Below are 71,615 nucleotides of genomic sequence, written 5' to 3'. Positions count from 1 at the left end.
TAAATAAATATCCAACCTCACTCTGCATGAGTGCCTATCCATTTCCATCTCTCACCCGCCACTTGGCTCCCTGCCTGAGACTTGCTGCTCCTGGTGGCCCGCTGCCTACTACCCACTGCTGCTACTCAGGGACCTGCGGCATTTTATTTTTACCATAACACCGAGAAGTGCCTAACTCAGAAAATATTCAACCAACTTTGTAAAATAAATGAGTGAGTGAGTCGTTGTCTTAAGGTTTCTATTGCTGTGATGAACACTGTGACTGAAAGGAACTTGGAGGGGATAAAGGTTTGTTTTGTTTACACTTCCCTATCACTGAAGGAAGCCAGGGCAGGAACACACACAGGGTAGGAACCTGGAGGCAGGAACTAAATGGTGCTGCTTATAGTCCTGCTTTCCATGGCTTGCTATGTCTGCTATTTTATAGAAGCCAGGACCACCAGCCCAGGGGTAGCATCACCCAAAGGAGGTTAGGACCTCTCATGTCTTTTAGAGGAATGCTCCATGGGCTTGCCTGCAGGCTGATCTGAGGAAGGCGTGTTCTCGGTGTGCCTCCCTCTTCTCAGATAACAACACAACACAGTCTTTGGATCCTGTATTTAAGGCTCAATTCGGTATCTAGTCCATACACACCTAAGGGGAACCATTCTAGAAGAAGGAGTTAAGGGGCTGGAGAGATGGCTCAGTGGGTAAGAGCATTGCCTACTCTTCCAAAGGTCCTGAGTTCAATTCCCAGCAACCACATGGTGGCTCACAACCATCTGTAATGGGGTCTGGTACCCTCTTCTGGCCTGCAGGTATGCACACAGACAGAATATTGTATACCTAATGAATAAATAAATATCACAAAAAGACGTAACAGCTTTTAAAAAAAGAAAAAGGAGTTAATGGTGTCTACTTTTCCATTTTGTCATTAGAGTAAAGCTGGAGGAACTCAAGAATGTTCTCCTTTCAGAGTACTTGAATGTGGACATCACCTCCAAGCCTAGCTCCTCCCTGCCCAAGCCTAGAAGTGTATATGTTGATGGTTGACCCCCACGTTTACAGGAGTGACATTTATAAAGGCCACGAGAATGCTTGCCACTTTACAAACAAGCCAGTTACTTATCTTGACATCTTGTGTATGCAGCCTTAGCTATGCAGGAAAGCTGATCAAGGGAAGAGTGAATTCAGATGTAGTTAAATCCGCCAACACACCTCTAGCTAAATGCAGAGAAAAGACGTGGCCCTTTATTAAGGATAGATTTTTTTATTATTATTTAAAAAGCCTCACATTTATTTCGCTTACTGACTCTGTGCTTGTGCCTTCAACACTTTCACAACAATTTTCTGCTCAATAAGGAAAGCCCGCTTGATCCTGTCACGGACACTCTGGCACACATGGAGCCACCATAGGCTCGGCTGACATGCTTCTTTGTCTTTGACGATCTCATGAGGACTTTCGGTCTCACAGCACGAAACCCTCGGAGTCGGCCTGGGCACACACCGCATGCTGATTTAGATGCTTTTCCAAACTTCTTGGTGTAAAGGTAAACAATCCTGTTGCCAGGGGTTCGAGACAGCCTAGTTTTGTTGGAGGCCGTGTTGTAGGAGAGCCTACGACGGTATGTCAAACGCTGGACCATTCTGAGGGCCCGAGGGCTCTGCTGCCGCAGAGAGCTTTACTACCACGACCCGAGCCGAGGCATGCCCGCCACATGCCTCTCCTCGCCCCTCGCCCTCATGCCAGCTACGGCCCTGTTCCCCAGGACGTCCCGCCCACCCAACTCTTCCGAAGGCTGCGGATTGTCTAATGATAGATTTGTAAGAAGAAAATGTCCCAATGAAGAACACAGGGAGTTGAGATATCATTTTTTTTTCATAAGCTAAAACAAGAGGGCTGTGGTTGTCACTCCGTGGTAGATGTTAGCGTTTAAGAGGCCTTGGGTTTGATTCCCAGCAACCGACAGGTGTAGACTGTGTTTTATTTTCTTATCGTAGTACTGCATGATGCCTGGTATATCTACCACATTCTGCATGGCTGTGTCTTCCCACTGACGTGCTGACCCAGCCCTAGCAGGAAGAACTATCAACTGTGAGGCCTGCAGAGGACACTCGGTGGTTAAGGGCTTGCACTACTCTTTCAGACTGTCAGGCCCCAAGAAATTGCTTTCCCCAAAGTCTGGCATTTAGACAAAGACCAGCACTCCTTCGGGGACTTAAGAAGATAATTCCTATTTGCGAACAGGAGTCACTCCCCTTCTTTCTGGCGAAAGGGACGTGTGCACAGGTGACTCTTCCTGTTAGCACGCCTGTTAGCTTGTCAAGGTCTGTGCTAGCCTCTAGCTTCCCTCAGTCTTTCCTCATGAGTACCTGTTACAGAGCCATCCCGGCTGGCATACTCTGCCCCCTACACTGAGTCCATCCCCTTCTCATCCTCTCTTCATCTCCCATCCTCCCCCCTCTTCTCTTCTTCTCTTGTGTGGTTTGAAAGAAAATGGCCCCCAAAGGGAGTGGCACTATTAGGAGGTGTGGCCTTGTTGGAGGAAGTGTGTCACTGCTGGGGCGGGCTTTGAGGTCTCTTTTGCTCAAGTTGCCCTCAGTGTGACTGTCAGTCAGCTTCCTGTTGCATTCAGGATGTAGCCCTCTCAGCTCCAGGACCACATGTGCGGGCATGCCACCATGTTCCCCAATAAGCTCCCTGGCCCAGATGCCTCTGACTGTTCTCTACCTCACATCAACAATAACACCCTCCTTCTCAGACACTCCTAGGAACAGTCATGTCTTCGTTTCACTTCACAAATGACTTGAGTCCAGTCCCAGCACCACGTTGGGTGGCTCAGGTTGCCTGTAATTCTATCTCCAGGGGATTTGATGCCCTCCTCTGGCCTCTGCTTGTGCCTTCAGTTCTCTCTGTCTCTGTCTGTCTGCCTGTCTTTCTATTCATCTCTCTCTCTCTCTCTCTCTCTCTCTCTCTCTCTCTCTCACACACACACACACACACACACACACACACACACACACACACACTAAGTAATTAGAGCTTGATAGTTCAGCTTTTCTCTCTCCTTCCCTGGTCTCTTCCTTCTGACAGATAGAAGAAGCCACAGAGGTCTTCTAGCACATGCCTTTCTCTCAAAGCTCTTCGGTAACAAGGACCCGCAGGCTGCAGTCTCTGCCTGCACTTGTGAACAAGGACCCGCAGGCTGCAGTCTCTGCCTGCACTTGTGAACAAGGACCCGCAGGCTGCAGTCTCTGCCTGCACTTGTGAACAAGGACCCGCAGGCTGCAGTCTCTGCCTGCATTTGTGAACAAGGACCCGCAGGCTGCAGTCTCTGCCTGCACTTGTGAACAAGGACCCGCAGGCTGCAGTCTCTGCCTGCACTTGTGAACAAGGACCCGCAGGCTGCAGTCTCTGCCTGCACTTGTGAACAAGGACCCGCAGGCTGCAGTCTCTGTTGCACTTGTGAACAAGGACCCGCAGGCTGCAGTCTCTGTCTGCACTTGTGAACAAGGACCCGCAGGCTGCAGTCTCTGTTGCACTTGTGAACAAGGACCCGCAGGCTGCAGTCTCTGCCTGCACTTGTGAACAAGGACCTGCAGGCTGCAGTCTCTGCCTGCACTTGTGAACAAGGACCCGCAGGCTGCAGCCTCTGTTGCACTTGTGAACAAGGACCCGCAGGCTGCAGTCTCTGCCTGCACTTGTGAACAAGGACTCGCAGGCTGCAGTCTCTGAACAAGGACTCGCAGGCTGCAGTCTCTGCCTGCACTTGTGAACAAGGACTCGCAGGCTGCAGTCTCTGCCTGCACTTGTGAACAAGGACCCGCAGGCTGCAGTCTCTGCCTGCACTTGTGAACAAGGACCTGCAGGCTGCAGTCTCTGTTGCACTTGTGAACAAGGACCCGCAGGCTGCAGCCTCTGTTGCACTTGTGAAGAAGGACCTGCAGGCTGCAGTCTCTGTCTGCACTTGTGAACAAGGACCCGCAGGCTGCAGCCTCTACGCCTACATTGGCTTTTCTTTCGAAGACTAGAATTGACCTTTACTTCAGACTCAGTTTCAGCAGCAATAAAAATAATATCTTTTCTCTTTGGTTAATTTCTCTTCCTCACAGGATCCCAACATCCAACATCAGTGGATTATTTTAGCTTCTTTGACTGTGAGACGGGTCTCCCCTCGCTGCTCCCACCTTCCCAGGGGACACGCTGAGAATAAATGTGGTAACTGCTTCTGTTGTGACCTTCCCACTGGCAGGGAAAGAGAGTGCCTTCCCACTAGGAAGTCCAGCCTGGAAGCCCGGCTTCCTGGGGTGTGTCTGTAAGCTGGCTGAAGACCTTGTTCACTCTTGTTGACATTATTGTCTGTTTGCAGGTCCTAGCAGTTAAAAATAGGGAGGTAAGAATCAGAACTTCTTCCAGCCTGAATAGCTGCTGGGCTACAAAGAATATGAGCTGGCCCAGAGATTAAACTCTGAACCACAACCCACGACTAGCACGAGTTTACTTACCACTAAGCATCAAGGTTTTGTTTTGGTTTTTGTTTATTTGTTTGTTTGTAACCAGAGCTGTATTAGTGATTTAAAAGAAAAGCATTAGTTGAGGAGAAGCGCCCTGGCATTCCTGATTGAGAAGGAGAAGAAAATTGGAATGAGGGCATCTTGAGTTTGGATCCTATTTTTGTCACTTTTGAGATGAACCGAGTCTGTTTCTGCATCTATAGGACTGAGTTTGCTATGCTGGACACATACATACATAAGAACATACTGTGGAACCATAATGGACCCCAAAGGCTGGGGCGAGAGCTTAGTTGTTAAGGTCTTACTGCACACACCTGAAGTTCTGGGTTTGATCCAAGATGTCACGTGGAAAAGCTGGGTATTGAGGTGTGTTTGTAGTCTCAAAGCTGAGGAATCAGAAAGAGACAGATCTTTGGGGCTTACTGGTAATGCAGCCTAGCCTGTTTGGAAAGTTCCAGACAATAAGAAACCTGTCTTAAAAACAAGATGGATGACTCCTAAGGAACAACTCCCAGGGTCAGCTTTTGGCCTTCACACACATGTACACCCACAGAAACACACGAGGGTGTTTACACACCTCCACACACACATACATACACATGCAAACAGACACACATACACTCAAGAAAACATACAGACATGTGTACACTCATGGAAACATACAGACATGTACACACACTCACATAAACATACAGACATGCACACACACATGCATGCATGCACATAAACATGCAAACATACACACACGAATAGATACCCATGCAAATATGCACACATACATACATACATACACATATATACATACACATGCAGACACACACACACTCCTGCAAATATACAGACATACACACACACTGTAGTGCCTTTGGGTTCACCCAGTAAAAGCATTCCAAAAGGAAAAGTGGGGGTTGTATAAGGCTGCCCATCCTTACTTCTTGCCTACTTCTTGCACAGTTGTCGCCTGTGCCAGGGTACTGACTGCATCAAGTCTAGTTGCCCCTTGCCCGGGTCTGTGTCCTCTGTGTACTGCTAAATACAGAGCAGCAGCTGATTGGTTGCACTGCCAAGAGGTTGGAGTCATCTTTGACTTGGGATTTGGCCTGGCAGGGAGGCTGTGGGGGCTGGTGAGCAGAGCCCAAAGCCAGGGAAGTGTGTGAGGGAAGCCAAGCAAACACAAGCTTCCGTTCAGTTACCCTCAGGGTCAAGGCTGCACTCTTTACCGTCGGTTAATGCTGAAATCACTGATTCTTACAAATCAGCAACTTTGACAGGTGCTTGAATTTTTTTAAATTTTGTTTTACTTTGTAGCTCTGATTACCTTTGAACTCACAGAAATCCAACTGCCTCTGATTCCCCATTGTTAGGATTAAAGGCATGTTGTATCATGACTGGCCCAGGGGTGTGAATATATATGTGTGTGTGTGTGTGTGAATGTGTGTGTGTGTGTGTTGCCAGTAGGGTTTTATTTATTTTACAAAGATTTTATTTTTATTCCCTTGCGTGTGGGAGGGTTGTGTTCGTGTAAGTATGCACAAGAATGTATATACAGATGCTCATGAAGACCAAAAGTGGGTGTCAAATTCTATGGAGCTGAATTATGGGCAGTTATGAGCTGCCAGACATGCGTGCTGGGACCTCGGGTCCTGTGCAAGAGTCATCTCTCAGCACAGTCTTGAAAAAGCTGATCTGAACTTTCAAGGTTGTGTCTTGGCAGGATGAATAGGACGGGGAGCCTAGGAAGGGGAGTCTAACAGGAAAAGGAAATTTTGCCATCTTCTATGCAGTTTTACACTAATAATTAAACCGATGCTAATAGCTAACCGAGCACTGACTGTGTTTCAGGGATTCTGCTAAATGCACTATTGATTGAATTCTCACAGCAACCCTTACGCAGGCCCTGGGATCTTCTTATGTCACAGCCGAGGACCTGAAGCTGTGGAGAGAGTAATTACCAGAGGACGTATGGCTAAGTGTAGAAGGTGCGGTAACCATCTGTGCTCTGGAGACGTCCTGAACTTCCTCAGACGAACAAATAAACAAAAGCAAAATTCCTTTGGGAAGAAAGAGTCTATCCCCCTGCCTCATAGTCACACCTCCTGTGCGTCCTCTGATTATACTCCGGATGGAAGCTATGTTTCACTCCGGCACTCGAGCAGACGTGTATTACCGCTCTGCATGGGCACTCCCTGCACCTGCAAGGCCAGGATAAGAGAAATACATTCCCATATGGTCTGGAGGAGGGGGAGGCTGGTAAAGGGCTCATGCTGATGTCTGGGCCTCCTTGGAGCACAAAAGAAAGGCAGGGAGAGAGCTGGATTAGGAAGAAACTCCAATAGAAACCTGAGAGCCCAGCACACGCTTGAAGAGGTCCCAAACCAGTGGTTCTCGACCTGTGGTTGCGACCCCTTTGAGGGACTACCTAAGACCATCAGAAAACACATATATTTACATTATAATTCATAAAAAACAAAATTACAGTTATGAAATTGCAACAAAATAATTTTATGGTTGGGGTCAGCACAACATGAGGGACTGTATGTATTAAAGAGTCACAACATTAGGAGGGTTGAGAAACACTATCTTAAATCAAAGTCTTCCTCCTTCCTTCCCTCCCTCCCCCCTCCCTCCCTCCCTCCCTCTCTCCCTCCCTCCTTCTTTTCTTTCTTTCTTTCTTTCTTTCTTTCTTTCTTTCTTTCTTTCTTTCTTTCTCTCTCTCTCTCCCTCTTTCTTCCTTCCTTCCTTCCTTTCTTATTTATTTATCTGTGTATTTATTTTGAGTGTATGGTTACGTGTGAACAGAGTGTGTGTCCATGCATGCATGCCACAGGTCCATCTGGAGGTCAGAGGACAACTTCAGGAGCTGGTCTCTCCTTCCACCGTGTGGGTCCTGGGGAATAAACTCACTCTTCGTGCTTGACAGTGGTCACTTTACCTTCCAAGCCACCTCATCAGCCCTAAAAAGTCTGTCTTGTGTTAACAAGGGGGGAAAAAAACTAGAAAAATTCTCTTGGTTTGCAGTTTTTCAGTTTTATTTCTTTTGGCAGACTTCTTTTGCTACTTTTATTTTTACCTGATGAGGGGCCATCAATGTTTTCTTTAGGATAACAAACAAGGAATGGTAATATATTTCTTATTCTCGGCCTTTCCCACAGACCTCCCTTCTAGCTTTTAAAATCAGGACTGATTTTGTTATTTTATGTGTATTTGTACCACGTGTGTGCAGAAGTCCATGGAGGCCAGAAGATGTCAGATCCCTGTAACTGAAATTGCCCCTGTGAGCCTCAACATGGGTGTAGGGAACTGAACCTAGGTACTTGATAGAGCCCTGAACTAACTCCCCTAGCTTTAGGCACGCATTTTCCATTCCACATGATAGAATGCCCCAATGTGTGTGTGTGTGTGTGTGTGTGTGTGTGTGTGTGTGTGTGTGTAGCAATTTATTTGGTGTGACCACCTTGGAAAAAAAAATAGTTAACAGGGCCCAGTGTGCCAGAGACCCCAAATCTATCTTTAGGGTACTGACAGGAGCTTCAGGAAGGCTAGGAGAAAGGGAGAAGGGATGCATAATTCTGAAGTCCTGACCCTGGCGTAGTCTAGGATGTTTAATAGACAGTACACTGTTCTTGCGTGCTTGAATACCTGAGTCTCCCCTCACGGAAGGAGACGGTAAAAAGCTAAGGTGCTGTTTAGTAATCCTCTGTGCTTCAAGCACCAAACAAGAGCTCTGTCTACTTCTCCCCTAAGCCTCCCAAGAACCCAGCAAGGTCATTGTTGTCTTTCCCATTTTACAGCTAGCGGTACAACAGTCTGCCCAAGGACGTCAGTGACAGAAATGAGGCTTGAGTGTGCATTGTCCTCTCAATGATGCCTTTCCTTTAGCCACGCCGAGTTACGCTAACAACAGAGCTGTGTAGCGTTCTTCCCTTGCTGCTCCTGTTAGCGACATTAATAAGAGCTGCCCCTTGTCAGGAGCTCAGCAAGTAACAGGAAGTCTATGAAGAATGCTAAGCATGTAGGCTTGCTCTGCGGAATGCAGGCCTGTAGTAGCTCTCCTGCTCTCACAGATACTGACAGGGCCCACACTGAAGCATCTCCTGAGAATATCCACCCAGCAGGTTGCTAGGTACTAGGGTTTACATGCACGCAAGGGTTGATAGTCACGCTGTGAAAACCCCAGTTCTCAGAAATGTCTAACAAAAGACTCTGCTTCTGCCCTGTGAGCCCCATTTCCTACTCTTCAGAGTCCCAGCTGTGCTGTATGTGTGGAGCTTGAACTTGCCTCAAAGGCCCTGTCATCGGGCTGTCCGTCTGTCTGTCTGCCCATGGCACTGATAACTCCTCTCAGAAATGTCCTAACTTCAACAATCCACCCTCGTGTCCCTCTTGAGCCCTCGCCATGGACCTGTTAAAGAAGTTCAGACTTCCCTCCCGTACTCCCACCCAGAAGCTTCCTTAGGATAATGTGCCCAAGGCTCGGCAAGGTAACCGAGTTAGTTCAGGTTAGTAAGGGAGCCAGGCCTCCCATCTGTTTTGTCCTTAACACTCATGTTACATTGCCTGGAAAACCTCCATGCAGTATCTTGACTCAGATCGTTCCCAACATTCTCTTGACTGTTGGAGCTCAGAGAAATGTCAGCAATGGTAGAAAATCAATCAGAAAGAATGGCTCATACGACTCTCCCCCCCCCCCCCCCACATACACAGAGGCTTCAGATCCTCCCTAGGGGCCTAATCATGTCTCAGTCTCTAACAGCCTCCTCTAGAGTTTTCAGATTAGTGTCTCCGACCCTGAGGAAGCAGCAATTACTTGGACAGAGTGTGGAAAGGCAGGTCCCTGGTGTCTACATTTCATTTTATTTTGCATGTGTATGTCGGTGCTAGTGTGTATACAGGCGCATATGCCTCTTGTGTGCAGATGCCAGAGGTTAGTATCTAGTCTTTCTCGGTTGTTTTCTTGTTTTTGTTTGTTTGAGACAAGGTCTCACTAAGGAGACGAGGCTGCCCTTAAAGTCACAGAGATCCCCCTGCTTCTGCCTCCTGAATGCTGAGATTAAACTTGTGTGCCACCATGGCCTGCTCCACCTTATTTTCTGAGGCCAGATCTCTCACTGAAACCGGAACTCACTGAATAGGCCACACTGGCTGGATCGCCTTGTCTCTGCCTGCCCAGCACAGGAATTCCCAGTATGCACTACTGTGCCAGAAGTTTTTACATGGATTCAGGGAAATCCAGTTTGGGTCCTTACATATTCACGACAAGCAATTTACCCACGGAGCAGTCTCCCCAGCCTTCACATGGCATTTATAACAAGTGCTTGATGGTATGGGTATTGCTGGTTGGACTGAGACCTGGAGAATCGTCTTCTAGTCTAAGAGAAATCAGGTCATGAACAAGTCATAGATATTATTTTTTTTGCAGACTTTACTATATAAACAATAGTCAAAACAAATTTCAACTGTGCCTCTGAGGATGTAATTTCTTATTTTTCCTTTCAACATCGGTGGCAAGAGTGGATGCTTCATGGCATTCCCTCCCTCTGGTAAAACAGACGGTAGATGGGCTCCTTCTCTGGCCCAGCCGACTCCGGGAACAGTCGCATTATTGCCAGTACCGGGTGAAGCTCTCAGCCAGCACAGTTATCCTTGGCAGAGCCTGGTACTGTGCTGTTATAGAACTCACAAGCTGCCTTCCCCAGGTCCTGGTGAAAGATGGGGCTGAGATCTGAGAACCAGGAAGCCTTATCCACAAAACCAATGTGTCCCTTGGCAGCACATCATAGCAAGGAGCTTCTCTGCTGCGGATCAGAGCGTCAAGTCAGAATTCCAGTCGGGTGTCACGTCCCATGCAGTTGGCATATAACGTAGCGGTTGGCAGTGTTTGTATCGATGGTCCCTACCCAGCAAGATAAGGCCTCGGCAAACCCACTTGGGCTGGCAGTCTGTGGCGATAAATTTCTCTTCTCCCAGGGTGTTAACTGTGAAGGGACAACAGGACCATACAAAGGCGGGAATCCAAGGGACCTTTGAGGTTATCTATTGAATGCACGTTTGCAGTTTCACAGACAAGAAACTGAACTGGGAAAACAATAGAGAAAGCTGGGTGTGGGTCTCCCAGGGTTTCCCTGACCCGGAGAAAAATCCTCCACCTCACCTCACTGGAGTCCTGGCTCATTAAGCGAGGTTCAGACCAGGGGAAGTATGGACCTCCTGCCAAGTGAGCAGTAGTGACTGAGGTGGGAGACTCTTCCTATATTTTTCTCCTGATCCAGCTCTCTTTCCACCTCGCCCCAGGTCTCAGGAGAATCTGAACGGGAGGCAGCTCTGTGGTAGAGGGCTTGCCTAGCAAACACGAGGACCCGCGTTCATTTCTTAGCACAGGAGAGACCAGCAGGCTGTGGTCCCAGAAACCCAAGCATTTAGGACGTAGAACGATCTTCAGTTACATGGAGATGCTATGGCCAGCCTGAGATAAATGAGATTCTCTCTAAAAAGTGTGTGGGGAGAGGAGGATATATACTTTGATGGTAACATGCTTCTCTGGCATGGGGGGGGACCACTGGCTCAATTGAAAGCACACATATGCATGCGGGCTCATACACACAGAATCTGGGAAGGGCAGGGTTACCCCATGGTTTGGTGTTAGAAATGATATACTTTTGCTGTTTGAGCTAGGGTCTTCCTGTGTAGCTTAGATTTGCCTCAAATTCATGAGCCTCCTGCTCCAGTCTCAAGAGAGCTAGCTGAGTGATGGCAGGCACTTGTCACCACACCCACAGCAGGAAAGAAGTCTTTTCAAAGAGAACCTCAGTGTTCAGTTTTAGCCCAAAAGGACTAAGCTGCACGGTCTTTGCTGCTTCTCTGAGGCAAAGCCGAGCAGGAAGAAGAGAGAGAGAGAGAGATCCTGCTAGGGCGTAAATTGAGTACAGCCATAGCTGTAGGGTGGTGGGTGGGAAAGACTGAGGTGGGATTCAGGCGACATCGTCTTTACTCACCAGAGTACTTACACACAAGAGTGTGCGCAATGAAATCTCCCCAGGAACACAGTTAAGGACCTAATACCATTTCCATGGGCATGTGTATGTGTGCTCTACACAGTAGGCAGTCTAGCTGTGGGGTACAGTGCCGGAAGGCATTGGGAGATTGATTGTGACTCAGCAATTGCAGAGATGGGGGAGGGATCTGTTGACCATCTCCTGCCACTGGGGTGAGCATGAGCCCCAGGACAGAGGCCTGAAGAGCTGGCCTAAAGCAGTTTAGTTTTTTTTCAACTTGACACAAACTAAGGTCATCTGGGAAGAGGGGCCTCAATTGAGACAATGTCACCATCAGGTTGGTAAGCTTCTGGTGCATTTTCTTGATGAACGATTGATACAGGAGGGCACACCCTCAGTGGCTAGTGCTATCCCCGGTGCAGGTATTCCTGGATTGTATGAAAAAGCAAGTTAGCAAGCCGTGACAGCAAGCCAGTAAATTTACTCCCTACAGGTTCCTGCCACACTTGAATTCAGGCCTTGACTTCCCTTAGTGTTGGGGACTGGGGTAGAGGTGGGTAAACCAAATAAACCCTCTTTCCCTCACATCACTTTTGGTCAAGGTCTTTACCATAGCAATAGAAAGCAAAGTCGGACAGGCATTAATGGTCAGCAGCTCTGCCTCTCTCTCGGGCAGTGCTTGAATTAGAAATCTCTGTTTATACTGCAAATCCCCTGTTTGTACTTGTTTGGCCTTAGGAACTGTTAAGTTGGGAGCATAGCCCCAGCCCCTGGCCTGGGAGTTGCTTTGCTCTGGACTCCAAATCCCAGCATGCCAGGTCCTGACCCCTCCTAGAGGAGGAACACGTGGTTTTCGGGTCGGCCTACGCATCTTGTTGTCCCATCTCCCCGCCACGCGCTCCACCACCCGAAAGCGTCATCCTTAATAAAACGATGGGCATTTTGATTTGGTTTGATTTGACCTTATTGGATTTCTTGCGCCGGCGAAGCTGCTCTTATTCTTAACAGGAACAAAAGCGAACCTACAAAAAGAGCAAGACAGCCACTCCAGGGGTAGGGGAAGCTCAAACCTTACAAAAATTTCAAATTACTTCTTTTCAAGCAGTCAGATCTGAAAAGTACAAGACAGTCTCCAACCGTGTGGCCTAAGGGCTTTGACTTAACTCTGATCCACACAAGATGTCCAGGGCGTGTCCCACTTGCACAGGCTGCTGGCAGACTGTGGCTGATTCCTCCTTTGCTAAGAAGGGGTCCGTACTGTTTCCCAGCACCCTGGGGCACAAACGGGGTGGGGGAAGACATTGTTTGGCACTCAGCTGAGCTATTGTGCTCTGAGCTTCCTAAGCTCTCCTAGTAAACCCAGCAAAGGTGCTGCTCCATTCCTAACCAGAATAGCAGCACTAACCCCACCCCACCCTACACTCCTGTGAGCCAGAGAGGTAGTCAGAGCCAGTGAGGCTGTCAAGGTGGCTGAGTTTCTTGGTCGGAGCCTTCCCCCTGTAGGTTAATGTGGGTAACTGCAGTTTAACTGTGCAGCCTTCTTGCAAAAGTCCCCTTGTCTTCCCCAAGAACCAAAGGAAGTGGATCTGGGAGTTTCTGCTGAAGCCTGCTTTGGACTGAGTCACTTTCTAGCGGCCACCTTTCTAGAGTGGCCATCTTTCAGCCTCTTCGTTTGCTCTGGAAATAGCAGAGAAATAAACTGACTCTTCCTCATGAAAAAAAAAATCCAGAGTTTTCATAGAGACTATGCCGAGTCCAAACAACCTCTGGTTTTTTAAAATTACATTTTCTTTAATTAAGAATAATTAATGCCTTACAAGGGATGGAGAAATGGCTCAGGGTTAAAAGCACTTGCTGTTTTTGCAGAGGACACAAGTTCAATTCCCAGCACCCACATCTGTAACTCCAGTGTCAGGGGCTTTGACACCCTCTTCTGACAGGCACACATGTGGTATGCGGACAAAACCCATAAATAAATAAACAAAAGTTAAAATAAACATTTAAAAATAATAATTAAAGTTTTACTTAGCATACAAAAAATGGGTTCCCTCTACACTATGCTTTCCACTCTCCCAAACAGCCCCTCTTCTGCTTTTACATCACAGTTGTGTGAGGGTATATTATGAGATTTTAGGGAGGGAAAGAGGAGAACACATTCATGTAAGTAGGCGTGTGTGTGCGTGCGTACACACACACACACACACACACACACACACTTGCATGCTGTCTGTTTGGGGCTTGAACTTGCTGCATGAGGTGGGAGTGCCCCTCATTTCAGGCAACAGGCCACAGCAGGAGTCCAAAGGCAAAGTTTTGGGCCCACAAGACAAAGGGCAGCTCAATTCTTAAAGGCTTCTAAGGCAGAGTGTGGGCTGGAGGGAGCTGCAGGGTGAGGAAGCAAGTTCAGTTGACATGTGACCCATGCAGCGTACATGAGTGATGAGTACAAAGGCCCTTGCGGGAGAGTGGGAGCACAGTCAAGCTGCTGTGGATCCCAGAGGCCACTGGAGGTCTGGGCCTTACCTTCTCTGTTTGGTCTGAAGGACCCGGATACTCACTCTGTTCTGCGCATGTGTAGTGGAGTTGAAGGAATTCATGTCTGGCTTTTACGTTAAAAAACAAGACAAAACAACAACAACAACAACAAAAGCCATAGTATTTGCCTTAACTCTTTGAGAGTTTCATGCAATATCTGTTGATCGTAGTTCCTCTCCCCTCCTCCACATAACTCCTCCCAGATTCCTCCTCCCTACCACCCCCACATTGCAGAAGAGGAGAAGAGGGGTGGAAAGACAGAGGTCCTCAGGCTCCCGTGCTCTTCCCGCCCCTCTTCTGCAGTGTTCCCTGGGCCTTGGGTGTGGCACTGTTGTGGATTGGTTGGTGATGGGCACCGACGAGTCTGTGTTGACCAGATGCGGGTTTCTATGACGGTCTCTGTCTGCTGCAGAAAGAAGGCTCTAGGATGAGGGGAGAGCTCCACTTGAATGTCCACGAAAGGATGAACTAGGAAGTTAGAAATGACTCTGGAAAGTGGCTCGTCTGAAACTCCTGGTGGTCTTTGTTTACACCCAGAGCAGAATGCAGAAAGCTGACTGGGCATCCTGGGGAGGAGTTTGATAACTCGGGCTTCCCCTTGGGATGATCTGGATAGACGATCGATCGTCAGCACCTGGCCGAAGCCAGTGTCTTTGGTCTTCTCTTCTCTCCTGATAGAATTAGATATTTCGAGATGCTTGTTCGGATTCTTGCCTGGAAAACACGAGACTTGCTTGTCTGTAAGTGTCACTCGGTCCCTTCTTTTCAGGATGGTAGCAATACTTCCCTTAGTTACTTCTTCTAACTTTTGGTCCCAGGGACCCAACTTTTCTAACCTATTCATGTAATCTGCTTCCAAGATTTGGGGGGCAGGGACAATTGTCTGGACACTTGGCCTAGGGAGGGGTCAGGGACTCTCATTGTTCTTTCTTCTTCTTAGAAAAAGTCATTAATTATGCATTAATTTGTTGTGTGTGCATGTGTGTGTGCAGGTGTGATATTTGTGCACACACACATATGCCATGGTCATTGTGTGCTCAGAAAACAACCTGTGAGAATCAGCTTTCTTTCTCCATCATGTGAGTCCTCTCTCTCTCTCTCTCTCTCTCTCTCTCTCTCTCTCTCCCCCTTCCTTCCTTCCTTTCCTTCCTTCCTCCCTCCTTCCATCCCTCCTCCCTCCCTCCATCTCTCTCTTTCTTGTTTTTGTTGTTGTTGTTGTTTGGTTTGGTTTGGATTTTCAAGGCAGGGCATCTCTCTGTGTGTATATCTATGTAGCCCTGGCTGTCCTGGAACTTGTTCTGTAGACCAGTCTGGCCTGAAACTTAGGGATTTTCCTGCCTCTGCCTCCTGATCCTTTGATTAAAGGTGTGTGCCGCCACCACCTAGCTCATGATCTTTTCTTAAACTGAGTTTGAACCAACTACACTGCTCTGTCCCGTACCTATCCTATCTTTTTGCCTTTAAAAGCCTTCTTGACAATGAACTCCATGTGGTGCGCAGCATGTTTTGATGGGTGGCTGCAAGGACAAGTCATTATTACAATTAAGACATGCATAAGCTCCTTACCTAGTCTGTGTCATTCACCGCCTGACCCCTAAGCCAACAGATCTTCTCTCCTTCTACAAACCATCTTGCTTGCCTAGGGTTCGGGATGAATCGAATTATGCGCTCCACCTGGGGGGGAGGGTTGGCTTGTTTGCTCAGGTAGTCTAGTAAATGTATGGTGTTATATTACTGGTGTTTTTACTTTCCCTCACAGCTGGAGAAAATGGCCAGAGGCGTTTTCAGTCACTGTCCTGTCTTCTGGATAAACAATGTGAGATACTTCTTAGCCCACTTTGTAATTAATCTCATTTCTATTTAATTAAGGATAAAGGAGGCAGGGTTGAACCACTGAAGTCACTTATTTTTTTTTGCTGTTGTTTTTTTTTTTTAAAAAAAAGGTTTATTTATTTCATGTATGAATATTTTGCTTGCATGGATGTCTATGCACCACATGTATGCAGTGCTCACAGAAGTCAGAAGAGGGCAGCAGATCCTCTGGAAGAGATGGTTGAGGGCCACCAGGTGGGTGGGGGAACTGAGTCCAGGTCCTCTGCAAGAACAAGTACTCTTAACCACTGGCCCATCTCTCCAGCCCCAGCATGACCATTTTTATCCTCAGGCTCCTAAGCCACAAAATCTCATCTGATTCCCTGCGTGTCTCTCTGCCAGGTGGCTCTGAAGAAGATCTTGTCCTTGATTATGACTCCTATCTTTATTCCGTTGATAAAAACTGGGTTAATGTGATCTCATTGGATGAATCTCCAGTGTGAGAAAGGGCATACGTGCCTGAGGGGGGAAAAGAAGACAAGGGAAATTATTGCTGCTATTTTGATTCTACTATAAAAGTGACAATAAGCTTACAGACTGTACTGGTACTGATTCTGGGAATGCGCTTAGGAAAACTGCAGCCGATGCCTGCTTGGTTAAGAAGGACAGCCCTCCACCGCCACCACAGGAGCCTACATTTGGCCGCTATCTAGCCCAACAGATGAAAATACCACGGTTTTCAGTTACTGCTGGAAAATGAGATAGCATAGACTTCAACACAGTGTGTCGTCTGCAGGAAAGAGCCCTGGAAGTTGTCTGTCTTTCTCGGCCCCTGCCCACCCCGCTCCCACTGATGAGAAACAAATGTCTGGAGAGGTCTGTCCAGTTGGACGCAGTGAAAACAGGAAGCAAGGCACTGGGGTAGGCACTTTTTCCAACACTTGAACTGTGTCTGGAATTTAAGTACTCCCCCCCCCCCCCCGTTTCGTTAAACCATTTTATTGTTTTGAAAAATTCATTCCTGCAAATAATGAATGTTGAACAAATCCTCCCCATTCTCACCCCCTTCTCCAATTTTCCCTGCCAGTGTTATGTGCTGTTTGAAAATCCACTGAGCTCATTATGCAGTCTCTGCATGTGCAGAGATGTAGCGCCATCTACTGGACATGTGCAGTGTGGACATTTGAGTGAGACCGTACCCCATAGGCCCTGGCATGCCAACACTGGTTCCCGGTCAGTGGTGCTGTTTGGGAAGGATGAAGAGGTGTGGCCTTATAGGAGGAAGTGTGTCCCTGGGTGGGATGAACTTTGAGACTTTAAGGATTCATGTCATTTCTAATTCACGCTCTTTCTCTCTGCTTCCCAGTTGTGGTTCAAGATGTGAGCATCCAGTTCCTGCCACCTGCTGTCTCCTCTCTACCATCATGGACTCTAACCCTCTGGACCCACAAACCCAAATAAACTCTTCTGTACTTTTCTTTGGTCATGATATTTTGTCACAGAAATAGAAAAGTAACAAATAGAGACAGCCTTTCAATGACCACAACTTTAAGAAAAACTGGCTCTTCAGCTGGGGATTCCCATCAACCCTTTCTCCGTGGATGGTGAAAGTTGGCTGCACTGATTCTGTGCAGCTCTTGTGCATGCAGCCACAGCCACTGTGATTTTATGCATGCAATGACCCTGCCTGTCCAGCAAATACTGTTTTGGAACAGATACCCACTATATCAATTCTCACAATCCTTCTGCCTCCTCTCCCACGATGACCCCTGAGCTTTTAGAGGAGAAGATATAATACAGATGTCCCACTTAGAACTAAGCCTTCCACAGCTAGAATTTAAATATTTTTGATGAGACTCTAAATGTATTTAATAATGATGTCATAATTCAATGTAAAATGGGATTGAAGCTTTTAAGTATGACTACAAATTAGCTTGAAACACAATATATCTCTTCTACTTCTTCCTCCAAGAGTAGAGTAACCCCGTAATGTTTGCATTTCCAGTAGACATCAGTGTATGAATTCAGTACTTTCTCAACCTCATGAGGTGTCACGACTCCCTTTCCCAGGTCAGTTTAGAAAATAATAGGTGTCCATCATTAAACATAAGCCCATCATCCCATGCCGTCTGCTCAGCAGCTGGCATAAGAGGCAAGGGGTTAGCTGGGGCTGGTCTAAGCATACTCCTCAACCCTAGGATCTTGATAATCAATGTTGCAGGGATGTGGGGGTGGGGGGGTTGTGTGTGTGGGGCATGTGTTGTGTGTGTGTTGTATGTTGCGTGTGTGGTATGTTTTGTGTATGTTTGTGTGTGTGTGTGTGGTGTGTGTGTATGGTATGTTTGTGGTGTGTGTGTGTGGTGTGTGTGTATGTATGTGTGTGTACATGCCTATGAATATAAATTCCCAGAATTGCTTTATCAGCCCTGAGCACAACCCAGATGTATGGCCCTGTGGTACTGCCATCTTTTAAGAGTTACTATCAGATTCTCTTCCTACTGAAAATCGCTCTTCTTACCTTTTACAGTCTTTGGCTGTATTTTAACTCACCTTTGTGTTGCAATATGCTGAATGGCTTTAAGCATTTGGACTTGGTAACTATATCCGAGGAGTTTTGCTGCACAAGAAAAAAGGAGTTTATGTTGGGTAACTAGTCAGAAATCAGAAGACTTGAAGGTCATTCAGGTTTGGTTCCTCTTTTATGAACCTTTATAATATAGTTTGGGAACCCACGCCCTATATTCCTGCTGACACAGTAATTTGAGGAAACACTTAGAAGGAAAAAAAGCATTGCAGTTACTAGTCTTTAACATTTTCAATATAACTGAGGGTGATGGCGTATGTCTTTAATCCCAGCACTCAGGGAGGCAGAGGCAGAGGCAGGTGGATCTCTTTGAGTTCAAGTCCATCCTGGTCTACAGAGTGAGTTCCAGGACAGCCAGAGCTGCTACACAGAGAAACCTTGACTCAAAAAACAAACAAAAACAGTTTTAAAGATAGCTATAGACTAAACTAAGGATAAGGTGGAGGTATCTTTATTTTGGCTCATCAAGGGAAGATACTTCCCCTTGGGAAAACACGGGCATTTTTATAGACTTATTTCAATTTTCTTTAACTCCTTTTGTTTTGGTTTTTTTTTTGTTTGTTTGGTTGGTTGGTTTTGTTTTTTGGGACAGGGTTTCCTCTGTGTAACAGCCCTGGCTGTCCTGGAACTCACTCTGTAGACCAGGCTGGCCTTGGACTCACAGAGATCTTCACGCCTCTGCCTCTGAGTGCTGAGATTAAAGGTGTGTGCTACCACACCCGGATTCTTTAACATCTTTTAATCTGCTCTATTGCAAGATGTTGGTGTTTGGTGGTGTTATTTTGGTTTGGTTTGGTTCTTGAGGCAGGGTCTCACTGTAGCTCTGGCTAGCCTGGAACTCATAAAGAGCATACTGCCCCTCCCTCTTGAGTGGTGGGATGAGCTTAAAGACATGCACTGCCACACAGTCAAAGAGTGGGCTCTTAATTCTGTCTTGACTATGGGTGACAGCATGGCCTCATGCAAAACCAGAATATCTTAAAGTTACCACCAAACAAGGAGCCTGGTTATAAATCTTATTTATTTATTTATTTCAAAACAGGGTTTCTCTGTGTAGCTTTGGAGCCTGTTCTGGAACTCGCTTTGTAGACCAGGCCGGCCTCGAACTCACAGAGATCCACCTACCTCTGCCTCCCTATTACTGGGATTAAAGGCATGCACCGCCACCCGCATGACTGCCTCATTCTTCTTACCTTTTGCAATCCTTGGATAGGAAAATGCCAAGCCAGGAAGCTATCAGTCCCAGCGACTTTATGGAAGGGTACAAAGGCTGCCTAAGCATACAGGCTGGCACAGTGGTCCTGTTGGCTGTTGTACACAGCTCAGCCCTCAAACTGTTAAGCCCGATTGATGAGGGTGTCTTCTTCAACAATGGTCTCTCTGTCTCTTGCCTAATCTCACCCCTTAAGAGCGTGGTCTTCCACAGTGATCTCTCTTGCCCTTCTCCGTGATCATGCCTGAGAGTGCCTTGTATTATTCCTTAATGAACTCTGTCTGTCTTCAATGTTTCATCTCCTGACTCTTGGTGTCACTAACAACCTCTAATTCCATGTGCATAGGCTATGATTCTATTTTAAAGGAGATAGGATAGTCACTCATTCATTCCTTCATCTGCCTTTTAAAGTATTGTGAATGCCTGAGTTCATTTCCAAATGAACCGTGTTTCTGTACCTTTACAATTCCAGGAACCAACTAGGAAGTGGCTTTGAAGGAAACGATATCCCTTTTCATACCCATGCTTATACTTCATTGATTTCTACCTTTGCTACCAGAAATGAAAGAGCTACTGTTTGTTGTAAACAAAGCACCTAGTACAGCTTTGCCTTACTCTTGTACAACTCAGCATTTAGCTCTGTGAGTAATCCATTGCATATAGGTAGACAGACACTGGAGGCTGTGATAATTTAGAAACCGAATCACAGGCCTGGAAAGAGGGTGCAGCAGTTGGCAACACTTATTGCTTCCTCTCCAAAAACCGGGGTTCAGTTTCCAGCACCCACATGGTGGCTTACAAGGATTTGTATCTCCAGCACCAGGGGACCACAGCCTTGGTGAACATCAAACATGAACATAGTGAACATACTTACATACATGTAGTCAAAACAGTCATATGCATAGAATAAAAATAAATATGTTTTTAAAATTAAAACTGAGCCACTAAGCTGAAATAAAATGATTCAAGCAAAGACAAGCACTTCTTAGGAAGTAGAATAGTGTTTAGATTTTCCATTTGTTAATATTTATTCATCATTCTCTCACACTGAGAGCTTTGGCTTGCTGCACACTGTTCCAAGCATCAGGAATACAGGAAGGAATCCTTTCCATTCCTGCTTTCGTTCCATAGGACATGGCTGCTAAACTAAGAAGGGAGACACAGGTTCACCAACACCTGTCTGCCAAGCAACCTCTGTAGAACACAGAGTAGATGGTCCTTGCCGAGAACATTGTTGGCTTCCTATTCCATCCTTTCTGCCATGTCTTTCTTATATCTTCAGTGTCCTTTCCCCTCCATCACCTTTTCGCCCTCTCTCGGTGACCTCTCAGCATCCTACCCCCACCTGAACCTGCTGCTCAGGTCCCTCATTCAGACAGGCCTCCGAGCCAACAAGAGGACACTCTTGCTGTCTTCATTTTGCTTATGAGTCTCCCTGGGACTCCTCTTCCTCCCATTATCTTCACTCAGTTGCTGTCCAAATCCCACGAGTTTAATGAGCCCACTGCTTTTGGTCCTGTGTTTATACTTTGCCCCCTTCCTTTCTCGTGATCCTGTCTCTCACCAGGCTCCCGATCTTCAATGCTATTGCTTCCGATGCTGCCTACATGCATATGGCTGTGTGTAGGGGAACAAGAGTGCAGTGCCCACAGAGGCCGACAGGTGTCACCGAACTCCCTGGAGCTGGTTTGTGAAACACCTGTGCGGGAGGCTGGGAACTGAACCTGCGTTCTCTGCAAGACCTTAATGAGATCTTAACCACTGAGCCATTTTTTTCCCTAGCCCTACATTCTAATAATCCATAATCTGAGTACTTGGGGTTTTTATTTTTTATTCAAATTCCCTTAGACAGATCAAGAGACAACCACTGTGTGGGTTAGTTTTGATTATTGACGTGACATAGCCAGGGCCACCTGGAAAGGGAATCTCAATACTTATCTACCTTAGACTGACACAGAGGTGTGCCTGTGAGGGAAAATATTAATGACGCACCCTGAGCTGTGTAAAAGTGACAAGGTGAGTTGAGCACACGCTCCTGTTCTCTCCTCCTCCTCCTCCTCCTCCTCCTCCTCCTCCTCCTCCTCCTCCTCTTCCTCCTCGTCCTCCTCCTCCTCCTCCTCCTCGTCCTCCTCCTCCTCCTCTTCCTCCTCGTCCTCCTCCTCCTCCTCCTCCTCGTCCTCCTCCTCCTCTTCCTCCTCCTCGTCCTCGTCCTCCTCCTCCTCCTCGTCCTCCTCCTCCTCTTCCTCCTCCTCCTCCTCCTCCTCCTCTTCCTCTTCCTCCTCGTCCTCCTCCTCCTCATCCTCCTCCTCCTCGTCCTCCTCCTCCTCCTCTTCCTCCTCCTCGTCCTCCTCCTCCCCTCCCCTGCTCCTGACCGTAGGCTGGCTGCTTTGGGCTCCTGCCACCTTGACTGCACTCTAACAAATGAGCTAGGAGTGTGAGCCAAACAAACCCTTCCCTGTTTTTTTCTGATAGTCTATCACAGAAACAGGAAGTGAAGGAAGAACACTCATTTAACCAGACAACCAAAAATATCTAATTAGCCTGAATCAAAATGGGGAGGGGCCGTGGACGCAGAAGAAACAGGCCCTCGCTCAGTGACCACCATTGTCTAGTGAGCACCTGACGTGGCAGGGAGAAACTGCCAGGCATTGGAGCCTTTGCCTCTATTTTTTTTTTCATTTCACTTGAGGATGTTTTTCTGTCTTAGGTTTTCAATGAGGAAAACACCAACTTCCTTCTCTGAAGGGTAGGGAGTGCCCTGCCCCAATTTATTCACTGATAAGTATTCTTTCCTGTAACTTCTTCCTTTTCCTGAGACTACCTAACAACGTTAGTTCACACCTTCTGGCCCCCGTGATTTGAGTTCAAGACATACTATTGAAATCACAGACTGGATGAACCTCTTTGAGTCACTACGAAACTTTCCTCGCACCTATAGCCCGTGGGGTCCAAGTCAAAGCACAGTGACCAGGATGGGCTGTGCTCCTTACATCCAGAGCAGCGGTTTCTCCCAATGAAGATCGAGGACATCCTAGGATGACGTCCTCACTGAACTAAGCTTTATTCTACTGTTTTTGTTTTGCGTGTGTGAGTACACCACGTGTGCGTGGGTGTGCACAAAGGCCAGAAGAATGTGTCAGATCTCTCGGAGCTGGAGTGTCAGATGGTTATGAGGCGCCTCCTGTGGGTGCTAGGGACCAAACTCAGAGAGAATAGCAAGTGCTCCTAACCACTGAGCTGCCTCCCCAGCCCATAATCTTGCTTTTGTTTTCATTTCATATTGCCAAGGTGATTTTTATCAAGGAAAACATTGAATTGGTGCTTGCTCACAGTTTCAGAGGGCGAGTCCATTATCGTCATATCAGGTCGGGGGTGTGGCAGCAGGAGGCAAAGATGCTAAGATGCCACATGTGGCCTTCTCGAGGCCCTGCTCCACTGTGTGCCACTCTCCTAGCCCTCCCTCCCCTTCCTTCATGCCCAGGCTTAAATCTGCCTTAGCAGGTTTTCTTAACAAATTCCAACCCTGCTTCGTACTGGCCTGCCTTGTGAGTCTTTTCTGCATTCTGTGTTAAGAATGCCACCTTAAAACAGAGCTGACGGCGTCTCTGAACTCTCTGGCCACACCAGTGGCTGGCGGCAGCACAGAGCCACATCTCCACAGCCCTGACACAGCACCAGAAGTCTCACAGGTTTCAAGCCTTCCTATGCAGTTACCCAGGCCCTCCTGACTTTTGTAGCTCTCTATCTATCCGTCAGCCTTGGCCGGGCATCATACCAAGTAAAGATGCCAGAAAAATAAGGGCCTGGCACAGAAGTGAGTTAACCACAGACAACAGAGGGAAAAACACAAAGCTGGGACTTCATGCCTCCGAGTTGAAGGTCATTCATTACCTTTGATGTTTGCCTCCAGGAACTTAATGGAGTCAACTTGTCCGACAGAAGTTGCCGCAGCTGTCAGGGCATAAAGCAGGAAAAATGACGAAAAGAGACAGATGATCCGGCATCAGCGTGCTAGGAAAACAGCTCCCTTTGAAGCTGTTAATTATCAACACTGCTTCTAAGAAACACTTCTAGACCATTAGCACAAGCACACAGTAGACGGCTCTCACAACCTTGCTCCCGAGATGCAAGACAGGAATGGAACGTGAAGCAACAGGGTCTAACATAGGAACACGTGAACATCTGGCCATCGTTGCTGGGGGGAAGTTTATCCACAGAGAGAAGGGTTTCCTAACTTGCATGTGGTAGGAATGTGACAACCTTTATAATCTTTAGGAAACTGCCTGTCTGTAAACAGGTGGTAATATATGACAAATGGGTTTACAAGAAAATCTTTTCTATTTTTTAGTGTTATTTATTGATTTATGTGTAGTGGGGCATTTCATTTGTATTTTAATAAACAAAACTTGACTGAAGCTCAGAGAGTAAAACAGCCCCACTGGTCAGCCTTATAGACCAGGCAGTGGTAACACACCTTTAATCCCAGTAGCCACACTAGTTACCATAGAAACTGGGCAGTGTGCAAGTTTTTAATCCCAGTGGTGCACGCCTTTAATCCCAGACCTAGAGAGGATTGTAAAATGGGATGAGACAGCTCTCAGCCTCAGTCTCATTCTGAGATTCCTGGAGGAAGGGTGGCCATTTTCGGGCTGAGGTCGAGGTAAGCAGTGACTGTTTGCTTTGCTTTTCGGATCTTCAGGTTGAACCCCAATTTCTCCCACTGAGTTTTTATTAATCATGCTTCTTTTGTGTGTATGAGTGTTTTAGGCATGCATGTCTGTACACCATGTGTATGCCCAGGGCCTATGGAGGCCAGAAGAAGCATCTGGTCCCCTGGAATGGGAGGTATAGGTGGCTGTTAAGTCATCATGTGAGTGTTGGGAGTCACACCTGGGTCCTCTGAAAGAGCAACTCCAGACCCAATAATAAAATCTTTTTGTGTTCTGACTAAAACATCAATTACTGCCTTTACTTCTTAATATAACTGCTTGCTGCTTGGGAGGAAAAATGGAGAGATGTGGTTCTTTATAATTTTTTTCTATTTATCTTTCACTAAGACTAATAGTCCTTTGTTGGGAATTTTGTTTAATGTGAGAAACCACTGAGAATTCAACAGCGTGGAAATGTGGATGTTATATCCTTTCCACATATTTTAAATGAATGGGCAAGGGCAAAGGAAGTCAAGGCACAAAAGAGAATTAATTCCCTCAGAAAGCACTTTGACCCTTGATCCATTGCCAGAGCATAATTTAAATTAGAAAGAGATTTTCCTGCCTGCTTTTGAGGCATAATCTCACTGTTCTAGCTGGTCTGTAACTCTCTGTGTACCACAAACTGGCTTGAAACTTGCAATCCTCCTGCCTCAGTCTTCTGAGTTACTAGGATTATAGATATGTACTCACAATACCAGGCTTAGAAAGAACAACTGTAAAAAGCCTCTCTCTCTCTCTCTCTCTCTCTCTCTCTCTCTCTCTCTCTCTCTCTCTCCTCTCTCCCTGTCTTTCCCCTCTCTGTCTCTTCTCTCTCCTCCCCCTCCCTCTCTCCCCTCCCCTTTCTCCTTTCTCTCTCATCCCCTTCCCCCTCTCTTCCCTCCTTATCTCTCTCCCCTCCTATCTCTCTCTGCCCTTCCCCTCTTTTTCTCTCTCCCCTCCTCCTCTCTCTCCCCTCCCCCTCCCCCTCTCCTCTCTCTCTCTCTCTCTCTCTCTCTCTCTCTCTCTCTCTCTCTCTCTGCTGTGATGTTCACTTTACTTGTGAACGAATCTATATACTTCATCAGCAAGGATGGCTTATTCCTTTGTCTCCTGGATGATTCTGCCTTTTGTGTAATTATAGAATTTATTACCTAAGTACCCATCATGTATATGACAAAGGCCTTGGAACTGGAGGGGGAGTTTTTAAATATGCCTGCAATACTGAATGAAGGGAGAAATGAATATACACATACCTTATTATCCAACAGAATTCCAAAACAGAAGATGAAAAATCCCTTTAACAACCAAAGCAAAGAGTAAGTCATATGTATTATATTGTGCTTGCTTTTCCAGACAAGAAGTAATCTATATATTTTTATCACCTTGTTTGACACCTTATATTCTAATGTTGAATTTTTTTCTCTTTTTGAAGGTAAGGCCAAATTCTATAACCCAGGCTAGACTGGTACTTACAATGTAGCCCAGGCTGGCCGCTAAGTTGTGATTCTTCTGCCTCTACCCCTGAGTTGCAGGCATGTAAGCCCTAGGATTATAGGCATGCACTATATGCTCAGCGTGAGCTTGCTTTCATCTCTGCCCTCCTGCTGGACTATAGGCTTCTGGAAGGCAAGAATAGCGTGAGCTCTACGGTGCCTGGCACATCCCAGAGTGCTCACAGATGCTTTGTCATGAGTATGTTAATGTGCAAAGGATTGAATGAATGAAGGTGTAAACTCCGGTGGAACTTTATCCTCCGCTATGGTGTCATTCAACGGCCCAATGATTGCCGTTATCTTAGTCTTTCTTTAGACCAAGCATTTAGTAAGCATTTATCACATACATGTGATGGCACCAGGCACTGCACTTCAGAATCCCTATGCCCAGGAGGAGGAACAAGGTCTCTATGAGTAATCTGCTCTTCAAGTATGTCTCATATCAAGTCTTAGCAAAAGCTTTCTTCCTCTCCTTCAGAGAACCTTTCATCTGTGCTTGTCAAATAGCATGCCACTCCCAAGCCTGCTCTTCCTAGGGCTCTCAAGCCCTGACACCATTGGGAGCATGCTCTTTGTGACTACATCTATACCACCGCCTGCACGAGGACTGCTGTGTTGTCTGGTGCATCACCTCTAGGGAACTCTCAAAGCATTTACTGAGTCTGTGGCACTGTGCCAGCTGCTGATTTACCGCTCCTAATCCTCAAAATCGTTCTATAAGCAGAACTGTGGTCCTTGCTTATCAGCTGAGGGAACTGAGGGATGGGGAGATTAAGCACACAGTTGATATAGGAGAGAAAAGAACCTGAAAGTAAGACCAGCATTTCCCTGAGTCATTGCCCCAGGTGGTCCTACCTTATCTGCAATAAAATGGCAGGAGACTTTCTTCAAGTATATCAAAACCTAAGGATTATTTTTCGCTTTTACTCTGAACACTCTCTGACCATGGAATATAAATGTCATCCTTAGTAGTATGGATCAGCTAGTTTGTTTTTGGCTGTAGGGGGGTAAAGACTATCTTGTAAGTCTTAGGGGCTTTGGAAGATACATACCATCTGTTTCAGTTCCTCTGCTATTGAGAGAAAAGAGCCATAGAACCTATGTGTACTAACGGACATAGCTATGTTCCACGAACTTGTCATTTGCAAAATCTGCCTATTCGTGTCGGGTTGCTGGCCTCTGTTTATTAAATTCTCGGGACTTGCTTTGTATCAATCAAGGCCAACAGGTACTTATGAGTCATTCTCTTTCTCTGCTTTGTCAGAGATTTCTATGAGAGGATGAGGATCAAGTCAACCCCAAGAGATTAGGTAAGTGAACTCTAATAGATTTAAGCTCTGCCATAGGTTACTGGGAAAGTTCAGAATGCTGCTTTGGTACGACATGAACTGCTGGGGAAATGGATGGGTTTGTCTTCTCTCTGTTTCCACGCACTTTGTGTTAGAGCTGGGGAGATGAGATCACCTCCATCCACCAATCCTAGCTCTCTAGGAATATGATAGTGTCTGGTTGGAACCTCCAGCTTGCACCGGCATGGTCTGAGAAGCCTCTCTCTCTCTCCCTCCAAACCCTCTCACAGAATCGCCAACAAGGAAAAGGCACCAAAAGCCCAGTTCCCCCGTTCCTGGTGGCGGCAGTTGCTCCTCCCCTGAAGCCACCCAAGTCCCCAACTAAAGCATTCAGCTTTTGACCATTGGGCACAAGCTCAGCTTGTGATGGACATGCCATCACCCCGCACCTACAGACTGCTTTAGTTCACACGTGTGACTTCTCCTGCCTCTATTTCTGGGACTGGAAAACTCACTCAAGAGTTGCTTTGCTCAAATAAACTTGTTCTTTTCCTTTTTCAATTCAACTTGATCTGGCTTGCTGCATCATCAGAGAAACCTATTATTGGGCTACAGAAAGCCTATTACGCAGGAATCCATAATACAACATTCTTATTGTTCTTACCTGGAAAGCATTGAGTAAAGCAAAAAGAACGTGCCAAGCCATGTTCTGGCTGTCTACCATCGTTCCTATCCCGAAGCCCCAGGTGAGCCCTAGCAGTGGGGTCAGAACGAGGAGGCTCTTTCCCATGCGGATGGCGATGACCTTGTCGTCCTGACTCAGTCTGTCTCCAACCGCTGGCCTCCAGAGTTTCCTAAGGACCAGCAGCACCACAGCCAAGTTCACAGCCACAATAGTCAATGCAGGAACAACGAACGCCAAGAGAGGTTTGCTCTCGTTCGACCAGTTAAGCCAACACACATTGTTCCTTCGGTAGCTGTTGCTAGGCTGGGTGACTGCAATGGTGATGATGGATATAAGGAGAGGGCACCCATAGCCCAGGCAGAACCCTATAGCCATCATGGCGGGCATAGCCATGTGATGGAACACGAAGACGATGCGGTAAGCCAGCAGGATGCCAAGGGCGAGCATCCAGAAGAACAAAGCAAGGTAGAAGAAGTGGGTGAAGAACACTGCGGCTACGCAGACGCCAGAGGCGCTGGCGGTGGGGTCCACAATGGCAGCAACGATAAACCAGACATCAGCAATTAAGAGCGACAGGGCGGTGTTCACCAGGCAAACGTGACGCGTGTATGAGGTTTGGCTTTTCTTGGTTTGCTTCCAAAACAGAAACTCGATGATCAGGCATAAGATTAGGCTTGCAATGGAGATGCCCAATCCTATGTACGTGATCCATTTCACCACAGGGACAACCGAGGAGGGGACACGGGGTGACATAAGCATGGAGAAGGCCGTCAGGTGAGTACATCGGCACAGGACTGTGTCTGCAGTTTCATTAACTAGCTGGCAGCCTGCATCACTCCACTGCAAGTGACTAAAATCCCAAAACACACAATGAGGTTGGCTCAGGTTTCCCTTTATCTTGGAAAGGTTCAGGAAAATTTCATTGATGGAATAGTTTTGGATAAGAGTGGATATCACAGGCCCGTTGATCTGTGCACTTCCACTGTGGGTGGTGGGTAGAATGCTCCCAAAGGTCAATGAGGTCATGCTGATAATAGTCTTTGGATGGGGTTTCTGGAATTGATCTGGCTTGATAAGCACGTGACCTTGGATGGGCTGAGAGGTATTTTGCTGTCTCATTTCAATCTGGTAGTTGTAACCCTGTGTGCTTTGGATCTGGGTCACTGGAATCCCTTTCCAGTCGATGAATGTTCGAGAAAAATGAAGAGGCAGATCACTGGCAGGTACGAGAATGCTGGTGATCTCCAGAGCCTCCAGCAGCTGGGAGCTGGTGCTCCTGTCTTCTTGGGATAAAATCGTCCAGTTAGCTATGGAGGCCGAATCCAGGATGTGATCAGCTATGTTGATGACATTCTGAAACACGAGAGTTCAAGTCAGTTTAGGTCTCCCAAGACTGGAGAGCTGAGAGTGGACGGCCGCTCTTATTAAGGGGAAGTGGTCATAGAATTGGCGGGTTGAGGACCACAGTAAAACTCAAGAATTACATCAGCTCTGTCACCCAATACAGTAGAAGTGCTTGGGTAAAGAAACTTGGGTCAATGTGATAAGATACCTCAGCGGGTAGGGTGTCTGTCGGCTGTCAATCCTGGTGACCTGAGTTCAATTCCCAGGACCCACAGGATTAAAGGAGAACACCGACTCCCACAGGTGATCGTCTGGTCTCCATACACATGGTGTATGCCCCCCAACACACAATAAATAAAATGACTTTTTAAAGTTGGGTCCAGAGTAGTCACCCAAGTAATCTGCAATCACAGTAGGACTTTTCTTCAGCATGGAGGAACAAGAGCATTGTACACCACGCACGTTCCTTTATCTTTATTCCTGAGATGGAGGGAGAACAGGTGAACACGCTACATGTGGAGAGACAACCACCCCAATGAACACGCTACATGGGGAGAGATGCTTTAACTGGTTAATATACTACATAGGGAGAGACAACTGTTCTGATGAACACGCTACATGGGGAGAGATGCTTTCACTGGTGAACATACTACATGGGGAGAGACAACTGCCCTGGTGAACACGCTACATGGGGAGAGGAGATGGCTGCCCTGGTGAACATGCTACATGGGGAGAGACGACTATCCTGGTGAACATGTTACATGTGGAGAGATGACCACCCTGGTGAACATGCTACATGGGGAGAGATGCTTGCACTGGTGAACATACTACATGGGGAGAGACAACTGCCCTGGTGAACATGCTACATGGGGAGAGATGCTTGCACTGGTGAACATGCTACATGGGGAGAGACAACTGCCCTGGTGAACACGCTACAGCGCAAAGACAGATGCATGACTTCCAACAGCTCCCCCACTTTGCTTCTTTCGCTAACGTTAGAATATGCTTTTTTTTTTTATCACATCGTACTTTATTTTATTACTGTCCCTGAGAGCCCCGTTCTTTTCTGATGAGAGCCCAAAAGAGGGAGAATCTGGACGGGAGGAGAGGTGGGAGGAACTGGTTAGAGCAGAGGAGGAAAGGGCTGCAATCAAGACATAGTGTATGAAAACATCTATTTTCAATCTTAACAAAAACGGGGAGAGGCTTGTAAATTCTTGGTATGGATGCTCAGATTTTAATTCCTGGGTTGTTGGTGTTGTTTACTGCTTCAGCCTATCAACAGAGAGCCTCAAAAACAGTGCAGTGTTGAATTGTTGTCTGGGGAGATGACTCAGTCTCTGAGAGCCCTTACTCATATTGGGCCTCAAATCCACAATCCTCCTGCTTCAGCCTCTCAAGCGCTGGAATTACAGTTCTGTGCCATTAGGCCGTGCACTGCCATTCTCTTTTTCTATTTTTTTTTTTACTGAAAATCAATTTTTTAATCAAACATTCTGTTGCCTTCCCCCCCCCCCAGTTTCCCCCATTTCCACTTTCACCCAAATCCACACCCTTTCCTCTCTCTCATCAGAAAACAAACAAGCATTTAAAATAATAACAATAAGATAAAGTAAGGTAAAATAAAAACAAATAATCCAGACTAAGACAAAACAAACAAAAAACAAAGAAAAAGCATAAGAAATGTAAAAGGACGCAGGTGTATGCACATTCGCGCGCACACACACAGAAATCTCACAAAAATGCAAAACGGGAGAGCATAATATATACTCAAAGAACCTGTAAGCACATGGGGCTTGCCCTTAAGTGTGGTTTGTATCCCCAGTGAGACTCTATTGGACAAAACAAATTAGTTGCACAGCCATTCTTATGGTGACCAAATATCATCATGCCATTGTAATTTAAATATCTAAACTAAAGCAGCAAGAGAAAGAAGTTCTTAAATTGTACACTATTAAGGTCAGAATTCACAGTCACAGGGAGGGCTGGAGAGATGGCTCAGAGGTTAAGAGCATTGCCTCTCTTCCTAGAGGTCCTGAGTTCAATTCCCAGCAACCACATGGTGGCTCACAGTCACAGGGAAAAACTATAGATTGCATACGTCAAGAACTGGGGGTGTAGCAAGCATTGGGCCCTAGATTCAATCCCTACTATGGGATCTGGGGAGGGAAGAAATCAAATATTAACGCCCATGTTCAATAGTGAAGGAGTTTACCCCCTCCGCTAGCCTGAACCTTCCCAAGCAACCTGTTCATGGGCAGATCTGAAATGAGTCTGTTGATCCTGAGTTCACTGCATACTGTGGAAACACCAAAGAAACTCACATGGGGACTGCTACATGGCTTCCCTGTTGTTCTTGAGTTTCCCCATCATCCAGGCTCACTTCCTACATGACGTAGCATTTGAAATGAGACCTTCCACTTGGGTGTGGTGGAATAGGCCTACAATCCTAGCACTTGGAAGGTGAAACCAGGATGCTTTCCAGGAGTTCGAGGCTAGCCTGACCTGTGTATTTTATGTCAGGCCAGCCAAAGCTACATTGTAAGACCCGGCCTAAAAATATGCTAAATAAATAGTGTAGAAATGTTGTACCTGCAGGGTCACATTAGACACCGTTAAAGAATTCTTCAGGGACAGGGATGACACACCCCTCAGGAGCGACACCACAGAAGCCAGAGTCCCAGCCGTGGTGGACGGGCTTTGCTGAACGATGGCAGAAAGGTTTTGTACCAAAGATGACACGTCTGCTTCTGTGGCATTGCTTGACAACATACTGAAATTCTTAGAAAGAAGAAAGAAAGATGATGCTCTAGGGGAGAACCCAGAAATGCTTGTACATCGTTAGATTTAAATCAGACGTCTTGGCTACAGAGCAAACAGTGCAGTGTATCGTCAGGTAACTCTATAGTAGCGGCAACAAAAAAAATGGCTGTGGTTCAGGGACTCCTATGTTCTAGACCCTGGGCCAAATGCTTAATAATGACAAATAGGAATTTGTTGATTGAGCTTCTTAAACACTCTTTGGCGGAAGCAGTATTATTGTTGATATTTTAGTTCTAAGGAAGCTGGGTCATGAAAAAATTTTGTGAAAAAATTTTCAAATGCATCATCATCTCAATAATAGGAAGATGGATAATGATTAAGATTTCGTGACTTGGCAAGGAGTGGAGTATTCATTTAAAAGTGGTACTGCCAGTACCAAACTCTGCCAGGGCTAATCCTATGCTTTCTGTACAGAGTGAGCAGAGAGATGGGCAAATATGCCAATATGACTACTGGACACGGTCAATTCCCACTGTGTTACTGGGTTTAGAGTGTCACCTCTTCCTTCCAGGCCCATCTACTTCTGTTTTGCTAGGATAACTGAGAGAGTAGCAAGCAGGAGTGTTTGCTTCCATCAGGACAAGTTGACCAGGATCCCAGATCCCACCCAACCTCCTTGTACTGCTCTCAGTGGGTACGCACATCAAGGATCAATAAGTTCTAACTATTGCCGTGTTCAGAACTGGGGCAAGGAAGGACAGGGCAAGACTAGACTTCAGTGGTCAACTGCTCAGATTATAGATGAGGAACACAGAGAGCTGAAAGGACTAGCAACTGTTCCAGGATGCTTTGACAGTTAGCCCTCTTTGGTATTCTCTGTCATGGGAGGAAGGATTGCTGGCTGGGATAGAAGCGCTACCCAAAATGGAGGTCCGCTACAAGAGCAATGTCTGAGCCAGTCTAGAAGACATGTTTCCCTGTGGTTTCAGTTCTTTTGTTCCTGACATTTTTTTTCTTCCTCCTCTCTCTCTCTCTCTCTCTCTCTCTCTCTCTCTCTCTCTCTCTCTCTCTCTCTCTCAAAAAACTAGAATGGAAGCCACAGCATCGGGAGGAATCAACAACCCTGTTTCTAGCTCACTATTATTGTTAACAGATGGACCAAGGTCATTTGCTTCCTGAATACTTACATTTATATTTATATTATATTTATGTTTAAATGCAAGGCCTGTTGTATGGGTTACCCCCCCCCCATCCAATCTACTCACTATTCCAACAGGAGATAATTGTATAATCTCACTTACATTAAGTATATTGCCCTGACTCAAGCTTCCCCCTAATTTTCAATTCCAAGGCCTCTTGGATTTCCAAGTCTAGATAGCTTTGCTGCTGTTTTAGCATCTATCATATCTGTCAGCCTTGAGGGACTTCACCCTGCTAAGACAAAACCACCAACTCAGGCATTTTCTGGCTCTGCCTGCCACGCTCACAAGCCCTGGTTCAAGGCCCGGCAGAGCCCGCATGTTTTTGCACTCTGCCTAAAGATATAAGCAGCCACATTTGACTCTCTACCAAGCCACACTCTCTGGGTGATGCCCACTGTGAAAGTCAAACTGCCAAGTTCCTAAAAAGGTGTCACCTTCTTCAGTTCTGCCAGCTGAGAGAGCACGCAGTACTCCTCGGTGACCTGCCACCCAGAGTGCTGACACCTGATGGTGATGTTTCCGAGGAAGCCGCTGCTACAGGGTAGAGTATATTCATCATCCTCAGACCCGAATCCAAAGGAGACGCTGTTACACGGGGCTGGAAAATAACCGACACAGGAAGAAATGACTCCAGAACATTCTAGCACTCAACAACAACAACAACAAATTTGCAGGGTTAAGCAATTTAGAAGCTATATTTGCAGATTTAAAACCAGGGAAAATGTGGAAGTACAGGTGCATTGCTGATGTCCATCCTTGTTCCCCTTTCCTCCTCATGCCTCTTGTTAGGGGATGGCTCCTTCTTCCAGGTATCTGACCAATGCCAGAAATGTTGTTCCTATTGGGCTGTTGGCCGGTTAGTGCTACGTAAAAACAAGGACAGATGCAGTCCCTTGAGAAAATCCTAGGAGGCAGGGGAAAAGGCTCAATGTGTTGAGCACCTGCTTTGCAAGCATGTGCGTCAAGAGTTCAGAGCCTCAGAGCTCACACGAAAGTCAGTGGGTGTGGCATCACACCTACGTTCAGTGCTATCGGCATGTGAGAGACATAAGGAAGGGATTCCCAGATCCGTCTGGCCAGCCAAACTAGCTGGAAACCATGAGCTCCACATTCAGTAAGAGACCGTGCCTGGTTAACAAGGTGAAAAGCAACTGAAGAAGACACCAAACACCAACCTTGGGTCTCCATGTGCAACACATGTGCCCACACACACTTGTGCCCATACACATGCAAGCGTACTTGAATGCATACACATGCCGTTCACACAAGCATGTGTGGGAGGGAGAAAATACTTGATAATCTTTGCTAGAACAAAGAGTAATAATGCAACTGGAAGATGGGTGATTGTCACCAGTACGTGATCCTTTCTGCCGTTTACCTATTTCAAAATTGCCATATACCCTTAATAGTATATTCTCCTACGGCTGGCACCAGGAGATGGCATTATTGGAAGCCAGGTCTTCAAGGCCTAGAATTTTGATTTCTCCAGTTTTCTGTTTTGTGTCTGACATATCAGATAGTATTTGCTGGGTGAACAGATGTTGACAGATGCTATGACCAAAGACTCCTAAGGCTAAATTTCAAAAGTAAAATGAATACCCAACATTTATCGCTAGCTGCACACCTCCTGATCAGCATCTTATAGTTCTTGTAGACCCGCCCCTCCATTACTCGCCCCTTTGCCTCCTTTCTACAACCTCTGAGGACCCCATGCCATTTCTCAGCTTCTGTGAGACCAACAGATTCTTTGGACTCCATACAGGAGTGAGATCAGACAGTATGGATCTTTCTGTGTCTGGTTTATTGGATTTAACCTAATGTCATCTAGATTCATCCATTACGCCACAAGTTCACAAGAATCCTCCTTTTCAGGGGCTGCGGCGCACTGCATATCAAATTAGCTGGAAAGCATTTGTTGACTGTTTGCATTGCAAGGAAATCATAAATGTTTGATGTGATAGACGTGCTAATTACATCATAACACAATGTCAGTAGCTCTCAAAATAGTGCATTATCATCCCATAAATGTGCTTGATTATTCTGAGTCTGATTAATTTTTTAAAAAAATATTCGGCATACTGGTGCACACCTATAATCCCGGGAATCAGAAGGCTGGGGTGGGGGCTTGAGAATTGGAAGCCAGTCTGGGCTACAAAGAGAGAGAGACTCTCTTCCCAAGAAATAGAAGACGGGACAGGGAAGGAGGAGGAAAGGGGAAGGAAGGGGGAGGAGGGAAGGGGAGAGGAGGGGAGGGAAGGGAAGGGAAGGGGGAGGAGGGAAGGGGAGAGGAGGGAAGGGAAGTGAAAGGAAGGGAAGGGAAGGGAAGGAAGAAAATGCGTGATGGATTGTTTTAATCATCAACATTGACTTGACATATGTACAATTACCTGGGAGGGAAGTCTCAGGGAGGGCTTATCTAGATTGGGATGGTGAAGGGGTAGGTTTGCCATGGAATTTCTTAGCCGAGCTAAGAGGACTCACTCTGAATGTGTCACCATTTTATGGGCGGGATCTTGGACTTTGATGTGACCGTGACTAGCTTTTTCAGTTCCTGCTGCCTCGACTTTCCCGCAAAGTTGAACTATAACCCGGAATTATGAGGCAAATAAACCCTATCTCCCCTAAGTTGCTTTCGTCAAGGTATTTTACCTCAGCAAGAGGAAATGAACTAAGACGGTATTTTTTAAACACGTAGAGAGAGGAGGGTATGTGCATTTGCCCGGGGTTTTGAATGATGGATTTAAAACCACTCTTAGCTCCGAGGCTTTTTCATTGTGTGTACCGGCAAAGCGGTGCTGAGTCACACCTATCACAGCCTGTAGTGAGGTCAGTGTTCCAAGATGTTTATCTGAGATGCTCAGATCTCCAATTAGTAACTACAGAGAGTCAGCTGGGGTTGAGTCATGTGGGGGCGGGGGGAGGCTGCCAGTTTTTGCTGGAAGTGGGTTTTAGAGTGATTCTCTTGGAACTAGGCATCTGTAGTCCGAAGACTAGCGAAAGACTGAACCAGCTTTACCTTTCCCAAACACTCGGAAGGAGCCGTCTTCAACAGAGAACTGCCTTTCCAGGGCCACCAGTGCCTCTTCTGCCTCCTGCTCCAGGGCAGACAGGAGCTCAGCTGTGCTACTGGAGCCAGTTACTTCATAGCCCACAACGATGCTTCCCTCTCTGCAGTGAGGAGGGAGGAGAAAGAAGAGATTCACTGTCTCTGCGTTTAGTCTCTCAGGGCAAACATGTAACTGCATGCTGTGGAGTGCACAGGAATAAAGCAAGAAGAGTTTCTATGTGTCTCCATGGAGCTGAGAAAGAAACAACAGCCCTCCCCCACACACACACCCTCACACGCTTGTATGCATACACATACAAACGCACACATGCGTTTCTATCCATGCATGCACATGTACATATATTGATCTGCATGCATGCTCATACCCGTATGTATCCTTGCACATGTACATACAAATGCCCATAGTCAGTTTGAAATGTTTAATGTTATAATGTAGACAGGGACAAGCATAGAAGGGGAAGTAAATGCCTCACACTATATACAGGCTGGGTGGAGATGGTTTCTCTGTGGAAAAAAATCCCTGGTTTTTGAAACAAGCCTTTAAGATGATGTCTCAGGGTCATTACTGACCATGACCGAAAGCAACTTGGGGAGGAAAGGGTTTCTTTTGCTTACTCTCCCAGGTGACAGTCTATCACTGAGGGAAATCAGGGCAAGAACTGAAACAGGACAGGAATCTGGAGGCAGGAAGTGAAGGAGAAGCCATGGAGGAAAGGGGCTTACTGACGTGTTCCCCATGGCTTGCTCAGCCTCCACCTTATAACACCTAGGACCACCTGCCCAGGCATGGCACCACCCACAATGGGCTGGTTTCTACATCAATCTGTAATCAAGAAAATGAACCGTAGGCTTGTGTACAGGCAAATCTTACAGATATAGTTTCTCAATTGAAAATCCCTCTTCCTAAATTTGTCTCCAGCTGCTGTCAAGTTGACAGGAAACCAGTCAGCATAGATGACAAGAAGACACGTGATGAGAAGCATGTAAGTATCTGCGAAAGCTCTGGGACAGGCAGAGTTTGACAGACTTACAGACTAGAGTGGCTAATCCAATATGAGAGAGAGAGAACGGTAGGAAGTAATGTATGGAAACCAGCTGAAGGAAGTCAATAAGGAAAGCAGGAGGTTGAGCTAAGAAAGCGGCACTTTGGCTTGGACTAGTTGGATAGCCATTTGTGTGGAAACATCTAGATTGAGGTTATATCTGGCAGACTTGCTAGGAAAGCAGATGTGGGGTGTACAAGAAAGAAACCAGTTAGAAATAACTTCACAGGCCAGAGGGGTCAAGGGCATCACAAGAAAACCCACAGAACCAACTAACCTGGGCTCATGGAGGCTCACAGAGACTAAACTGACCCCAAGGTACTCTGCATGTATGTTGCAGTTGTATAAGGTACTCTGCAGGTACGTTACAGTTGGGTCACTTGGTTTTCTTATGGGACTCCTCACACAGAACAGGGGCTGTTTCTGACTCAATTGCCTGCACTGGGGACCCTTTCCTCCTTCCAGGGTGCCTCATCCAGCCTTACTAGGAGAAGAGGTACCTAGTCTCACTGCATCTTGATATGCTTGGCAGGTTGATAGCCATGGGAGGCCTGCCCTTTTCTGAAGAGAAAGGGAGAAGGAATGGATGGGGAGGGAAAGGGGAGATGGAAGGTGGGACTGGGAAGAGAAGAGGGAGGGGAGACTGGTCAGGATGTAAAAAAATAAATAAATACAAAAAAGGGTAATTTCACAGAATGGGAACAAAATTAGTGTTTTTACACAGTAGAATCTTACTGGGCAATAAGAAAGTTGTGATTCAGTTACTGAGCCAAACAGGAATGAACTGAACAGACTTCATGCTGAATGGTAGACGCCAGGTTGAAAAACAAAAACAAACAAAACCCCTGACCTTTCACTTATGTGACATTATGGGGCATGTTAAACTAGCCGAGGGAAGTAGAAATCAGACCCAGTGACGACCTTTCTTGGAGAGTGGGTCAGTAACCATGTCTATAAAGGAACTGGAGAAGTGGGAAGTACTGGAAACCATCCGTCGGGGCGGGACAGGCTGTAGCAACAGGTCAGACCTGACGAAATGTACATTGACGATCTGCACACAGCACGGTGCATTCCTTACATCTCAGGAAGTGTCTGGGAGCAGAGCATGGCTCAAGGTTTGAGTCAGAAACTGGAAGGACAGGTAAGAAGATGGCCGGACAGGAGTGGGTGGGCTGGGGTGCAGGGTGGACGTGTGTTTGACACGCCCACTGGAAGAGCAAGCAGAAATGTCAAGCTGGTGACTGATATTCAGAGTTCAGAGAAGAGAAAGTGGCAAAGCTGGGAACCGCGGCGCCCAGACAGTGTCTGAAGCCACCGATGGCACACGAGAGCAGACGTGATGATGAAATGAGCCTCGTGGTTAGTCCTTGAGGTCAGTACAGTGGTGCCTTCACTCTCGTTTAGTGTTTTGAGGTCTCCCTCTCTAGGCCAGGCTGGCCTGGAATTCACTGTGGAACCCAGGCTGGCTCGATACTTGATGCAATCCTCCTGCTTCGGATTCCAAAGTGCTGAGATTACAGGTGTGAGCCACCATGCCCAGTTACCTCTCTTTCAATATTTTATTTTCTGACTTTAAAAAAGATAATTATTTTTAAAACACTTAGGTTTAAAATACAAATTTTAAAGATACTTATTTTATTTATTCTTATTATGTGTATGTGGATGAGGGGGTGTGCGCACACATGAATGTAGGTGCCAGGGAGGCCAGAACAGGCCTTGAGATACCTCTGGAGGTGGAGTTACAGGTGGCTGTGAACCAACTGGGGAACCAACAGGTGGGCTCTGGGAACCAAACTCAAGTCCTATAGACCAGTGTGTATTCTTTACTGCTGAGCCATCTCTTTGGAACCCTGGCTACCCAAATTTTAAAGATAAAGGAAGGGAGACACAAAGAGAAGCCAGGTGAGGAAATTAGGATTTGGCAAGAACTTCTGAAGCCTCAAAGGACAAACTCTTGACCCTTCTGCTTGGATACGGCCCACCCTGTACGCTTGCCACCTACTTTCCTACCTATTGTTTGTATGTTTTTGTCTTGAAGCAGGATCTCCCTGTGTAACCCAGGCTAACCTTGAACTCACGTTGTACTCTAGGTCAGTTATAAAGTAATGGCAATCCTCCTGCCTCCACTTCACAAGCACTAGGATTGTAGTCATGCAGTAGCACACCTGGCTGTTGTTTTCAGGGTTTGAATGTAAAATTACTGGAGTTAAATCTCAGTTTCATCTAGTAGTACACAGACAGAAAAGGCAAAAAAAAGAAGGAAATAAAAAGATCCATTATACAGATTCAATATGAGAAAAGAGAAACTGGGTTCTTCTCTGGGTTAGATTTTTTTTTAAAAAAAATTATTCCTGTGGGACTTTCTAAATGACTTTATAGACTAAGAATGTATATTAGCAGGTGTTGTTGAAAATTTCCCATGACTGGTTTGAAGTTAACCATGATAAAAATAATGAGTCAAGCACTTCGATCACTAAGCTACTTCCTCCAGCAGGCGACCAATGCACACATACTCAGCTCCAAATAACTCTTCATTGAATCATAAACAAAAGGCTAATTTACCAAATACACCTTTATTTGCTGTAGACAGTGACTTCTGAGTTTTGAACCACAGTCCATACTTGATACCCGCACAGAAGGATATTTTATCCCAGGTTCCCATCTTGACTCCAGATTACACAACAGCTTGTCCTATGTCATAGGAAAATGCTCATCTCTCTACCCCCACGTTCCCCATGCCACCCCTCACCCCTTCCTGAACCGGGACACTGTGATGTCTCCCTTCCTCTCAAGCTTCTACCTTATGCCCACGTGTTTACAATTTTTTAATGTGTGTGTTCTTCTATGCATGAGTATACAACATGTGTACGTGTGCGTGCATGTGTGTACTTGCGTGTGGGGACCAGAGGAAAACCTAGGTAGTCACTAGGAACGCTGTCTACTTCTTTTGAGACAGGATCTCTCACTGGCCTGGATCTCATGAATTAGGTGAGTCTAGCTATCCAGTGAGCCCCTGGAGTCCCCTGTCTCTACCTCCCCAGCCCTGGGATTGCATGTGAACCCTGGATTCTCCTATCTCTGCCTCCCCAGCACTGGGATTGCATGTGAACGCTACCATGCAAGGCATTATTATGTGGGCTCTGGGATCAGTCTTTGTTTGGAATCTCCAGTGGGTTGGAGGCCCATTCCACAAGGTCCACCATCGGTGGCCCCTCACTGGGAGATACCTGGAACCATGGCTACCAGCTATTTAAGACCCGACCCGTAGATCTGCCATGTGAGCTCCCAGGTCCTCTTTTCCTGCCTTCCTGAGAGTCACCTGGGTGTGCTCTGCTTTGCATTGCCCTGTTTATTAAATCTGGATTTACTAATTCAATTTGATTTGGCGTATTGCATGGCGGCAGAGGAGCCCAGTAACTGGGAATCTAATAATTAACAGAATTTAGACCTCAGGCATGCAAGGTATACACTTACAGACTAAGCTATCTCCCTAGCATTGATTTCACAATTCTGTCAGGACCAGCATCAATACCACTGGGCATTCTCAGGAGCAGTGCCAAATTCTAGAGCAGCCCTTAGACCAGATGCGACTTACCGAAATTGCGTGACCTGAACTGACTCAAAACCATGGATTCCTCTGTATGCTTCTTTAAGCTTAGAAAGAAAACGAAAGACAATGTTTCAGTATCTATCTTCACACATCAAAAGAAATCGAGCAAAATATAAATGCAAATAATAAATAAGCAACAACATATGAGCAAAGAAAGAAGTTATATGTCATAACAAAAGCAGTTAAAATAACCATTGAGAGCACACACAATTAATTTTTGAGGATGCTAAGAAAGAACGACCGATCAGAGGCTGGTGAGATGGCGCCATTAGTGAAGTGATTGCCACAGTCATGAGGACCTGAGTTTGGATTTTAGTACTCGTGAAAGTGGGGTATAGAGCCACGTACATTAGTAACCCTATGGCTGGGAAGTAGAGACAGGAGATCCTGGGGCTTGTCAGTCAACCAGTCTAGCCAACTGAGGAGTCCAGTGAGGGATCTTGTCTCAAAATAATAACAATGATCACGTGTAGATAGCTTTAACCAGAAGGCACGTGACATCTACCCCTGGTATCCACACAGGCACACTGAGAGGGACGGTGACAGAATAAGGGAAATAGGATAAATAGATATTATGATAAATGTACCCAGATCTGTGTTCTGGTTCTGGACAGAGGAGCACTGTCTGGTCTAGTTCTTATGTGCCATTGTTCAGTAACTCCCTTCAGCTTCTAAGAGGTGCTTCTTTATGGAACAAAGTCAAACAATTGAGTTTAGGGAGCGATAATTTATTATGTGTAGTTAAAAACTATGAGCTAATCTAGAATCCATAATATAGTATTCAAATCCATAAGAAACATCAAACACATGATAACTGATAACATCTCAGGAAAATGCTCAAGGAACGTCTACTGTGGGCAAAGCAAATAGTGGCTCTGTAAGAACTCATCAAGTATAAACAACTAAATATGTGCTAAGGGACAGGAGAGTTGGCTAAGCACTTAGTTAGGAGCATGCAGAGGACCTGACATCCTCTGTTCCCAACATGCACCCATAAGTCTAACTCAGGGAGTCTGACGGCCTCTTCTGAACTCCGCAGGAACACGCACTCATTTCACACACATATCTACACACAGAGTCACACAGATGCACACATATATACACACACACTCAAATTTAAAATTAAATAAATCTTTTAAAAATATATTATTAAGGGGCTACAGTGAAAGCTCAGTCAGTAAAGCATTTGCTTTGCATGAAGACCTGAGTTTGAGCCACCAAACCACATTTTTTTAAAATGTGGATCACATAGACTTACTAGCTAGCCCAGCTGAATTGATGAGCCCCAGGCCAAAGAAACCCCTGTCTAAAAGGGGAATAAAAGGGTGGGAAAAGAAATAAAGAGAGGTAAAAAAAAGAACACATATTTGAGGCTGTTTTTTTCTCTGTCTCCCACGTGTACACACAACACCCACACAGGTAACCCCACTATACAAATATTCACATATATAAAATATGGATGAAATGCATGTCCTGAATTGAAAAGCATCTGAACTTGTGGTTAGAAAGATTATCCTTATATAACAAATAGTGCTTACTTGCTCTTCAATTTCAGTTCTGTAGTAGGCATATACAGCAGAAGAGGAATTCCAAAGGTCTTTGATAAAAGCTCCATTAATTTTAAAAGTGCCCCAAACCTCTAGTGGAAAGAGGCAAAATAGATACAACAAATTTAGACACAATAAATTTCTTGCTTGATTTTATCAGTAGCATAAAATTATGAAAGTACAATTCATAACCCATGGTAGGCATTTCTATTAATTTTCATAAACTATATTCATCTAAAATAATAAAGAAAAGAAAGAAAACCAGAATGCTCAGTTGTTTGGTTTCTAACAGTCATGGGAAAGTGCTAGTGATCAGGCCAAGTCACTCAACACTTGTGTATGTATGTGTGTGTGCATCTGTGTGTGCATGTATGTGTGTGTATCTGTGTGTGTGCATGTATGTATGTGTGTGTGTGTATCTCTGTGTGTGTACATGGAGATGAGATGTCTGGTGTCTTTCTCAATTTCTCTCTACCTTATTTTTTTGAGACAGGGTCTCTCACTGAACCTGGAGCTCACTAATTTGGGTAAAGTAGCTGGCCAGAAAGCCCAGGGATCCTGAAGTCTCTACTTCCCCAGTTCTGAGACTCCATGCATGCACTGTGCTCAGCTAAAGATCCAAACTCAAGTCTTCATGCTTGCACACCAAACACTTTACTGACTGAGCTGTCTCCCCAGCCCCAACACAGCTTAGAGCTGTTTGCTAACTCCTACAAGCCCCGGGCTTACTAGCTCAGGGCTAGTGCTCATCCGTACAGAACTGGTCTTTCTGTGGACAACCCCTGCTCAGTCTGTATTCAGGGTCTAACCATCAGCTGCTCTGGAAACACTTCTCTGGTCCCCACGTGTAAAATATTTCTACCTCTGAATTCCACCACTGCTTTCTCCATCTGACTGTACCTGTCTCTACCATACTATGGGAAACCCTTCATGAGCACATCACCTGTCTGAATCTTCTTTCTATCTCTTGTAGATGGATCAGAAATGGGCCTTCTTGCAAGATGGGAGCTTTCATTGGCATTTGGTGAAAAAAAAATGCCTTCTTTTCTTTCTTATATTACAAGTCAGCCTCCCCCACTAACCTGATAATTCACAAATAGGGTTTACTCTGGAACTGGACGTGAACATGATCCTTAATAGACACATGATGCCATAACATGACGACTTGCTGTGGTCCTGGGAAGGGGAACTAGGCATGCTCAGCTAAGCAGGACTATTTCCCACTCCTCCCTCATACTTAAAGCCCAGAGCTTCAAGCTGACCAGAGCAGTCTTTCAGGAAGCTCCTCCTCCTTCTCTTCCCACTCTTCCACCCTTCTTCCACCTCCTTTTCCTTCACATCTCCTTTGCAGACGTATATCTAACTATAGCCTAGACTCTTGAGAACCCACTATGTAGCTTAAACTGACCTCAAACTTAGGGCAAGCTTCCTGCCTCTGTCTCCTGGGTGCTGGGATTACAGGTATGAGCTCCCACACTCAGGGAGAATTTTCTTAAAGTCTGTTAGGGTCTGGAATCCATGTCGTTAGATTCATCTCCTTTATAAAACAGAAACTTAAGTCAACAGTGGTTTCTCTACCCTTTGACTATATACGGGGTGTGTGTGTGTGTGTGTGTGTGTGTGTGTGTGTGTGTAACTTGGAATGTATTTGTTGCAATCCAGAGCAGGCTTTTCAATATAATCACCAAGTGTCCCTCCTGCATTCACACATCTAGAGTTAATGCTGGTAAAGAAGAGAAAAGGGAGAAGGAAATGTCCTGACTTAGGCCATTGCCCACTTGGATTATAGTGCATCTTTCTAAACCTCAGTAGAATCCCGCAATCACAGCATTGAGCTAGCTGCGTGCATATAGAGGTTGAAATGACATCTAAACATGATCTTGTGGCTTCAGATCTGCTGCGCTGAGGAAGCCTTCACTGGTTTAGGCAAACCTAACTGGGTACCTCTACTTCAGTACCGCCCCTCAGCATCAGCTGCCCTCGGCCAGGCAAAGAACCACAGTACTGTCTCCGCTGCATCCTGGGAAGAGAGTACCTTAGCCCAGAGTACTTACTTGCTCTCTCACAGAAGTTGACACTCTGGCTGAGGTCTTTAAGATGGCAATTACAGCTTGGGAGGGGTCCAGTTGTATGAAGGTAGCAGTTCTGGGGATCAAGACAGAAGGGAGGAAACCACATATAGCTGTCTTCACAGGCACACTCCGGGAACCCCTTCAGGTTTTTGCAGTCTACATACAGAAAAACAAATAGACCACAGTCTCACTATGTCTGCTTTCTATATCAACTTCTGTTCTGTCCTTGGCTCGGACTTGGAATCTGAACCAAGGATTTCTCCACAGAAGCTGGGAGGATGGCGATGTATTTAAGACATAGAAATGTCCAACTCCAAAGATTCTGAGGTTGCTGGGGAAATCCTAGCAGAGATAAAACAAATGGCTTGTCTTAGCATCCAAAACAAGGCTATGGATCCCCTGATATCCACTGTGATAGAAGAGAAAGACAGAAACATAGTCACAACGTAAGAGTTATTATTGAAAGGGTCTAAAGGGTATTCGATCCCTACCTCATTTGAGTCCCCATCCATCCATCCACCCATCAGCACACCAAGGGAGGACTTAAAAACCACGTGGCTGAGCTGTAGACATGAATCAGTGTTTAAATGCTCTTGCTCTACAGGGGATCTGGGATTGGTTCCTAGCACCCATGTGGTGGTTCACAGGCATCCAGAACTCCAATTCCAAGGGATCTGAAGCCTCCTGGCCTTCTTGGGCACTAAGCATGCATTCAGTAGTATACACACACACATATATGTGTGTGTATATGTATACACACACATACATGCAGGCAGAACACTCACACACGCTGAGCATGGTGCTGCCTGCCACTAATCCCAGCACCTGGGAGGTAGAAGCAGGTGAATCTCTGAGTTCAAGACCAGCTTGGTCTACAGAGCAAGTTCCAGAACAATCAGGGCTATACAGAGAAACCCTGTCTTGGAGGGGAAAACACTCATACACAGATAAATTTTAAATGTTTTAAAATATTAGAAAGGCAGAATGATTTGGAGGTGGGGTAATGGTGAAAGCGTCTACCAATCAAAGCTGTGCAATCGTTACTTTGTATTAGACTTGACAGACCCATCAAAAGTCCTTTCATCTTAACAAAAAGCTGAAGGGTGAGGGTGGGGAGTGGGTATTTAAGCGGGGGACAGTCCAGGATATGCTTGAGAAACTTACGTGGAAGTGTGTGGTGAGTGCTTGTCAAACTTTAGTTCGCTTCAGAAGCCCCTGGGGCATTTCACCCCAGAGCCTCTGGTCCCACAGGTCTGAAGTGGACTGAGGAATGTGCTGCCCTATTCAGTTCCTTACTCCTGATGGCAATAGAGGTGACCTGAGCACTGTGGGACTCTCAGCTTTAGCCAAGTTGTTAGACTTCTCTGGGAACAACTTCTGTGATTTGCATTATCAAATACTTCTTGCTATCTTATGGATACATACTGGAATTTCAAATCCCAGCCTTGTGAGGCTGGATAGAGTCATAGAATGAATTCTGGCCAATAAAATAGGAACAGAGTTAGTGTCTTCCATTCTCAGCTAAAAAATGTCGTTGTCTGTGTGGGGATCTCCAGGATTTCATTTCTTTCTTGCTCAGAATGAATACATGTGAAGTAGGATCTCATTCATCACCTGGTACCTAAGGGATGACCACAGACACAGCCCCCTTGCCAACATGCAATGGACATATCCCATTAAGAAGAAACAATGGTTCTTGATACCACAGCGTTTATATGGAATGGCCGTTTTTCAAAGCACAGCCTACCTACCCTGACTGACCCGCCCCTCTCCCCAGTTATACTCCCCATCTCTCAGAAGCTAATTTACATGTGGTGGCCTTCACTCTGACGATCTTGCTGGACCCGTGTAAGCACTGTGATGGAGATTTCAAATGCTTCAGAAATCTTTTCAATTCTCTCTTCTCCCCAGGATCCCTGTATGTCATCTGAAGCAGGATCTCGTACTCCTGGGCTGCAGAGAGAGGAATTATCAGAAGGCACCCGTGTGGGGGGAAGATGTCTTAGCAGTCATCACGTACTGCTTAGAGCTCCTGGACTGTCCCCGATGCTTGTCACTATATTCCACACATCCAGACATTGCCTTAACGTGAGCAAGCGGACATGCCTCATACATGCCTCACAGGGATCTCTCCTCCCACTTCAGCTAGGTCAATAGTTCCCAAGGTCTCTTTCCTGCCCCAGACTCAAGGGAAACAGACTGGAATATCCTACTCACCCTTCTTTGGTTTCCTGGAAATATCTCCAACATAAAACCCCCAACGTCACCCTTTCCAAAGAACTCATTTTTTAAAATGTTCCATTAATGAGTGGGGGTTTAGGGATTTGCTTGAAATGCAAAAACAAAACACAACTAGACCCTGGCTTGTGTCTGTGCACAGTTGTTACCTCCAGATGCTTATTTAATAACTTGACTTTTTTTCCCCAAAGACGAGCCTTCGGTACTTGGAACCCTGGGGTCCTCGGCTTTCCTACGCCAAGACCAATCTTACCTTGGGCCTTTGCATGCGCTAACTTTGCAGCCAGGCTGATTGGAATCAAATATTGTCTACTATTCCCACAGGTCTTGGGAGTACCCCCAATTGATGAGGAACAGGGTAAATGTGAACCTGCTCACTTTTTCAGGAGTTAGTGATACTGAAACCAGATAGGTTGGGTTAAATCTTGTTTTACAGCCCTTAGCCCAAACCCTAGTTTTACCATTTTTAAATAAAGATGGCCATGATCTAATAGAACTAAACACAGCCTGGCATAGTGACAGTTCAGTGAATAAATGCTTACTGTATTTTTATTGTCATTGTTACCGTTGGGGAGATCTTGTTCATGGCATTCCGTGTTAAAAATTTTGCTTCATTTTCCTGAAGAACTGTAGCCTTGCATGGGGGACATTTTCATGCTATGCCTAGCACATGATTGCTTGCCATGTATGTGTATTTAAATGCATTGCATGCCAGAAGCCTTTTGTGCACTGCTCTGGAACTTACAACCATCTGAGGGGATAATGTTTTCATAAGGAAGTACGTTCAGTGCTCAGACATCAGGCATACATGTTAACGTCCACACCAGGACTCATCCCCAAGCTGAGAGCTCTGCCCATTAGTTACATTATAGGAGGGAGGCGGAAGAGAAAAGGAACAAAGGACAGGCTCCTGTCTGGTGTGGTGCAAGATGCCCATCTTCCTTGTCAGCTTGCCTGGATCTGTGGCCACCTAGGAGACACACCTCTGAGAGGTATGAAGGAGTTTCCAGAGAGGTTTAACTGAGAAGGGAAGGCCCACGCCGCATGTATACAGCACCATTTTGTGAGCTGAATAGAAGGAAAAGGAGGGAAAGCACACTCAACACCAGCGTCATTCCCTAAGCTTCCTGAATGTGGGCACAGTGTGACCAGCTGCCTCAGGGTCCAGCTGCCGTTCCTTCCTAGCAGAATGGACTGCATGGCCTCTTAAATCATGAGCCCAAATAAGTCGGTTCTTCATTGCAGTGCTTTGGTAAGACATTTGGCCACAACAAAATTATACCAAGTAATACACTGTGTCATTATTTAGTCTTTGCTCTTAAGAATTATTATTATTCTCCCTTTACAGATTATTTCATAATGTGCCTAAGATCCCCTGGTAATTGCTGAGGTCAGAACCCTGTTTTCCAGGACCCAAAGTACCAAGACGTCTAGCAGGATCTTACCTGGATGCCTTTTCTCAACCACACCGACATCTCCTTTGGTTTGGTTGTCATGGTTTTTCTGCTACAAAAGGAAGGAAGATGGCTATAGTGAAGCTTTGTGATCTGCACGTCATAAGGTCTGTTGAGTTTCCTAGGTGAGCCAAAATGATGATCTACTATCCAAGCCGAGCGTGGTGACAGATGGCCGAGAAAGGCCTTACCAAGGCTGTTTTGAGCAAAGACCTGGAGGAAGTGATGGTGTTCGGGGGAAGAGAAAGTGATGGTCTTGCAAAGAGGCAGGAACAGCATTAGTGTGGTCAGTGCTATGAATGTGCCCAACTGTGACAGTAAGTGAGGGACCAGAGAGCATGAAGAAGTGGGTGAAGGGAGATGAGCAAGAGGCGGGGCCCAGAGTCCACAGAGGCAGGTCATGTAGACAGAGGCAAGGTGTGTTCGTCTATCAGACCAGAGAAAGATTTTAATGCTTTGTGGAAAGAAAAGTGTTGTTGTTGGGTGTGTGTTTGTGTGTTGCATGTACATGGGCATATTAGTGAGTACACCCATGTGCACACAAGAAGACCAGGAGAAGCTATTGAAAGTCTTCCTCTGACATGCTTTAGTTTATTCCTTGGAGACAGGTTCTCAGTGAATCTGGCCGTTGTTTTAGGTAGAATGCCTGGCTCAGTGACTGCCGTCTCCACTCTCCTGGATTGGGCTTACAACCATGCTCAGGTTTTCTTAAGTGCTTTCTGGGGTCTCAAACTTGGGTCTTCATGCTTGCAGAACAAGAACTCTTCCAAGTCAGCTCTGCAGCCCTGGTTTTAGTTTTTCCCTGAGTGAGCCATGAAGAGTTTGAACACACACGAGAAAGAGTCACTCTGATTTGCTTTACAGAAGCCTTAATCCCAGTGCGTTGTTAAGAATGGCCAAGCACAGAAACGACAGAAGCATTTCTGGTGTTACCAAGGGGCTACAGAACTGAGATTATAAAGCTCTCAGTGGAGACCGCAGCAGTGGAAGAAGTTAGAAGAGTCTGACGTCTAGACAGATTTTAAAGTAAATTTTAAACCCGGTTTACATATATGCAGCATTACAAGACTCAAGCACAGCACCGTTCTCACCCAGACAGGAAGAGAGTGGTGTCACCAGAAAATAAGAGTGGGTTTGGTAAGAAAAATCAGGCTTCAGTTTGGGGCATGTGAAGCTGAGGAACCCTAGTGTCCACATGAATGGTGTCCACATGAGTGAAGAGTTCATGAAGCATCCGGATGAAAATATACACTTGGGAATCGTCAGTGAGTTGAAAACATTCAAGCCACGATCCTAGATGAAATCATCAAGAAAGTGAGTAGCCCATAGCTGGAGTGATGGCTCAGTTGTCAAAGCACTTGCTGAACCAGGGTAAGGACCAACTAGAGTTTGGGTCTTTAGAACCTATCTATATGTAAGTGCTAAGTAGGCAAAATAGCCCAGTTCCAGCCCTGGAAGACAGACACACAGGACAAGTTAGCTACCAAGAGTCATCATGTCCCTGACCTCTGGGCCTGAGAGATTTTTCCTCAGTAAATAAAGTGGAAAAATTATTGGGAGGAATTTCTAAGATCAACCTCAGGCTTTCATGTGTGTGTACACACTCTCGCACACGCGTGCACACACTCTCGCACATGCGTGTACAACTCTCGCACACACGTGTACACACTCTCGCACATGCGTGTACACACTCTCACACATGTGTGCCCACACATGTAACCATGCAAATTCTCAAATTTGCAGCAAATACATACAAATCGGAAAAAAGGCAAGAAAAGTAAGTACCCTGGCACTTGAGAGACAGAGGAAGGAAGATCATTGCAAATTTGTGGTTAATCTGGTCTACACAGAGTGTTTCATGCCAACCAGAACTGCCTATCTCAAAAAGCATAGGGCAAGAGAAGGATGATGGAACACATCTCTAATCCTCGAATGCAGGAGGCAGAGGCAGGAAGATTAGTAGTTCAAAGTCAGCTTTAGTTACATAGTGAGTTTGAGACCAACCTGAGTGGTATGAGACCCTTTACTAAGCAACTATGACAAAAGAATGGGGGGGGGGTGGAAAAGAAAGAGCAGGCCCACGGGCTATTAGTGTCTACCTGCGTGGTTTTCTGTTCCCAAGAGACCAAGGCAGAGAATGTGCTGAGTTAGACAAGATCTCCAAGATGATTAAATTTCCACTGGAGAAGCCTCGCCTGCAATCCAGGCACCTGCACTTCAAAGATTAACTGACTAAAGACTTCAAAGTAAATGCTGGTAAATACTGAGACAAGAACGTGGGACTTCTGATGCGAAGTACACCAGCCTCTGTAGCTCAGTTGCCTGGAGAATGACAGATTCTGAGGTAGCAGGAAGGTGGAGAGGAGATATGGCTGCCAAGAGAAGCAAGACATGTACTGACTCACCTGCAGGAAGCCTTTGGTGCCCTCATTCACCGGGAAAAGAGCAATGAGCCACAGCAATCCAACTCTCATTTCCAGTAGCGCCTTCTCCCCGCTCTAAACCGAACATAGACACCCCGCGTCTGGTCTCTTAGGAGGCTGTGCACTAAAGCAAAGATTGTGAGTCAAGGCTGTAAATGGTACATCCAGCATCAGCCCCTCAAGTTTTACAGGGATTTTCCTTGTCTCCTTAAAATATCCAAGGGCCTTACAAAGCACAAATGTTAGAGATAGATTTGGAGTGTTTATTCGGGCCGGAGGCCTAAGCCGCGCCAGGCGAGGGATGGACATTCATGAAGTGCTTAAACTTAAAAGTAATAACCAGCCAGTTTAGCAAGCTCCCTTCTGGATAACTGATGGAGTTAGTAACAAATTGTTCTTAAGTTTCTATTTATATTAAATAATTTGGACAGAATTCAACACACAAACACAGTGATGATTTCAAAGAAAACTGGCCCTCATAGGCTCTGGTGTTTGAACACTTGTTCTGCAGTGGGTGGTTCTGTTTGGGGAGGCTTTAGGAGGTAAAGGCTGGCTGGAGAAAGCACACCATGGGGTCAGGTTTGGGAGTTTATAGGCTCATGCTTCCACAAAACAGTGCTTTGTGTTTGTGGTTGAATATATGCTCTCTCAACGTCCTGTTCCCACTGCCTGCTGCCATGTCTCCCTCACCACTATAGATTTTCCCTCCGGACAATAAAGTAGCATACACTCTGTCTTCTTTTCATTGCCTTTGGTCATGGTTCTTTATCACAGCAACATAAAAAATAACTAATACAGGCACGGTCCTTGTATTTTTGTTTTGTTTTCGTTTTTTTGAGACAAAATTTCTCTGTAGTTTTGGAGCCTGTCTTGAAACTTGCTCTGTAGACCAGGCTGGTCTTGAACTCACAGAGATCCACCTACCTCTGCCTCCTGAGTACTAGGATTAAAAGCAAGCACCACCACTGCCCTGCTTGTCCTTATGTTTTGGAGATAGGATATCATGTAGCCCAGGCTGTCCTCAAACTCACTACCAGCTAAGGATAAGGCTAAACTTCTGATTCTCTCAGCCGTCCATCCCAAATGCTCAGACTATAAACATGTGCTCAGGTCAGAGTGTGGTCCTGGGGATAAACCCAGTGCCTTACACGTGCTACACAAGCATGGCTTCAACTGAGATGCATCTCCAGCAACCAAGTATAGTCTAAGGTTCACAAGTGACTAGCACTACCATGTTAAGTAGCATGCTACAGAATACTTCCATCATTTTGGAAAGCTTAACTGGACGGCAGTGACAGAACAGAAAGGATTATTTCCCTGGCCTATCAGTATTTCTTTTACAGCTCCGTAAGAAATCGTTTTAAAAATGGTTCCAAAATTAATAATCCCCCTTTGGAGTAAACGTACAGATGGGCACAGAGTGGGCTCTCTCCGCCACTTACCTTGCTCCTTGAGGAACTTAACCTTCATGTGCACACTGTCATCCCCACCGGATGCTGCTCTCAGACCTGAAGAGAAAAGCATCAGGGATGGGGGAGGACTACCATACCCATGGCTGGTTTTCTAGGGCCTTCTAGGGCCTGCTAAGGGAGCGTGGCGCCCATACAGCATCTGTATCACTTGCCCTCTAGGATGAAGGAATGGTCCTCTCACATCCCACCCTCCTGCTTGGCAAAGACTCCTCTTAGATCTTGAGCTGGGTAAGTCTGCAGGTAGAAGCCTATGGCTCATTCTTTTAGGTCTTGGCTTATCTGCTCTAAAGTGCATCTGTTACTGCCTGCATTCACTGTTCTCCAAAGCTAAGCTAAGGGGTATTTGTCTGTGAAGAAGAACATTTCAAAAAAGTTTTTCCAGCCTGCAGTAACACAGCACAATACATACACGCTTGTCTTTCTGTGTCAGAATTTGGGGACTGGTCCAGGGACACTGAACATATCAACATCTGCATAAATCCCTCATATAGACTGGAAGAATTATGGTTCTTAACCTATGGGTCATGACACCTTTGGGGGTCAAAGTTGCATAGCAGATATCCTACATATCAGATATTTCAAACTACAATTCACACCAGTAGCAAAGTTACAATTATGTAGTAATAATTTTATGGTTGGGAGGTCACCACGACATGAGGAACTGTGTTAAAGGATCATAACATCCTAAAGGGTAGAGTATCTGACAATGACTGAGACACATCTTCCCACAGGCTCGGGTCATCTCTGGATCACCTGAACACAGTGTGATGCCAGTGCTATGGAAACAGATGTTATGTTGTATTGCTTGGGAAATAATGATGAGAAAATGACTGCATTTATTCAGGGCAGACACACGGTATCAGCCACAATGATTGGATTAATGAGTATTTTATTTTATACATGAATATATGTACATGCACACACAGAGTAACCATATTCTTTCCTGAGTTGTACTTTGGATATTCTCTGTCTCTCTGTCTCTGTCTGTCTCTGTGTGTGTCTGTCTGTCTGTGTACATGTGCACACACCTGCACGCGTCTGTGTGTGTCTCTGCATGTGTCTGTGTGACTCTATTATGTGTGTATGTGTGCGCGTGTGCGCGTGTGTACCCTAGTTTCTCTCCCATTACTATGATAAAATGCCCTGACAAAGCCATGGAGAAAGAAAGTCTACATTCATGGTGAGTTCACCCCTCACCTAACAGTCAAGACAATCCTCAGCACACTCCCTACTGGCCAACCCAATGCAGTCAGTTTCTCATGTGAGGCTTTCCACCCAGATGATTCTAAGTTACATTAGGGTGACAATTTAAACTAATAAGCACATTGTTTTTTGAGTCAAGGTCCCATGTAGCACAGGCCTGCTGCAAACTCACTGTGCAGCAATGGGTGAGCGTGAACACCTCATTCTCCTGCCTCTACTTCTGAATTTCTGAGATTATGGGTATGCATGTCCACACCACTGGATATAACCAAACCTTGGATATTTTCCTTTGTTTTATTTTATTTCAGTTTTATATTGTTAAGTTGTCAAGCGTAACTAACTAAGCTAATTCTTCGATGTAGTATTCACATAGCAAAGGGAGGTGAAGCTAACTGCTTCCTCTTTTTCTCCATTTTCAGGAAGACTCTTCTAATTTGAATTGCCAGGTATTCTTTTGCTTGTGGTTTGGAACCCTGGAGCTGACAGATAGGATAAAGGTCTCTGCATATGTGTCCTACCTGTCCCCTCTCAGTGTGACAAGGACTGTTCCAAAATGAAAGGCCTGGGTGTCATGTGCTTCCCACAACTCTCTGTTCTCTCCTGCTAAGAACATTTTCTCCCGTGTGCAGCCTCAGGCTGCAAACCCAGCTCAGACGGCCTGAGTGACAGCTCCGGTCATCCTAAGGAAGCCTCCTCTCCACCTCATTATTCCCCTGCCCCTTCCTCTGGACCGCCTCTTGGGACTTTTCCAGAAATGGTAATCAGTGATGTAAAGTCGAGGTTTGCATTGATCTGTAGGCTGATCATGAATAGATACACCATAAAGAAAGAAGGGAAGAGCTGAAGAGATGGCTCCGTGGCTAAGAGCACTGCTTGTTCTTCCAGAGGACCCAGGTTCAAGTCCCAGCACCCACATGGCAGCTTACAACTGTCTGTAACTCCAGTTCCAGGATCTGACACCCTCACTTGGAGGCAAAACTCCAATGCATATAAAACAAAAACAAATAAATAAATCATTTTTTAAAAATGCCTCTAAAAAAGAAGGGAGAGAAAATAAAGAAGCAGCAGAGGAGAAATGGGAAGGATTGAGACTAGAAGAGAACATTTTGGCACTCTTTAGAAAACAGAGACGTACATATTTTCCCTAAAGCCTGTCAAACCTTGAACAAGTTCAGCCTAGCTATGGATACTACTAAAGGTATTTAGCAATGCTTGTATCCAGGTGGATGTACTTCCGGACGATTTCTAGGCTAGGTAAAAGATCTAAATACTTAAACTGGTTCTACCATAGGCCACCTGGTCCAGGTTTTGGTGCCTCCTATAGTATGTCAATGTCATACTATGACAAAACATCAGGCAAAAACTGGCAGAAGGGGTGACTCATTTTGGCTCATGACTTGAAGGTACTGTCCGCTAAGCCAGGAGAGCATGGTAGCAGGGGCTGAGTTTTCTGATCACATTGCAATGACAGGAGGCAGAGAGAGCTCATGCTGGTGGGGAGCCCCAAGTCTCTGTTTTATCCAGTCTCAGATGCCAGTCTCTGGAGTAGGGTCACCACATTTAAGGATCTTCCCACCTCATTTAGCCTCATTCAGAAAGTCCCTCATAGACAGGTTCACATCAAAATCAACCACCACTGCGCTAAGGCTTGAACTAATTGTTTTCCTCTCTGGTTCCTTAGTGTGTAGAGTTTCCTGTGTTGCAGGGTTGGACAATTCATTACATAAAAGCAAGAAACCCGAAGGTAGTTATATCTGAACTTCAAAGAAGTAATGAATAACATTTTAGCATAATTTTGCTCTGTGTGGTACTTGGAATATTCTCCATTGTCAGATAAGATGAATTTATCTGACACTCAAATTTAACTGGGCATCCTGTATTGGACAAGTCAAAGGGAGAGAAATGGCATCTTAAGGTACACAGATAGAGACAGGCTCTAGAGCTAGCCTGCCTTCCCTCCAGTGTTGACGTTCACAACTGGATGTCTATGCTCTAGGCTTTCTATGTCTTTGTTTATTTACCTTTAAGATAAGGGAGTCAAGCCAGGTGGTGGTAGCACACACCTTTAATCCCAGCACTCAGGAGGCAGAGGTAGGCAGATTTCTGTGGGTTCGAGGCCAGCCTGGTCTACAAAGTGAGTTTCAGGACAACCAAGGCTATACAGAGAAACCCTGTCTTGAAAACCGAAGAGAAAGATAAGGGAATCAGGGTCTAATTCCCAAGTTCCTGGGAGAGTCTAATGAGTTACTGTATGTAAAGTGGCCCAAACAGTGACCACTGTCCACTGTCACCCACGCAGGTCAGCAGTACTTTACTATGTCCACCTTATTGCTGTTTGTGCAGCTCCTTGCTGCACTTTAATTCTGAGTCAAATGAACTTGATCCAAGTGATACCATCGGTGTGAAGACCCACACCACAGACATTATGGCCTGTAGGTCTTCAGGTAACAACCAGAGCGCATTTCTTCCAGGAGCTAAATGACCTCACTCAAAGGAGGACCCTCAGCCTAAAGAAAGTAAAGAGTGTGTGTGTGTGTGTGTGTGTGTGTGATGTGTGATATGTATGTGTGTGAGTGTGTGTATGTGTGAGTGTGTGTATGTGTGTGAGTGTGTGTGTGTGTGAGTGTGTGTATGTGTGTGAGTGTGTGTGAGTGTGTGTGTGTGTGTGTGTGTGAGTGTGTGTGTGTGTGAGTGTGTGTATGTGTGTGAGTGTGTGTGTGTGTGTGTGTGTGTGTGTGTGTGTGTGATGCATATGGGTAGTAACCATATACATCCTGCCTAACTTTACATTCTTAGACACAAACCTCATGGCATTTTAATCCATTTCCTTCCAAGCCAGAGCGAGCGAGCGAGCGAGCGAGCCCAGAATCTTTGTGTAATCCACAGGTGGGTTGTCCTTGTCACCAGAGCATGGGTATTTACACCACATTTCACTCTGGGGGTGGCTAATGCCGGGCTGACAGCTGTGTTGGCATTACCATCTGTGGAAAAACTTAACCGTGGTGGGGGAGGTCTCCCCCCTCCACACACACTTCCTTGAATTCATTCAAGTGAATTCATTCCTGATAATCCCTGTCCTTTATGTAACCACAAACATTCAAACTTGCTGCTGTGCCTCTGCGGACGGCGGCACATTGTCTCCACATTCTTTCAGTGTGTGTTTGTGGACACTGAGTGCCCTTTGTTTACGTCAACAGCAGCCTCCTTATCCACATGATGGAGACCTGGAACTGCTCGCATAGATAGACTGACGGTCTCCAGCATTTCAAGCAGCAATCTCATCTTAGGCACCACCGGGATCTGTGCTTTTCTGCCGTCAGTGTTTAAGGAATGATGCCTTTTCTTCTATAAATAGAAGCATTCCCTATAGAATGACCTCTCTCCTCTCTGCCATAAAATCACACACACACACACACATGCACATGTGCACACACGGGGATGACGGAACAGGGCTCCACAGAGGACTCACCAGGCGGTGGTGGCACACGCCTTTAACCCGAGCACTCAGGAGGCAGAGGCAGGCGGATCTCTGTGAGTTTGAGGCCAGCCTGGTCTACAAGAGCTAGTTCCAGGACAGTTCCAAAGGACATAGAAACCCTGTCTTGAAAGCAACAGCACCAACAAAGAATCATGGCCAAACCAGAGTTAGGCAGAGATGTGAACAAACTCAGTCTTGTTTCGCTTCTCATTCTATGGGTTTGGGGTAACACTTTTGTGTTTGCATAGGAACCCCCAGAGCTGTTTGCCTTTCAGATAGGTTTGTAGAGAGGATAGTGTGGGGGCAGGGTGCACGAAGAAGGCAAAAAAATCTTTGGAGAGCAGATCAAATTTAAGAGCTAAATTTTCTCGTAGAAAAAAAATTAAAATTATTTACAATTTTAGTGGGTTTCCATTTATGTATAGACATGACAATAAAGAATTTTGTTTGTTTATCTGTAGCTGCTGTTTTGAGACAGGATCTCCTGTAGCCTAGGCTAGTCTCTCCCGTTCACTATGCAACCAAGCCTTGAAATCCTGCCTCTACTACCCACCTGCTGTGATTGCAGACATGCAGCCTCCTACCCATTTAAACCAGGGCTCAGGACTGAACCCCGGACCTCACCCTACCAGCTGAGCTGCATCTCCAACCCTCAGCCCCGCAAACCTGCAGGCCCTCAGAGTAAAATTTTAAAGGGATGCTTTCTACTCTCATGTAACTGTGTGCATAATGTGGGATAAGAGGCCTGGATGAGCCAGTCCAGTCCGGGGTGTGCTGCTTAAATATAAGGTTTTGTGAAATGCCGTGAGCTCTCTCTGGAGTCAGTGCCCACCTCTCCTGTGAGGGATAGCACCGGGTCCCCTCACAGGCGCTCAGACTCAGCATCTGTGTGTTCTGTTTATTTCCCCTCCAGAGCGCTCGTCCAATTGTTCTTCCGTTCATTCATGCCCATCACCAAACACAAGCCTGAAAGTCTTGACGACGTTCAATGAGCTGGTTTTCTCCTCACACTGATCCTTCAGCTCTGAGCATCTTTGAGATGAACTGAGAGCTAAGGTCTTTGTTAGGAACAGAGATGGAATTTTTATTAATTCTTAGTCTTAAAGGGGCCAAAGAATTATTTAGCTCAGTCACCTCTTCTTCATGGACATTCTGCCAATCAGACGAATTGATTTATTGTCAACCACTGCATAAAGAAGACTGCATGGTGAAATGCATTGGCTAATAGCTGCATAAGAGTGTGGACTGCCGTGGTTAGAGCTACATGCATTAAGAGAGACACTGGGAGGCTGAGAAGATGTCTCAGTGGGTGAAGTGCTTGCTGTGTTAGTGTGGAGACCTGAGTTTGGTCTATTAAAATTATATTAAAATTCAGGCAAGGCTACGGTGTCCATAACCGCTGAACGATGGGCAGAGACAAGAGGATCTCTGGAGTTCCCTGGTCAATCTAGCCAATCACTGAGCTCTAGTAGTGAGAGACCTACTTTTAAAAAAAGTCTTAAGATGCAAATCAATAGAGGAAAACATTAGAAGTCAATTTTTGGGCTCCATACAAGTGCACAGGGCATGTGCACCCACAAAACCCATATAAACATACATGCAACATACACAGGGCAGGGAGACAGAGAAAAAATAAAACCCCCAGAAGCTATGGTGAAACCCACTTTTGAAAACACCTGATTATGCTTTCCTGTGTTGCACTGAACAGCTGCATCTTCGGAGGCTAGCGTGCGGGTCTACTAAGGCTGAGTCCTTTCTGTTCCTAACTGAGCTGGTACAAAGCTGGTTTTATAGCAGCCTGCATGTCCTTTGTCCTGCATTAGACTTCAGCTAGAAAGCATTTCTCCTGTTGCTGGCGATTTCACTCAATACACCAGCTGTCCCTTCCCAGCAAGGGTGGCTTTGCTAGCCACCTGTCTGAGCTTTGTCTTACAAGAGCATCATCGAGGATGCTTCATTGTTCCTAGCTCACCACCCAGAGTTTCATCTGGACTCCTACTAGGGTTTATGTCCCAGGGAAAACACATCCAGTTCAGTTATGTTGTAAAAGATCTGTCTGCAAGCCCGGTAGCTAGCTTGGAGCTCTGTCAGCCACTTGTGCCCGCAGACTTTCCTCTAGTGACTTGTACAGTGTGAGTTTCCCCGAGCACATACAGGGAGATTAATAATCATGTAACCAAGTTTGTTCTTCCACGCAAGTCTCAGCCTTGCTGGAATCCATACATCAGACCTGGGTCTCATTTCCATCATGTGACATTGGTGGCTATCGTAGGTAAAACCTGGAGATCTGAGCCTCCTCCATATCGCTTTGCTGATATAGTATTCCCCTCTGTATGCTGTGAATATCATTGGTGAATAAAAAAACTGTCTTGGGCATGTGCAGGGAATAGAGGTAGGTGGGGAAAACTAAACTGAATGCTGGGAGAAAGGAGGCAGGGTAGGAAAGAAGCCATGTAGCTCCACCAGACACAGACTCTGGAACTTTACCTGGTAAGCCACTGCCTAGTGATGATACACAGATTACTAGAAATGAGTTCAATTAAGATATAAGAGTTAACCAGAGCCGGGCGGTGGTGGTGCACGCCTTTAATCCCAGCACTTGGGAGGCAGAGGCAGGCGGATCTCTGTGAGTTCGAGACCAGCCTGGTCTACAAGAGCTAGTTCCAGGACAGGCTCCAAAACCACAGAGAAACCCTGTCTCGAAAAACCAAAAAAAAAAAAAAAAGAGTTAGCCAGTAAGAAGCTAGAGCTAATGGGCCAAGCAGTGATTTAAATAATATAGTTTCTGTGTGATTATTTCAGGGCTAAGCAGCCAGGAACCAACAAAAGACCTCTTCCAACACTTTGCTTTAAAGAAAACTCTGCAGAATGGAATTCAGGAAAGCACAGCTAGCAGAAAACAAGGGGCCCTGTCTCAAACGGAACCGAGGGGAAGGACCAGCAACTGAGGTTGTCCTCAACCCTCACACCTGTGTTAAGGCATATATATGCACACCTGTAATCCACACACAAACACAAACACACATGCATGGACACATTCACACACACACACACACACACACACACACACACACACACACACATGCACCAAGCTCTAATTTATAAAATGCTTTCATATATACTGAATTTTTTTGGTAGCCTTGCTACCAAAAAAAGAATTATTTTGATTCATGGAACATAAAGAGGATAGACCTGAATTCTACTTCACTGCATCACTATTTCCTCAAATTCTGTGTCACTATTTCCTTAAATCATCTTTTTCAGTCAATGAGTCAGTCAGATTTTATTTATTGGAGCATGATTTTAATAATTCAGAACTGCAATGTGATCCCTATCTGCATACCTTACAAACAAGTTCCCTTGTTTGGGAAAAGGAAGCATACATGTTTCTCGGTAATCATCCTAGGAACTGTGAGTGATCTGAGCGCCTTGAGTAGGAAGAGATTCTGGTTCACAAGGACAAAGAAAGCTGGACCTTCTGGGAAGGAGCTAGAGAGAGTGTTGTACAGGGTCTTTGCCTGTGAATAGAGGCAAGCTGTTGCAAATTCCTCCTAACTGAGATATTTACTTTCTTTACTTTGAATCGAGGTCTCTAATTCACAACCCCCTGTCTCTGCTGGGAGGGCTGGTGTGTGCCACTATGTCAACACAACCCAGTTAGAAAGATCTATTTAAAATAAGAGTAAAATGAAGGTGACCTCTGACCTCCTACCCTACCTCTTGTGTGGTACGAATATAGAGCGTATGTGTCATGACATTCTTTAGAGAAAAAGCAAGTTTTTCAGCCAGGTCCTCCAAGTGGTCATTGCAGAAATAACCATTGCTGGGTGCTCCAGCGAGCCTGAAGATGCTAACAGTCTGCAGCTACACCCAAAAGCCTTTTAGGCTCCATGCTGTGTGCAGAACCAAGAGCAACCTCAGGACCTTCCCTAAGGGCTCCTATAATGCATCTTCTCACATATACAAATCCCAGGCCAGCCAGGACTTTTCCAAGTTAGGGTGAAGGCACTGTTCCAGAAGGTTCACTGCTTTGAATGTTGATAGATGCAGCTTGTCTTAGAGTTTCTCTTGCTGCAACAAAACACCATGACCAAAAAGCAAGGGTTGGTTTGTTTTTTTCAAGACAGGGTTTCTCTGTAGCTTTGGAGCCTGTTAGGAACTATCCTTTGTAGACCAGGCTGGTCTCAAACTTACAGAGATCCGCCTGCCTCTGCCTCTGGAGTGCCGGAATAAAAAGCATGCACCACCACTGCCCAGCCAGAAAGGGTTTGCTGGGTTTACACTTCAGCATTGCTGTTCATCACTGAAGGAAGTCAGGACAGGAACTCAAACAGAGCAGGATCCTGGAGGCAGGAACTGATACAGAGGCCATGGAAGGGAGCTGCTTACTAGCTTGAAGCCCCTGACTTACTAACCCCGCCTTCTTACAGAACTCAGGACCACCGACCATAGGCTGGACATGCACACAAAATAAAATAAGGAAATAAGGAACAGGAGCCTCGTGCATGTTATGTGACTGACCTGGGAGGGTATAACTGGGGAATGTGCTAGCCCCGGAGTCTCTGCAAGGTTGGGCGTGGCCAAGAGGTCACAATAGTGTGAACCTTTCACTCTAACCTGCCGCGTCCCAAGATAAATTTCACCGCCATAAAGATCATACATCTACCCAATAAAGAGCTGGGCGACCCTGACATCATGTAATGATTCTTTCTCTAGTGTGACAGTTAAGGCAAAATCCTGAGACATTTGGGACACGGTCTTCCCTTTGCATCTTTAGGTAAGGCCCTGTGAAAGGAAGCTAAGAAGACAACTATGTGAGCTATTTTGAATGTTGCTAATATACTTGATCTGGTCTAAATAGAACTGTGAATTGGGTGACATTTGTCCTGCAGGTACCACCCCTCAACTTTCTGAACTCCTTACCTCGTGACACACATACCTTCCACTGCCTTGACCCCATTCTGTACCCTTATGATTATTCTATTTCTTCTTGCTCTGAACCAAAAGGCTAAACTCATTCATTGGCAGGCATGGTACCACCCACCTATAATTTCAACATTCAGGAGGCAGAGGCAAGGAGGATATTGAGTTTAAGACTAGCTTGGGCTGCATGGACAGACCCTGTGTCAAAAATAAACAATAAATAAGTAAGTAAATAAAAACCATTTGCTCATGTCCTGGTTTAAATGAATGTGTGCATTTATTTCTCTTGTCTGGGGGTGTAATTTTCAGTCTTTGAACAGAGGTAGAAAGGGCAGCAGAAAACAGATTACAACATACACACCCATACCCCCTCACCCCCACCCCACACCATTCCTCAACCTAGCAAGAAAAAAAGTTCTAGAATGATGATGTTGACACTGTTAGGACATCTATTGACTTTTGGAAGAAGTAAGACATGTGTGGCTGCCAGCAAAATGCCACATCAACTTGTGAGCAACTTGAGCATTCATAACTAAAATCGACAGGCTCAGCACACATCTTCCCATCTTCCATTTTTATCCACATCCGTACTCTATTATAAAACAAGCCTCCAGATTCTTACAAGAAGAGCCAAGCAACTTACTCAAGTCTTTATTACTTGCCCAGCCATTCTTATCAGAGAGATGGATTTTAATTTCATTGCTGGTTGGGTGAATGGTTTTTAATAATTAATGGTTTCTTATTAATTAGAAAAAATTAGAAAAGACTTGTGTTAGTATCATGACTGATTGTAGAATATACCCTTTTGCATTTTTGCTATTTTCTCTTTTATAATCTCTAGCATGTGAGTGTCTGTGTGTGTGTCTGTGTGTGTGTGTGTATGTGTGTGTGTGTGTGTGAGAGAGAGAGAGAGAGAACCATGAAAAAAGCCAAGGCTGCCACTTCTCCACATCCCCTCCCACCTGACTTTCTGTTCATTATTATTGTTATTATTGTTGTTGTTGTTTTTGTGCGTGCGCATGCGTGCATGTGAGTGCCATGCGAATGTGTGGAGGTCAGAGGTCAACTTTGTAACGTTGGTTTTCTCCTACCTTTATTTGATCTGCAGAAATCCAGCTCACACCACACATCTGAGCCACCTCTGAGAGAGCCGCCTCGTTTATCTGCTGAGCCATGCAGCCAGCCCTGCACCTAGGGTGTGTTCTTCCTTCAGAGCAAATCTACCTTTTTGTCGCTGCCCTGAGTGAGGACACGAGGTGTCATATGCATGTAAGTGGATCCTTCCTATAATTCGGATAGGTGGTTCAGGCTGGCTTCACACTCTCTGTAAAGCTACGAAAGATCTTGAACTTCTGAACCTTCTGCCACTGACTCTCAGGGGCTAGGATTACAGGTTTGTGACACCATGCTGAGCTATAAGTGAGATTTTTATGGAAAATAAAAATCATGAATTTTTAAGATCTGTGGGGTAAAGCGTGGCACGTCATTTTATGTTTACTTGAGGAACGAGGAAAACCAATTGTAAAGGTTGGTTGTTTTTCTGAAGGTCACTGAGGCAGTTCAACTGGGAGATAACTCAGGTTTATACTGGTTTATACTGGACAAGGTTTCAATAGATTCACCCTACGGTGAAAATAGATTCACCCTACGGTGGAAATAAACTGTTTCAGTCACTTATGGTAGTGGCACACACTTCTGATCCCAGCACTTGGAAGGAGGCAGGAGGATAAGGAGTTCAAAGCCAGCCTGGGCTACATAGTGAATTTGGGGCCAGCCTAGGCTACATAGTGAGCTTGGGGCCAGCCAGGACTACATGAGATCCTGTCTTGAACAAGCAAACCCAATAAATAAAATCCGACTTCATCGTCTCAAGCATGATTGAATTTTAAGAGTGTCTGCCCCGTTGCTAGTTAGATACAGCCAAACAAATGGTACTTTTATCAGGTTCCCTGGATGAAGCTGACATACGCTAGTCAGCTGAACTTTCCGGGTAGATGGCAGTGAGCCTGCCCTGCCCTAGGTAGAACTCTTGGCTTTCAGCCGGAAAACTGCATTTAAGACTGAGAAAAACCAACTCAAGTTACAGAGTCAAGAAGGGACAGGGCTCCATTGTTCCTAATAATTGCTTCAAAGACACTCTTCCTTGTTTATCTTTTCAAGAAATGAGATGTTGGAATCAGAATATCCCTCACAGAGTAAAACACAGCTTAACTAACAGAGCTCAGGCCCCAAAGAGTCAAACAGAGTGATTAGCTTACCTGAGCCTCCTGTCTCACAGCACGGCTGAGCCTTTCTCCAAAGCTCCCAACCACTGGCTCTGCTGGCGGATGGCAGTGAGCGCTGATGGGACCAGGGCAGTCCCGGCAGCCACAGGTCTACAGGTGTCTCAGCAGCTCCGGCCAGGTTACTGCCTCTGCCAGCAAACCCCAGGGCACACCCCCTGCAGAAGGAAAGCAAAGACACTTTCCACTCCCTCTCCCTCCTCTCGGAGCCTCTGTTGGCTCCGAGCTGGTAAAATGAACAGCTCAGAGAGCAAAGACTTACTGCTTCTGTCACCAGACAAGAGAGGCCGAGACCATTAGCTACAAAGAGGACAAATATGCTCTTGGGTGTGCAGATCAGGACCCTAAAAAAGGCCACTCCCTCCCTCGGGCGCTCCTGTCCAGTTCTGGACACTCAGGGTCACACCCCACAGGACTGAAGGAATGTAGGCCTCCCTGCGGAAGTCCACAGAAGGGAAGCGGGTGAGCTCTGTGGTAGGTAAGGTGTTCCCACGTCCAGTCTTCTCACTCATGGCTAAAGATTCACCGTACTGCTGTCCTGGATGGAGGACCCCCAGACCTCCTTGTGGAAAAGCATGGACCAAGCACCAGCAAGACAAGATGGCAGGAACATGCTGAAGGTGAGTGACATGTGTTAATGGTTGGTTTACTATCTAAAGTTCTTTCCCCTTTAAAAACTGTGCTGGGTCTGTTGTGGGGGCGGCTGCCATGCATTGATGAGCGTCCTGGCTCATGAATTACTTTGTGGTTCAAGTGATGGAGAATAAAACCCCCCAGCGATTTGAAGGCACCAAGCACTGTTCCCTTCTTGATCCTCCAGTCTTGGGGAAAGAAAAGTTTTAACTGAACTGAGGTCATTTCAATCTCTTCTTGTGTTCTTCCTGCAGAGTTCTGCCTGTTTCCAAAGCAACCAGTTGTGGACGGCACCAAATTTCCACTCAGTACAAATGGCTGAGAACTTGTCACTTGCCCAGTACCCAGCAGTCTGGGACTATATTTGACATTTCTTTTGCTGTTGTCTAGATTTAAATGGCTTGCAGCAGCACCTACCTTACTGGCATCTTCATGGCGAGATGCTCCGAAAGCGGGGCTAGCCAGGTATGGTGAGGCACACTATTGTCTCAGCACCCAGGAGGCTGAGGCAGAGGGATTGCATGCCTTTGAGGCCAGCTATATAGTGAGTTCCAAGCTGGCCAGGGTTAAATATGAAGACTCTCTAAAATAAAAATGTACATACAGAAAGCACTAAAATGGGGCCAAGAGCGTACGGGTTATTTGGGCAGGACAGTGGCTGTGAAGCTGGACACTAGGGGCAGAGGGAATGGGAAGCAATGGAAGACTAACTATGGTCAGCTGACAAGGGCTGAAGATGACTCGGCTAGACGCTCAGAGGAAAGGTCCCTCACTCACCTTCACTCTGTTGATCCCAACCACTTCTTAGGGACAAGCGCGTAGCCCTCAGCACCAGTGGGAGCGCCACCACTTCTTATTAGACCAGAGGCCTGTTAGAGGGTTCTAGAAAGTTAAAACAAGCAATGGCCTTTAGGGGATCTCATGACTATATTGGTTTGGAATCAGGAAGATGCGAATCTGAACCACTAAACACACTCAATGCTTTTTAAATCCCAAATCTAATAAAAGGGGTCAGGCTGTGTCCAACATTCAGGTCATGTCAGAAATAAGGCGCATTTGTTTAAACCGATGACTCACTAATAAACCGCTTATTTCTTTCTTCTGGTTTCCTCATAAAAGCCAGTGAACACGTGGAGCTGGATTCATCAGGACTTCCTGGTCAGGTTGTGGGACATACCATAGATGTCACAAAGGACAGAACAGAAGGAAGTGGTGTGGGATTGGTCCTGTGACTGCCCCTAGGTCTTACCCTTGTGAGTCCAGACCTGGGCTAACCTGAGGAGGCAGAGCTGAGGACCTGTGCCCTCTAATTTGATTAACATGCTTCATTGGCTCTAACATAACACACCCGACCTGAGCAGAAGTGTTCACCTGCGTTCAAAACGCAAGCTAAACATGCAATCACGTGTCCTCCACCTCATAGGTTTGAATTCCACAAATTCAGGAGAACCGTAAGCAAGACCTGAGATAAGGAAGAGCTTTGAACCCCACTGACTTCATCTGCTGATTTGTGTTGTCAACCGGATTGCTTTTGCTTGGTCTCCCATAAAAGATTGGGGCTAAGTAAGGTGTGGCGAGACACTCAGTGATCTCGGCACTCAGGAGGATTAGAAGTTCAAGGTCACCTACACTCCTGTAGTGAATCTGATACCTGCCTAGGACACCTGAGATCCTGTCCCCAAAGTAAATAACTAGATAAACGAACACAGCTTTCTAACATTGTTGTATGTATTATTCTCATGTGTGGTTTTTAACGATTTATTTACTTTGATTTTATGTGGATGAGTGTTTTCCTACATGTATGTAAGTATATGTGTGTGTGCAGTGCTGGAGGAGGCAAAATTACAGTCATGAAGTAGCAACTAAATAATTTCATGGTTGGGGGTCACCCCAACATAGGGAACTGTATTAAAGGGCTACCGACTAGGAAGGGTGAGAACTGCTGCCTTCAGCCTTGAGCAGCGTGACTTATGGTACACACCTTTTGAGGGATAGGGTATCACATAATGGGATTACTATCAAACCTATGTCCAAGGATATTCAGGCCTTCTGCGGTGGCACATGCTTATGAGCCCAGCATTGGGGAGGTGGGGGCAAAAGGATCACAAAATAAAAGATTTTATCCCCAGAGGACAAGGTTAGGAAACTATGGGAACCTCTGCCATACCAGAGAAAAGCACACCAGTCACAACCGTGGGAGCTGACCCCGAAGAGCCGCTTAGAGAGGAGTCCAATGCCGTGCACTTATCCAGTGTGACTTACTGAGAACTTACTGAATATTGTTCTGAGCAACTTCCGTGCTGATAGTTCCCACCGTTGCTCCCATGTTATAGATGAGGACGTTGAGGCACAGAGTGGCTGAGTAAATGATAAATCAGGAAGCAGCCACCGCCTGACCTTAGAGTCTACTCTGTTAACCTGCAAACGGCTGTTTCCCAAAGACAACGGAGGAACACAAGCACAAACATCCGGCCCATGCTGGACAGAAAAGGCAAAGGTAAGCTCCGGTGCTGAGGAGGGGGAGGGTCGTTACTCTGAGCCTTCTGTGGGATGCTGGAGAGCCCTGTACAGCTGAGAGAATCCGTTTACCATTTCAGTCAACACATCCGAGATCCCGGGGAAACTCAGAGGAGCTAGGTAAGGTGCCATCTATGGCTCCGTTCAGATAGCCGTGTTCACGTGCTGAAAATAGTGCTGGGAAGGGAGATGGGAACCACAGAGCAAATGAATAATTTCCTCCCTCGTTCTGCCTTGTGTGTGTGTGTGTGTGTGTGTGTGTGTGTGTGTGTGTGTGTGATGTATACACATGTGTGCATGTATGTAAAGGTCAGAAATCAATGTTGGGTAACTTCCTTGTTATGCCCAGATCACAGTGTTCCTCCAAAACCAACTAGGAGACCGTGTCCTGTATATAAAAGCAAACAGCCTTTATTCTTCCACAAGTTTGCAAACTTGGACTCTGTGTGTCCCATGTGGGGTAATTAAAGAGCCTCGAGCCCAGCTGAGGTTGGGTTTTTAGAGTAGTAAAGGTGGGGGTGATGGAACTCTAAGGTTTAGGTTTTCTGATTGGCTGACATTTGTCTGGGGGTGTCCTGGTGAAAAGTGATGGATGTGTGCTGGCAGGTGATCCTATCTACAATGGCTGGAATGTTAGGAATTTCCTTTGGATGGTCTGTTCCTGGGTAGTGCCAGCTTATGGCTTTTCCTGGAACCTGATGTTGCCTGCTTTGGAAGCTGTGCAGCTCGGGCCCCATGTATGTATGACCAGGCTGCTCTGGGCCCCATGTATGTATGGCCGGGCTGCTCTGGACCCCATGTATGTATGACCAGGCTGCTCTGGGCCCCATGTATGTATGACCAGGCTGCTCTGGGCCCCATGTATGTATGACCAGGCTGCTCTGGACCCCATGTATGTATGGCCGGGCTGCTCTGGGCCCCATGTATGTATGACCAGGCTGCTCTGGGCCCCATGTATGTATGACCAGGCTGCTCTGGACCCCATGTATGTATGGCCGGGCTGCTCTGGGCCCCATGTATGTATGGCCGGGCTGCTCTGGACCCCATGTATGTATGACCAGGCTGCTCTGGGCCCCATGTATGTATGACCAGGCTGCTCTGGGCCCCATGTATGTATGACCAGGCTGCTCTGGGCCCCATGTATGTATGACCAGGCTGCTCTGGGCCCCATGTATGTATGGCCGGGCTGCCCTGGGCCCCACATCACATCCCTCATTCGGTCTCCATCTTGCTTGTTTGTTTCTATCAGGCCTCTCCTTGAGTCTAAAGATCACTAGCTGGCCACTGGGTTCTGGGAACCCGGCTGTGTCTGCCTGCTGAGCACGGACTGGGATTGCAGAGGAGCACTGGTTGGGGATCCGAACTCGGGTCCTCAACATTATAGCCGACTGGGCCACTTTTTCAGACCCCCGTCTGCCTTTAAATTGGAACTCACACAGCACTGAACAGACCCTCTTTCCAAGCTCAGAATATGCTCCAGAGGTCACGCAAAAGCACCCCCCCCCAGGTGTTGGCACGCAGTCCTGGTGACCTCACAGTGAACAGCAATTCACACAAGGTTTAAACTGCCCTGGGGACAGCTTCATCCTGCTGCAGCTCACAAGTGACCTTCTTTAAGCACGAACACTCTGGAGGCCCCAGGGCCCTTCTCAGTAAGACACATCCTTCACCCAACCCCCCATCCCCAACAGGTCAAGCAAAGTAAAATAACAAGTTTGCTGGGTTAGAGACGAACACAGCGAAGAGACTCTCCCAAAACTCTCCTTGAACAAACCAAGCCTGACGCACCTGTGGGCACCTTCCTCTGGCCTTGCGACTTTGCTTGTGTGCTCGGCCCCAGGAGGACAGACATCTGGAGGAAATGCCGTTAAGATTAAGACGTGGTTTCTTTCAGCAAGCCTCAGTGTGACCTCAGGACTTCTGAATGTCTGAAGCTAAGCCAGGGGAGCCATCTAGTGGCGAGCCCTCACACTGCGGCAGACGACACCACCTGTTTAAAAAGTCACGGGAGGACAGCTGTAAGATTACCTAAGAGGGCGCAGAGGGATGAGGGCGAGCCAGCCGGTCACAGGGGAACCGAGGGTCAGACTTGTCCTGTCTCGTCTGTTTGCAGCACAGTTTGGCCATTCATTCATTTATTTCACCAACACACATTCTTGTTAAATGTTACTAGGTACAAGGCGTGATACACTAGACCCTGGATTGAAGAAACCAAACAGAAGCTACAATTCCTATCTTCAAGTACCTACAGTATGGTAGAAAACTGGTCCAGCAACAGTCAGTTAAAATCGTCAGTGATGAGGGCTTCCCTCCTCACACCGGGAAGACCGTAGAAGAGGCACACAAATGAATCCTGGAGGGCAAGAGGAAGAAAAGTCTAAAGCACAGACCTCAAGCTGGCACCCCAAGGGCCTCATCTGGCCCACAGATGTGTTTTGTTTGGACCATGCAGTGTTTTTATAACTTAGAAATAGTTGCTTATGCTTAAACATCACAGGATTTCACACGAAAACCCAGACTTCACATTCTTTTAGGAAATTGGAAGATCCAATAATTTTAGCTCCATATTCCCACGGGGTGACATTCAACTAAGCTATGCAGAAATGCTTTTCCTAAGGCCCTTTCATAACAGCCAATAATTTGCTCGTTTCAGTGAATCGTGGGGTGTTTCGTGTGAGATACAAAACTCAAAATCACAAAAGCTTATCACTACAACGTCAGTTTCACAGGCTGCCCTGTCTCAACCCGCAAAAGTGTCTTCTTTGCCAGGAGGGGATTGTGCAAATGCTCATTCCTCCCTCACAACCTACATCAAAATTAATTTGACCTAGGTTCTAACTGCTGGCTGTGTTGGTTACTTTGCTGCTCTTGCGACAAAACACGCTGACCAAACCAGGCAGGAGTGGTGCATGCTTTTAGTCCCAGCACTCGGGAGGCAGAGGCAGGCACATCTCTGTGAGTTTTGAGGCCAGCCTGGTCTACAGAGTGAATTACAGGACAGGTTCCAAAGCTACAGAGAAACCCTATCTCGAACCCCCCGCCCCCAAAAATAGAGAAGGTGTTTATTTGGTCTTGTGCCTCCAGGGGAATAAAGTCCTCATGGAGGGGAGGCAGAGCAGCAATGACAGGCATGAGGGCAAGCATGGGACACTGAGAGATCACGTGCTCAGCCACAAACACAGGCAGAGAACAAAATGGATGTGGCTGAGACTTTAAGCTCCCAAAACCCGAACCAGTGACATAATTCCTCCATCTCCAAACTGCACCCCCAATTGAGAATCGAGTGTTCAAGTGCCTGATCTATGGGGGCCATTTCTCATCCATACTTCCACATTCCACCCTCCCCTGCCCCCAACCAGGCCCTTAGCCGTATCATGATGCAAAATGAATTTAGCACATTTTCAAAAGTCCCCATAATCTCTCATAGTCTGAACACTGTTTCAAAGCCCAAAGTCTCTGCTAAGATGCATGGCCGTCTCTGAAATACAACCCCCCTGTAAAATCAAAAAGTAAATTACACACTTCTATCATATAATGACACAGAATATACAATGCCATTCCCAAAGAGAAAACTGGAGGCATAGAGAAGAAATACAGAACTCAGAAGGCCAAACTCCAAATCCTGTAGTTCTGTGTAGAGGTTTAGATGACTGCACCAGGTTTATTGCCTGCAGCACACATTGTCTCTTAGGGCGGTTCTACTCTCTGTGTGCAGATCTACTCTCTGTGTGCAGATCTACTCTCTGTGTGCAGATCTACTCTCTGTGTGCGGTTCTACTCTCTGTGTGCAGATCTCCTTGGAAGATAACTCATGGCTCTGGCATCTCTAGCATCTATGGGTCTCTAATGAAATCCAGGCTTCACTTCCACAAGTTCACACAACAAACTAGCAGGGCCTTCTGCCTTCACAAGGCCTTCATGCGGGGGTCTCCTGAGACACAGTGCCAGGCCTTAGCAGCTCTCTGAAACTCCAGAGGAAGAATCCATGGCCCTTTAACTCTTCCAGCTTGCACGCTTCTACAGCTAGCTCTACCAAGATGGTACAGCCAGCTTGGGATGGACCCTGCCTCCCTGAACCACATCTGCAGCAGTGATTTCATCCAGATGTTTTCTAAGAGCAGAAAACACTGTAGGCTCTTCCCCAGCTTGGAAACTTACCTGGGTGGGGTCTGACCCCTGGGACACCCTTCCCTTTCTCACGATGGAGACCTGGAGGCCGTTCCTTAAGGGGCAATCCCCTTCACAACGACAGCCTCTCCAACAGCACATGCCTTGGCCACAACATTTTGCTTCCTAGTGCTCTTTTTTCCTCTCCAAATGGCACATTTTATACTTCTTTCTGCCCATTTGCATTTTACTGCAGGCCTGCACCCACATACCAGTAATAACTTTGCCATCAAGTGAACATTGTGTAATCTTGACATCTCTTTAACCAGAGAGATTGGTCCATTACATTTTAATTTTTCTGCATGCAATTTATCAAGGCTTGGGCAGAAGAAGGCAGCCAGATACTTGGCCGAATTAGTGTATGACTATCCTTTAGCCCAGTTGCTAAT

General features: G+C 46.1%; 1 protein-coding gene and 1 pseudogene across 4 annotated transcripts; both read right to left on the bottom strand.

The window, feature by feature from the left end:
• Positions 1 to 1,275: 1,275 nt before the first annotated feature.
• LOC142853740 (large ribosomal subunit protein eL34-like) lies at positions 1,276 to 1,678 on the bottom strand (annotated as a pseudogene).
• Positions 1,679 to 15,207: 13,529 nt separating this feature from the next.
• On the bottom strand, positions 15,208 to 68,980 carry Adgrf1 (adhesion G protein-coupled receptor F1). 4 transcript variants are annotated; one of them, XM_075980667.1, is made up of 18 exons: positions 68,848 to 68,980; positions 65,320 to 65,424; positions 63,886 to 64,067; positions 51,994 to 52,059; positions 50,534 to 50,675; positions 48,120 to 48,180; positions 46,246 to 46,389; positions 44,419 to 44,592; positions 42,356 to 42,456; positions 40,803 to 40,861; positions 36,114 to 36,265; positions 33,532 to 33,695; positions 31,725 to 31,913; positions 27,768 to 29,141; positions 25,575 to 25,616; positions 23,522 to 23,581; positions 18,384 to 18,450; positions 15,208 to 16,352 (listed from the first exon to the last, which is right to left on the bottom strand). In XM_075980667.1, the coding sequence occupies exons 5-18, from the start codon at positions 50,600 to 50,602 to the stop codon at positions 16,279 to 16,281; spliced, it is 2,730 nt and encodes a 909-aa protein (XP_075836782.1). In that variant the 5' UTR covers positions 50,603 to 50,675; positions 51,994 to 52,059; positions 63,886 to 64,067; positions 65,320 to 65,424; positions 68,848 to 68,980; the 3' UTR covers positions 15,208 to 16,278. The 4 variants fall into 4 exon arrangements, with proteins under 4 accessions (XP_075836782.1, XP_075836784.1, XP_075836783.1 ...); XM_075980669.1 differs by lacking the exon at positions 51,994 to 52,059; XM_075980668.1 differs by lacking the exon at positions 65,320 to 65,424.
• Positions 68,981 to 71,615: the final 2,635 nt, after the last annotated feature.

Source organism: Microtus pennsylvanicus, chromosome 7, assembly GCF_037038515.1.
Source record: "Microtus pennsylvanicus isolate mMicPen1 chromosome 7, mMicPen1.hap1, whole genome shotgun sequence".
NCBI classification, from domain to species: Eukaryota; Metazoa; Chordata; class Mammalia; order Rodentia; family Cricetidae; genus Microtus; species Microtus pennsylvanicus.
This window is presented reverse-complemented; position numbering and strand designations above follow the sequence as displayed.

What these genes read in the sequence shown, in the direction of transcription:
- Adgrf1 (XM_075980667.1), bottom strand. Translation starts at nt 50,602, where the DNA reads ATGAGAGTTGGATTGCTGTGGCTCATTGCTCTTTTCCCGGTGAATGAG. An exon ending in CAACTTCTGTGAGAGAGCAA is followed by an intron (nt 42,457 to 44,418) that starts GTAAGTACTCTG and finishes TCTTTCCACTAG; the next exon opens with AGGTTTGGGGCACTTTTAAA. An exon ending in AGCTGGCAGAACTGAAGAAG is followed by an intron (nt 31,914 to 33,531) that starts GTGACACCTTTT and finishes CTTCTTTCTAAG; the next exon opens with AATTTCAGTATGTTGTCAAG.